General features: G+C 35.3%; 2 protein-coding genes across 6 annotated transcripts; one reads left to right on the forward strand and one right to left on the reverse strand.

Annotated features, from left to right (window-relative positions):
• Positions 1–1085: 1085 nt before the first annotated feature.
• On the reverse strand, positions 1086–16433 carry LOC120627588 (polycomb protein Sfmbt-like). Of its 2 annotated transcripts, none has more exons than XM_039895599.1 (10): positions 16094–16433; positions 13259–13482; positions 10992–11219; positions 8444–8616; positions 7943–8081; positions 6868–7343; positions 6037–6238; positions 4271–4448; positions 2947–3170; positions 1086–1732 (listed from the first exon to the last, which is right to left on the reverse strand). In XM_039895599.1, exons 1-10 carry the CDS (start codon positions 16206–16208, stop codon positions 1352–1354), a joined length of 2340 nt encoding a protein of 779 aa, XP_039751533.1. In that variant the 5' UTR covers positions 16209–16433; the 3' UTR covers positions 1086–1351. The 2 variants fall into 2 exon arrangements, with proteins under 2 accessions (XP_039751533.1, XP_039751532.1); XM_039895598.1 differs by having other exon boundaries at positions 2947–3179.
• Positions 16434–19826: 3393 nt separating this feature from the next.
• Positions 19827–45189, forward strand: LOC120627312 (protein argonaute-2-like). Of its 4 annotated transcripts, XM_039895275.1 has the most exons (24): positions 19833–19907; positions 23377–23412; positions 23776–23808; positions 25120–25871; positions 26995–27168; positions 27501–27589; positions 27740–27839; positions 28334–28454; positions 29592–29725; positions 31252–31415; positions 32766–32859; positions 34173–34277; positions 34714–34844; positions 34963–35077; positions 36141–36308; positions 37549–37602; positions 37753–37806; positions 39476–39595; positions 41021–41110; positions 41186–41314; positions 42082–42188; positions 43270–43363; positions 43765–43967; positions 44960–45189. In XM_039895275.1, exons 2-24 carry the CDS (start codon positions 23403–23405, stop codon positions 45054–45056), a joined length of 3138 nt encoding a protein of 1045 aa, XP_039751209.1. In that variant the 5' UTR covers positions 19833–19907; positions 23377–23402; the 3' UTR covers positions 45057–45189. The 4 variants fall into 4 exon arrangements, with proteins under 4 accessions (XP_039751210.1, XP_039751209.1, XP_039751208.1 ...); XM_039895274.1 differs by lacking the exon at positions 37549–37602 and having other exon boundaries at positions 37699–37806; XM_039895276.1 differs by lacking the exons at positions 23776–23808; positions 37549–37602 and having other exon boundaries at positions 19827–19907; positions 37699–37806.
• The last annotated feature ends 10530 nt before the right edge of the window (positions 45190–55719 follow it).

Consider the following 55719-nt stretch of genomic DNA (forward strand, 5'->3'; position numbering starts at 1 on the left):
TCAGATTGATGCAGAATCTCCCAAGGAATATCGATCTGCGGATTGTTTCATCACAACATATCTGGATTATATTTTCAACCCTACTTTTATACTATTTGTAGTTTGTTTTAGATAGATATTTGATTTCAGGCGTACATTTTATTAAATGCGAAAATGGTTTTTTATGTATACAGAGAAATATAACTAATATTATCCACCTCGGATAAATAACATCAATCTGGAAACAGGAATACAGAACATGCGAATAGTATACGGGCTAACGCACGAGATCATTAATCAATCGAATCTAATATCTTTAGGTGACAGATTGAAATTAGTAGTGCTAACTTTTTTCTACTCTTAACAGAAGATACGGATCATCATTACTGATAACCCTTGACTGTCCCACTTACAGGGAAAATGTCTTCTAATTAGGTCGTAGTTCACCACACTGGCCAAGTAGTTCACTACTGCGGATTGGTAGACTTCAAGCGCCTCTGAGGACATCATAGAGAACTCTCAGGCGAGGTTTCCTCATGATGTTTTCCTTCACTGTTGAAGCAAGTGTCATTTCATCATCATCAACCCAATACCGGCCCAGTACTGGGCACGGGTCGCCTCTCAGAATGAGAAGGGTTTAGGCCGTAGTCTACCACACTGGCCAAAAGCGGATTGGTAGACTTCACACGCCCTTGATAAAGTTATGTAGATCTCTCAGGCATACAGGTTTCCTAACGATGTTGTCCTTCACCGTTTAAAGCAAGTGATATTTATATTGCTTAAATTAAAAACGCACATAACTCCGAAAAGTTAGTGGTGCGTGGAGGGGCTGGAACTCTGTCTCTGCGAAAGGAATCCCGAAGCTTTACCCACTAGGCTAGCACCGTTTCTTCAAGTGAAATTTAAGTGCTTAAAAACTTCGAGGTGCGAAACGGAAGCCGAAGTTCTTACCACTATCTATCACCGCAAGCACCGGTAGGTAGATAAATATTAAATTCTAGTAGCAATTCTAGTTGCAATCTGCTGAGTTTCTTGCCGGCTCTTCTCAGTGGAATCTGCCTTCCGAACCGGTGGTAGAGTCACTACAAACAGACTGACTTGGCGTTTCAAAAGTGCTTATAAATTAGGCCTACTCGAAATACATGAATTTTGATTTTTTTTTTAATTCCAATCTGCCATCTGTAGATCTTGGATTACATTGATTAACTTCGGGCTTTTGCCACTAGTTCACAATGAAATATCAAAGTCTAAGAAATCCCAATCGCGATCACAACTAAGCAGTATTAATATAACATTTGCAAGTATTTCGCACACAACTATTATCATATCATCTACAATGTCTTTTGATATAGGAATATTCGTATTGGAAACACTACTTGAAGGTGCCGAGCAATCTGCACTGGGGCTGTTTGATTTTACACTTCAGCTGTTGTATTAGATCGAATATTTTTAGTGAAGGTCCCACTTTCATTTCTAATAGTTCTATGATTTCGTCTTTAGATAGTTGCAGCATCATTGATCCGGTTATATGGCTGAAGTTGATGCAATACGGTTGGCAATCGTTCACAGTAAGGAACTTCGCGACGTCCGATGTGGTCCAATTCTCGGGGTCCACGGAGTTCAAGATATCTGAGGGCACACTTGTGTTGACTAGTCTAGGTATCACTTTATCGTCTGCGCTCTTTTCCAGTATTTCTGGAGACGATGGACTTATGTTTTGGCTTGAATCCTGTGAAGCATCCGTGGGGGTACTCTGTAGGGAAAAGTAACTTTTAGCCAACTTCAAAAATTTGGAGTTTCAGTGATGTTAGTTAAATTAATTTTTCATTATTATTACTTTTATTTAATTTTTATATATCCAGGGAAAACATAAATTAGGTGAACAAACCTGATTAATGATTTCTGTGACGCTGGTGCAATTTTAAACTCCTCAAAGAACAATAGTAAATCGCTGGTGCCAATAGTTAAGTGATAAGTACTTTTCCAGCATGAGTAGATAAAAAAGTACAAAAGCAGCACATTAAAGAATGTTTTGTATTCAATACAATATTATTACAAAGATTCAATTGCTGTACATTGTGTAGTTTGTGTAATCAAATAAAAATATCTGAATTGCTGTTTGTTAATTCTCACTAAAACTCGAGAACGGGTTGAGGATCGATGGGCTGATTTGGCTATATCAGATCTTGAAACATTTGTGGAAGTATAGGGAAGGTTTAACTAAAATCCTTTTGTACGTGTGTTTGTCATCTGACTTCTAAATAGCTGGACCGATTTTGATGTAATTTTTGTGTATATTGCAATTGGTTTCTGGTTGGTTTAAAAGCACAATTAGACCCGGTATCTGTCGGATCTGCTAGTGAACAATAACATTTTTACAAACTCCATATCGCGAATTTTAGCAGAACCCCTATTTTAAAAGTTTAGAATATATTAGTGGAAAAATAAATTTTACCAAATATCCTGTATCCGATTTTGCGAGACTCTATAAACCCTTGCGGGATTTGACCTGAGTACACTACTTTCATTACCCTAGCCATTAAAATGGCGCACCTCTCTGCGGTCAAATTCCTCAAGGAATCCAATAATATTTCAAGTTGAAATACTATTGGATAACTAGGTCTTAGACACAATACATATATGTTAAGGATACGCACAGCAGTTGTTTGCGAGAGCGCTGCAATTTGTGTGTTCCCAGGTTCTTTTCGCAGCGCTGCGTATTAATTTCTAAGTATCGCTAAACCAGTCCCGAGTTGTAGGTTCTTAGCCAAGCGAGATCTGGGCAACATAACAAAAAGTCGCGATTCTAATGCTCTGCAATCTTCTTAAACCACTTCGGTCATTCCGAAGTGGTTTAAGAAAAACCTCATGTTTTTTTTAATTTTTTTTCAGTTTACGTTCTGCGATGGCGAAAAGTCTCGGATGCCCTGTTTTATTATCTATAATAAATGTAATAGGAGTTCTTACCACAACATCCTGGCTAATGTCAGTAAGTCGTTCCTCCGGAAGTTCTGGACTGGTCTTCGACTCTGTTTCTATTTCCATCTTAGAACTAGGGGTTTGATCTTCAGAACGATGTTCCGCATCTGCAGATATCTCAGACACGCTCGTCGGTGGTGATAGGCTTTTCGTATCACCCAAGTCAGAGTTCTGAGAACTTTCCTCCGTCGTGTTCGGAGGAAGGGCGGCCCCTTTGGTAGCTGTAACAGTGAACAGTTCTCTTATCTTATTTAAAAATAATATTTTATATACAACGTGCATTGGCGTGCCCTTCATACATTCGCAAATTGGTAATTTTTGATGAAATATATACTTATGCGCCCTTCAACAGTATTTCGTAATTCGGTTACACTTTGTATAAGTTAAGGTTAGGCAGATCGGAATACAATTGTGACTAAGGAACTATAGCGCGCGATTTGAACCCTTAACGTTATATCTGAGAGAATGGTTTTGTTATACTCTGACTGAACTGACAACCTACTGGCATTATCTGTCGTGTATTAGTTACATTAACTTTATTTAGTATGTAGTTTAATAAAATACACTTTATAATGTATGAAGTCAACGTCAAAATTATATTTATTCAAGTAGGCCCGGCTCAAAGGTGACACTTTAGACACATGAGAATTACACGGTTGACGGTAGTTTGTATGAAGGTATATGCATCAAAATATAATAAAACTTGAGTCTACAATAGTGAATTAGGAAAATTCCAGTAATGCTAGCCGTAAGTTGTAAATTAATAAATAGGTAAATAACAGGGAATGCAATCGTATTTGTATGGAAAATGTTATGTGTGACTTGTAAAGAGAATAAAATACAATTCTCCAGTATTAAAAACGTATCAATGACACAACAGTGCTTCTGAATAAAGTGCCTTAAGACTAAACATCTTACATTTTTTATAATATTCCCAAGTCATTCATGTGAGATGGTACATAGAAACCGATTGAAGATAGCTTCCAGTAGAGCTTTCTCGCCCTACCTTCAGATACCAATTAGGCATTGGCGTGCATAGAGGGTATACACAGGGTATGCAGATTATATAAAATTATAAAAAATCTCCAGTACGAGTTATAAAAAACTTAAGGATAGGCGTTGTAAGAGTTATAAAAAGTCTACCCTTAAGTTTTTATAACTCGTACTGGATTAAAACAACTCATTTTATTTCTCATCTGCATACCCTGTGCATACCCTCTATGCACGCCACTGCGATCAGAGATATTCGTTTAATATAACTGTATCACTGTACAAGGGTTAGCTTGTAGTGAAATTGAAAAAAAAAAATTACCCTGTCTCCGCTTGCGACGGTTGGGCCTTGCGGGCGGTCGCCGCGCGGCCCTCGGCGGCGGTTGTAGCGGCCCTTCTAAACGGTGACCTACGGCTCGGCACCAGCCCACTGGGTACACGTCCGTACTGTGCGCCCACAGCCATTGGTCGTATTCAGAGCCCCACCCGTCGAAATGCACCTATGGAATGAAAATAACCTAAGTCTTTTCTTTTTTTTAATAATTGACGGACAATGGGCCTCATATGAAAGCTCAGAATCACTCAGCGGGCGATGGAGAGAGCTGTCCTCAGAGTATCTCTGTGGGGTCTAATCAGAAATGAGGAGATCCGTAGAAGAACCAGTGTTACCGACATAGCTTAACGAGCCGCCAAGCTGAAGTGGCATAGCTCGAATGGAGGATAGAGTCCCAACTGGACCCAAGCGGCACAAGACAGTGGTATTTTGGAACTCCCTACAGACCTATGTCCAGCAGTGGACATCTATCGGTTGATATAATAATGATGATGATGACGGGAAAAGCAGATGGCGACGATGGCTCTAAACTTACTCTCAGTTGGACCAACTGAGAGTAAGTTTAGAGCCATCGTCTATAAACAGAGCAACACTTCGCAAGGGTTTGGAAGGAACCCGTCCTAAAACGTGCTGACCTTTGTCCACCAACCTGAGGTTAAGACCTTGAGGTTTAACACCTAATAAAGTAAATAAAATAATTTTATTTCAGGTCGCGGACCCATAACAAAATCGAGAGATTAACATAAAATAAATATAAAAGACTTAAAAAGCTAAATAATGAATTAAAATCTATAATTAAAATAAAAATTACAATTAAAATTCAACTATTTACTAATGTGCCTGTAATTACACCGGCGACCACGCCTTTCAAACCGGAAACACAGCATTGCGAGAATGCTGCTTTACGGCAGAAACAAGCATGGTAGTAGTTCTACCCCGGACGAGCTGTCACAAAAAGCTCTACTACTGCTAAAGTCTGGCAAGAACCCGCATTTGCGCAGCGTGGTGGGTTGATGCTCTATAGCCATCTGTCCTGTACACTTAAAACTCGCGCCAGTAGATAATGATTTCTGCCAATTTCCTCTTCTTATATCACATACAAATAGACATAATACGATAAAACGGTAGAAAATCTTCCTGCTAAAGACCTCTGCCCAGCAATGGGTCATATAATAATTGTAATTAAGTAATAAAAAAAAGTCATTTCAAAGATATGTAAAATAAAATAAAAAATCGAAGTCATAATATATACAACCGTTATTAATAAACCAAACAGCTATAAGTAGCTCTAAACACAAGAGCGCCTTGGGTGTTACGTTAATATTTACTCATCTGTTGTTAATAAAGCAAGCTACAAAGCTAATATCTTCTGATATAATACCCATTCTTGTGATCATTGATCACACTGGCTGTGTGTGAGTGTGTAAATGTACTGTAAGCCTTAGTACCAATTTGCTTACGCAACATTAAAGTTTGGAGTAAAATGGATCTTTTTATGATGGCATTTAAGTTCAAATTTGCTAAAAAAGAATTATAAGAACGTTTGTTAAACATTAATCAGAGTTATATTAAGTAAATTTTTTCATCAATTTAAACTTTTTAATTTTCAAAGTCGTTTTGCTAGAAATAACAAAATTTTCACTTTAACCTTTTTTATTCTAACCCCTTTAATTATAACACACTGAGGATGATGAATTACAGGCATAAAGTTCTCGAGCTTTTTGTTATATATAAAATATATTAAATTAATTCACCTTGAGCAGATCGGAGACAACTCTTGCGACAGTGGCGACGCACACTAGCCTCGGGTCCATCAGGTCTGCGCACTCAAGTCGCATGCCCATCACGAAGCCGTGCGAGACCACGTGACCGCGCGCGATGAACAAAGCTCTATCGGCCGGACTACTACCCGTCCTTGTTAAATAATCTTCCCAACTGAACTCATCTGCCGTGAACCTGTTGAGTTAGCGAGATTTTAATAGAAAATACTAACATAATCATCACATAAACCCATCACCGGCCACTACAGAGCACGGGTCTCCACGCTGGCCTAGTGTGAATTGGTGGACTCCACACACGTTTGAGAACATTGTGTAAATCTCTCAGGCATGCAGGTTTCCCCACGATGTTTTTCCTTTGCCGTTGAAGCAACTGATATTTGAATTAATTAAAACGCATGCGCCAAAGTTAGAGCGTGCTGGGATTTGGCCCCCCGAAAGTTAACAATTTTTTAATCCTATCACGAGAACTTTCTGAGAGATCGGTATAGAACCTGTCCTTCTCCATAGCATAGGTGACATGCATACCATTCCAAAGCTTCAATTTTCCCTCGGGAACTACTTAAGGAATCGGGATAAAAGATAGCCTATGTTCTATTCCATGTAAAAGGCTACATGCATGCCAAATTTCATCCAAATCCGTTAAGACGTTTTTGCGTGATTGAATAACAAACATCCGCACTTTCACATTTATAATATTAGTAGGATACCTCATTAAATATATTACCTACATAAAAATAAGTTGTAAATATTCTCATTTAAAATAAACGTCTTTAACCACTATATGTTATTTTTAACTATACATACCCAGCAGGTGGAACCAAAGTGATATTATTTGCGAGTCCAAATCCAACGGGGAATATACATGGTGACCGTTGGTGGTAACAAAACCAATCTGCACCAGAAGCATCAGCCGGGTAGCAGTCTATCCTTATCATCATGTAGCCCTCATTTAAAATCTGCATCACCGTTGCAGCACATACCGCAGACAAGTTCAGGGGATCTATAGCTTCTAACTTCATGCCTTCAGCGAATAGGGGAGGTTCGTTGCTGGGGTACTTGTAGAACATCTCTGCAGTTGTATCACTGGCTATTAGTCTACCCCCTGCCACTCTTGTGCAGTAACTCTGTGGTGCATCTAGAGGATGGCCCACCCTGAATGCCCAGCCTACTGGATGGATCAGCGGTGAATCCTCATGGCACCAGAAACCGTTGTCTTCCGGCGAACTGTCATAGTATTTAACGTGTAACCTTTTGCCTATTATTTCGCATACGCTCGCTACCTATAATTAAAAATAATAGTATTTACTGTTATCAATGTATTTATGATAATGTTAAAGTATATATTAGTTTATTAATTTTTTTTTTGATATTTATTATATTATTTCTTATTTTATTTGTGTAATCTAGTTCAAGTATTAGTATGTATTTTTTTTTAATATGCACAACCTGCAGTCTGTTATCCTTTTGTTTTCCTTATCCTAAGGTTGCCTGGATGAGATCACTACTTAGGCGGCCTTATGCCTTTTGTATATTGCTTCTGTCGTGTTTTTTTTATTCTTCTTCTGTATTTTTTTTGTGTGCAAATAAAGAGTATAAATAAAATAAATAAAAAATTGAAAAATTATGAAATAGTATTGTTAATGTTGTAGTTTTGTTTCGTGATAAAAATAATCCTGTCTCTCAATATAACTTCTCTTTATGTAAAGTATGCGCTGGCGGGTTACGCGACGCGATGGGTCGGGGTATATTGTGCAGAATAGCGGATGCAGTGGTACGCTAATAAAAGTCACGGGAAAGCTAGTGTATAATCAAAATAACCTTCTGAAGTTCATTAACGTCCCTGCTAAGATCCAACAATTAACTTGACAGAATTTCTTACCTTGACTTGTGATATTCTATTCTTATCAACAACTTCCATAACAGAACCAATAGAAAACCTTGATGCCAGACTGTCATCCAGCTTTGTATAAAAATTGGCAGGCAATGTACGTGCACCGGTCAACTGCTTTACAAGAAATCTAGAAAAACAAATAGTTTATGTATTTATTGAAAATAAAAATTACTAATAATTGGAATAATTCAATCACTTGTGACTTGTTGTCTAAAAGACATAATTTTTGGTGGCCTAGTAATATTAAATTCTTATAAGTCTTATAAGAATTTGTTCCTATAAGAAAATTATAATTATATTATTATTTAATTTTTCTTAGACAGTGCTACCTTTGAACATCTATCCAAGAAATAAATATATGAAGCTCGCAGTATATCATTACAAAAACTTCGAAATTCATCACAATGTGGACCAATATTACAATGCAACTCAATTTAGTCCAATATTTGTTGTACTTTGAGGTCAATTGCTTGTGTATAAAATGCTTACTTTTTCCAATCTGTATATTTGTCTTCTATGCTTCTCGGTGGGATGAGAGGCTTGCCACGGGTCGCACACCAGCCAACCGGATGCACCTCAGAACAGCAAAGATTGACCCAAAAATCCTTGGAGTCATCACTCCCAAAACCTTCATAGCGCAGAAGACCCATGTAACCTTTTACCTGGATTGTAAAAACAATAACATATAAATAAAACCAGATATGGTCATGTTTTATTTCAATATCAAGTTTGTGTGTTTTGATAGTAAATAGAGAAGTACTTAGACTTTGACCTTGCGCTTTCACGTTATATAAAGCCTGGTAAACCATAATAAACAAAACTTCTTTAGGTACCCACAAATCATTATGCGCGTCAGACAGTTATCCCTGCTCTTAAACACGTGATAAATCTCTGCTTTTCCCAAGGAATATTTCCAACAGTATTCAAAAAAGCTGTCGTACATCCTGTATACAAGAGTGGCGATAGAGACAAGGTGACTAACTATAGGCCAATATCAGTGCTCACAACACTTTCCAAGGTCTTGGAGAAAATCTTAAACAATCGTTTAACTAGCTTTTTAAATAGTCAAAATATTCTGGCTGATAACCAATTTGGATTTAGAAAGGGCAAATCTACGGAAGATGCTATTAATGTACTAGTTGACAAAATCGTCCACAACATAGATGGTAAAAATAAAGTTATAGGATTGTTTATTGATCTCACCAAGGCTTTTGATACGGTCTCTGTCTCTATTCTTGTAGACATGCTGGAAAAAATTGGTATAAGGGGTAATACATTAGAAATCTTCAGAAGTTATCTTACACACCGGACACAAGTTGTTAAGATTGGTTCCCTTATTAGCCGGGAGGAGACTATCAATTACGGAGTTCCGCAGGGAAGCGTACTGGGCCCAACCTTGTTCTTAGTTTATATAAACAATTTATGTAAATTGACCATTCCTAACACACAGGTTCTATCTTATGCAGATGACACAGTTCTGCTTGTGCATGGAAAAAATTGGGACCAGGTTCGCTTGTACGCTGAAAAGTCTATAAGTGTAGTGAAAAGGTGGCTAACAAATCATTTACTCACATTAAACCCAGAAAAGACCAAACTTATAACCTTTTCGATCGATCGAGGGAAATATCACAACCTGCAGAACCATTTCAATTAAAGATACACGACTGTACACAAGAAAGCAATGATTGTAAATGTTCTAATATAGCACGAGTTCCTGAAATAAAATATTTAGGTATCATTGTAGACAACCTTTTACGTTGGAACAGGCATGTTGACCTCGTCACTCGAAGAATTAGGAAGCTTATGTATATATTCAGAAAAATTACAAAAACAGCAGACGAAGACGTTTTAAAAGCCGCTTATTTTGCTCTGGTTCAGTCTCAGATTGCATATGGATTAACGGTTTGGGGGGGTTCCTTTGCAACGACTATACTCCGTCTTGAAAGAGCACAAAGAACAATAATAAAAGTCATTTATAAGAAACCAGTGCGACATCCAACGCATCTTCTATATAAAGAAGGTGCGTTGCTCACTGTCAGGCAGCTATATATCCTTAATATAGCATTAAGGAAGCATGCCGAAATTCCACCAGAATCTCACTTAAAACCAAGAAAACGCAGTATACGGAACACTTGTGCCGTTAAACAATATCGAACTGCTTTTGCCTGTCGGCACAGTTGTGTTCTTGGTGCTCGAATATATAATAAAATTAACAAAATACATAATAATATTAGTTCCAAGCCACGGAATCAATGCAAGCAAATACTTACGTCGTGGTTAAAAACTTTGACATACAAGGAAACAGAGGAGCTACTTAAAATCATAGAATGATTCGTATTTTACGCACTTTTTAAACGCACACATGCACACACACACACACTCACATACATACACACACACACACACACACACACACACACACACACACACCACAATTCCACAAAAAAAAAACAATCACATCATTGTAATTAACTTATTATGTATTGCGATGTTTGCATCTGCCTAATTTCACGTTGTTGTAATGGGTCCGAAGGAAGGTGGCGACACTCGTAACACAAGTTACCTTAGTGCGAGTGTTTAAGCACTCCTTTGTGCACAAATAAATAAAATAGAGTATCACTGTGTCCATTAGGAGATTTCTGCTGTATACACTTTTATATATGAAATAAATAAATTATTATTATTATTACATATTATTATTATTATTGCAGCCAAATTGTATACCTTGTTTTGTTGTACTTTAAATATAGAAAAATGATATTTACTTAAACATTATATAATCGATTAAACATGAAACAAAATAAATGAAATAAATAATTATCCTCAATAAAAATAATAAAAAAAAAGAGAAGAAGGGAGCAGTGAACTATCCTGGGTCATCAGTTGATTGAGACAAAAAGTGATCTTTCACAAGTTTTTTAAAGATTTGGACAGATTTTGCATCTCGTAATAGCCAAAAGCAAGGCATTCCAAAGCTTAACAGCCTGAATAGTGAAAGACCAATTATTAGAAGGCACCTTTAATTTATAATACTAACTTTCAACACTGTAGCTACCCAAAAATAGTCACTTAATTTCTCAGAGTAGTTTTCACAATCTGTGTTCTTCACTTCAACTTTCATGCCTTCAAACGTGTTGTCCCACATTTCATGTAACGGTGCATGTTTGAACAGGCTAACGGGGGCTGCAAGAAAGTCACAGCCAAAAAGCTCATCTTTCCATTCATAGCTGTTTGCAACTAGAGCAGATTGCTTCAAAGGTCCTGCCTGTAAATAAAAAAAAATATTGGTGGTGCCAATCCTACTAATATTATATACGTGAATGTATGGATGTCTGTGTCTGTTACTCAATCACACAAAAACGGATTAGGATGAAATTTGGAATGCCTATCCTTTTTCATGTCAAAGGCTACATGAACCTTTGACATGGAAAAAAAAATAGGCTACCTTTCATACCGATTTCTTAAGTAATTCCCGAGGGAAATTTAAAAATTGATTACGAGCTAAGCCACGGGAGACAGATTCGGTATGCATGTCCCCTATGCTATGAAAAAGCAAATCTACTTTCTATAACAAACAATTCCCGTGGTAAGATAAAAAATTGTTAACGAGCGAAGCTTTAGACCCAAGTCTGAAGTCCATGCAGACGAAGTTGCGTGCAAAATCTACTACTACTTTTAATACCAATTTCTCAAATTGTTCCCCTGAAAAAAGATGTAATTGTACTTTTATAACATTCTAGCTTCCCGTCTGCGACTTCATCCGCGTGTAATTCGGTTATCACGCTTAAAACGTGTTTTCCTATATCCGCTATAATTTCAAATCCTTCTGCGCTTCGCCCATATATATTTTTTTATTTTTCCCACGGGAACCACTTGAGGAATCGGGATAAAAGGTAGCATATAACCTTCTTTAGGTCTGATCTATCTCTGTACCAAATTACAGTAATCGGTTCGCGTGGCGAAAAGACGTGAATATTGAACAATATTTCTATGCACTTATTGTCTAATATCCTACAGGAACCATTTAGGATATTAGATAATATTTAAAAAAACACATTTTTTTCTATTCTATTTTATTGATTATGAGCGAAGCCAAGGGCAGAAAACAAAAATCATGGAGGAAGACTAGCTACGTTTTATTCCCTGACCTGATTCCTCAAATAGTCCTCAAACTTAATTACTAGATTGCGCTGCCTTAACTTTAAAACACACGACCGGTTAAGTCTTGCGGATTTCATATAAGCACGTTTATCGGAATTATTGCTTGCTTTGCAATTTTGAATTGTTGTTAAGTTTCATTTTGTTCTTTATAACTTTGCTTAGCAATTATTATTTAGTTGGTTGTTTCCCATTTTTCAAAAGATAAATTTAATTTGTCGACAAATTCTAAAAAAGCGAGAGCTATGAAAGTATCTAGAAACTTCTCCTCAAGCGGGGCTGAGTATTTTGCAATTAATTTAATATCAAAAAAATATTTAAATTTTGTGACTCTACCATATTAAATACGTAATAGCTGAAACGCAAAACTGCAGCTTTTTTTCTCTATAACAGTTCGAGCGATGAAACGGGTGTAAATTTTATCCCATTCTTTTATTACTTTCACATTTTTCGTTTATTTTTGCACCTAATTCTGAGGTCCACGCAGACGAAGTCGCGGGCAGAACCTAGAATATAATAAAAGGGACAGTCACGTAGCAACGGTTGCACCAATATGGCTGAAATTTGTTACAGAGATAGATTGTAGTCTGGAATAGCACATACAGGCTACTTTTTATTTGATCATAATCCTTCTACCTTTGTCCGTTTTTTCGACCGTCTAAAACGTGCGAAATTCGCGTGCGCGCCGCACTCGCACGTGCGGGTGTCGTGCAGTCCGGTGAGGAGCACACGCTTATGCGAAAATTTTGTTAGAAAATTTGGAAATTTATATTTTTTTTAGAAACGTGCGAAATTCGCGTGCGCGCCGCTCTCGCACGTGCGGGTGTCGTGCAGTCCGGTGAGGAGCACACGCTTATGCGAAAATTTTGTTAGAAAATTTGGAAATTTATATTTTTTTTAGGTTTATGTCTTTTTTTTCGACCGTCTAAAACGTGCGAAATTCGCGTGCGCGCCGCTCTCGCACGTGCGGGTGTCGTGCAGTCCGGTGAGGAGCACACGCTTATGCGAAAATTTTGTTAGACAACCTTCACATGCAGTATAGCAGATTTGTAACTTTTTAAGTGTCATGTTTACAAAATTTTATTTTAACGGACATTTTGCACCTAATATAAATATTTTTATTGCAATCCTCATTAATAATATTACCTGCAATTCATTAAAAGTAGCCTGCCAGTGCTGTAACTGAGGCAACGGCTCCAAAGGGATCAGCCCTGCCATGTGTTCTGTACCCTCCATCAGCTTGAACCTCCAATTGCAATAACGTCGTTTTGAATTATTTCGACTAGTGTGGCATCGCAGTGAACAAAATTTATTATTGCGCTGATAGAACTGACCACGTCGACCAACTCTGCCACAGAATTCACATATTGCTGGAATTAAGATAATTAAACAGTTTAAATATATGCCGCGATTACTTGTCTAATTGATCCATTATTGGATGCCTTCAGATAAATTACACTGTGTTTTTACTGTACAGTGTACAAAAACAATGCAATGAGAACAATCTTTTTTATACTTATTGAAAATAAATAAAAGGCAGTAAGAGTTCTCAATACACATTGAGAAGATTTTCTTTTGTGTGTCTTTTGTCTACCATGACAGCATGTTTTTTTTATCTAAAATCCACAGAAGCAGTTTAGCTACATTTTCACCCTTATTTTGCTGTAACTATCATCATTCTCGGTTGATATATTATTTTATGATGTGTTGTCAAAATATTAATCTAAGTCTGCTTGTACTTACATATTATTACCCAATAGAACCTAAGAGCATATGAATATTCTAACCTTACCATCCTTTCCTGTCTGCACACAAAGTGAAGCAGGATGGCCCCCTCCCTCTACACCTACAACTTACTATCCAAACCACAGAATTCTAAACTTAATCTCGAAAATTCCTTTACCTACTCTCTGATAATATTACCTGCAATTCATTATTAGGCTACTTTAAAAATTTTACTACAATAAGATACTTATTTTCCCAAAATTCAGCTGTTCCTTAGAGAGTGGAAATTGTTTGACGATTTACACTATAACTCCTTCAAATGTTAACTAATTTAAATAATCTTTTTTATACTAGATAGGTTATACTATTGGTTTAGTTATTATTATTAGTAATATTTATTAGTTAGTTTTGCCCAAATTTTATGTAGATCTGATGAATATAATTAGAGCTATCTCTATTCAGGGGACAGCAACAAATCCCTCACTAAAGGTTAAACTACACTAAAAGGTTATACTGAAATCAAAGTAATGCCACTTTTATGAGGACTTCAGAGCTCCCAGCTAAATAAAAAATGTTAGAAATCATCTCAGTTAAACTTAAGCTTATGAAGCAACTTATAATACGATTTAGATTCTTCATTTAAAAATTACTATTCTTTGTTTGTTATAATATAGATGAGACTATGCTATATATATATACTAGCTGTGGCCCGCGACTTCGTCTGCGTTTGATTTTGTTTTTAAAGTATTCAGTATCGCTAAGCCTTAAATGAGTATAGTAGTATGACTGTCATGTGACTGTCAATTAATTATAGACAAATAATTTGCAATAGAATAAAATTGCAACTATAATTAAAGATCTAAGCTATTCTATCTCTTAAGTTGGACCAGACTGCTCACGGTGTGCCAATTTAATTTAAAATCGGTTAAGTAGTTTAGGAGTCCATCACGGACAAACATCGTGACAGGAGATTTATATATATTAAGATGGATACCAAATTATTTTTTAAAATTCAAAAGATGGGCACTCATCCTTCACTTTCTTGGGTTAACAATGCTTACCCAGCCCTATCTTTTAATAGGTGGTGCTGCTGTTAAGCTACACATTATCAAAGTATTTTAAATAAAGCAAACTGCGAGTAGGGCCATTTTTATGTGACTGAAGGTTTCAAATAGTAAGTGATTAAAGCACCAAGAGCAAGCTTAGGTAGTTGAAACACTACCTGTACTTAATGAATTAGGTTTGTATATTTGGCACTTCCAGTACGAATTGAAAATCGTGAAGTTTAGTTTGATATGGTATGTATGTGGTTGAAGCAGCAGGACACATCCTGTTGTAAATAAAACTATAAGTTAAATAAGACAAATATCATGTTATGTAACAAAATCTATCAATGTCTTTTCACAAAATAAGAATCTTATTATCTTTTAACAAAGAATAAATGTGCAATTTCACATTTCTAAGCGATATTATCAATTGATATGCAAATTTATTGTTATCTACAGAAAGCACGCCAGTTATGCACACCATTGCATTAAGGCAAAATTTTTATTGTTTCTCATTAACATGTTGATTTCCTCAAGGCAAATTTGTTGGTAATAAACATGGACATAACATAAAAAATGTACATTTGGAATTTTGCAAGTCATGCCAAATATTATGAAAACTTGTTTTATGCCAGAAAGGGACATAAAATAAAAATAAATTTAATAAATTGAAATACAATATGTACTCTTTATATTTAAGTAATTGGTACTCAATTATTAACTTTCTGAAATAAGATATAATATGCTCTATTTCTTAAAAACAAAGTTGGCAACCTTCTAACATGTAATAATATATTTGACTCAGTATTATGGTTGGGAAGTACAGATTATAGTTTAGGGTTACATTATTCTAGGCTCATAGCTGATCACCTTTTCTTTTATAAACAACCACTGGCAGGCTGGACATAGGTCTTTCGTCGGTAGTTCCACAATCCACGGTCCCGGGCCGCTAGCCTTTGTTTATAATATTTACTGCTATAAATATCATGTTCTAAGAATAATTTAGCATTACTTATTTTTTTAGCATGTTCTTGCAGAATATTTGTAATAATACATTATTATTACTAAATAAACATGCGGTTTAACTCAAACGACTATAAATATAGATCGTTAGCATTATTATAGTATCGTAAATAGAAGAGAGTATTTCATTAATTCAGACAAAACATACCTAATTGAACTTTGTTTTGAACCAATGAATGGCACTTACCGAAACTATCTTTTTCTAATGGAATTATAGATAAGTCGTCTATAATATTTGTTTCATCAGATATATCAGGAATAACATCTGAAGAAGCTTCATTACCGGTATTGTAAAGAGCCATAGTTAGAAGCCACCAAGTAAATACCGACCACAGTGGTTGTAAACACTACACTATTCATGACTTCACAGTTACTATTTAATTATTATTAAAGTTGCTCAATAACTTTTATACACCGCTTATTATTGACCTAAACTTACGATATTTTATATGTTTTAAGCAAACGGCAACTATAATGTAACTACAACTAGAAAACACGGAGTAAAGAAATGTGAATAAAAAGTGAAAACGCCATGGCCATTACCACAGAGTACAGACTAGGTACAGATTAAAGACAATCTTTGTTTATTACGTTTAATCAACAAAGATTTAAATAATTCATAATTTTGCATATTGTTGGTAAATAAATCTAATACCTAAAACGTAATACGACACTAACAATAGCAAAAATGGTATTTAATACATTGAAAGTTTTATTATAACTTCAGGGTGCCGGTTTCCTAGCCCCTAGTTCCTAGAAGTTAAACTTCAAAAATCATCGGAGTGGAATTATACGATGTAGCTTTGGCCGCCTACTCACTTTTTACGATTCGGGCGCACACCGTCACAAAAAAGAATTAATTATTAATGATAATAAAGTTACCGCCGACACACACTTTCGCACACGACAATTCTTCACATACTGCAGCTCAGAGTTTATTGAGGAAAAATGTAAATGAGTGCAACGTTTTATTTAATTTTAAACATTTATCTGCATATGATATAATAAAGAATTTTAAGTTGTTGAAACAGAAAAAAAACAGGTGATTTTATGTCTGTAATGGTAATATCTAACATTATAGACGTTATTGCCCCTTTCTTAGCCATACTTTTTAATGAATGTGTTGATCCTCTACTTTTCCAAATTTAATGAAACATAGTAAACTTATACCTCTATTTAAATCTGGCAATAAAAACGACATAAACAATTACAGACCCATTTCAATCTTTCCAGCTCTTAGTAAGGTCTTTGAAAAAATTATATTAAATCAAGTTTTGAATCACTTCAATGTAAATAACTTACTACATCCGGAGCAGTACGGTTTTACTAAAGGTCGTAGCACTACGGATGCAGGCGCTAAAATTTTAAAACATGTGTACGATGCCTGGGAACGTTCGCAGAATGCCATTGGTGTTTTTTGGGATCTATCCAAAGTATTCGATTGTGTTGACCATAAAACCTTGCTTCTTAAACTAGCCCACTATGGTATCAAAAACGTTGCACTAAATTTCGTTGCCTCTTATCTCAGTAACAGAACGGTCAAGTTAAGTCGCAGGGGTCGGCTACGTCAATGGGTGTCCCACAGGGTTCAATTTTAAGTCCCTTTCTATTTTTGGTGTATATAAATGATCTACCACACCATGTCAGTGAAACCTGTGACATTGTACTGTTTGCAGACGATACATCTCTAATTTTTAAAACTGATAGAGGTAGAGATAATTCTAACGATGCCGTGCTCTGTCGCATGTGTCGCACTGGTTTACTGTCAATAATTTACTTTTAAATGCAAAAAAAACTAAGTGTGTGGAATTTATTTCACCAAATGTAAATAAAGTTAATAAAAATATAATAGTAAATGGAGAATCACTAAAAATTGAAGATTCCACAGTTTTTCTGGGCATGACCTTAGATTGTAAGCTTCAGTGGGGTACCCATATAGATACACTAGCAGGTAAACTAAGCTCGGCTGCCTAAGCCTTCAGGAAAATTAGACAGATTACTGACGTAGAAACAGCAAGACTTGTTTACTTTGCGTACTTTCATAGTGTGATGTCTTACGGGATCTTATTATGGGGCAAAGCTGCTAATATTGAAACTATATTCATATTGCAGAAAAGAGCTGTACGGTCAATATATAAACTTAAATCACGTGAATCCCTCCGTGAAAAATTTAAAGAAATAAGTATCCTTACGGTAGCCTCACAATATATTTATAACAATATCGTATTTGTAAGAGTACATATTAGTCTTTATAAACAAAAAGTATCATTTCTTGTAAGTCGACTGTTTATATCCAATAAACAGTCGACTTACAAGAAATGATCATAAATTAGTGAAATCTGCATATTGTCTGCGAAAGGTGCAGAAGTCATTTGTGGGATTGAGTATATGCTTTTATAATATGATTCCTAAGGTATTTTTGGACCTAATAATGCATAAGTTTAAAGAATGTGTTAAAACACATTTATAACAGCGAGGTTATTATACAATTGATGAATTTTTTAATGACAAGGTTGCTTGGAAGCATCCGGCTCCGCTTTCATGTCTCACAAGGTAGAAAAAATAATTTTAAAATGTAAAATGTAAATTGTTGATATTGGAAAAGAGCAACTGCTGAGTTTCTAGCCAGCTTCTTCTCGGTAGAATCTGCCTTCCGAGCCGGTTGTAGAGTCACTACACACAGACAGACTAGACGTTTCAAAAGTGCTTACATTAGGCCTACTTGAAATAAATGAATTTTGAACTTTGAATTTTTGAATTTTCACTTTCAATTGTCAAAGTCTTAGGGTTCAATTCGGTGATTTAATTGATTCTATTGTAAAAAATATCAAATTTAAATGTTTAATGCAGTTCGGTGGCCCGATAATGAGATAACTAGATAATGCCTAATAAAACTTTCAATTAATTAACTACCTTTTTTCTATTTTTAGTGTCGTATTCTCTACAAACGAGAATTCTATCTTACTTACTTTTCTATCTTAATAAGGCAAAAGCTAAAATTTTTGAAAAGATGGTTATCTCGTGGAAGAATAACTTATACATGAGTTATTGTATTGGTAGCACATGTTTTTTTAAGTATATATATATATATTAACATGTGGTAACGAGGAAACTAACACTTTAGTCTGCAAGCTCTGTGGATATATTACTCTGGGCTCTGGGGTCTATAGATTTAATATTGTCTATTCATTGGGAATTACACAGGAATTACCGGAATGACGCTGTAACAAAAAAGGTATTTCTATAGTACCGAATTATCTGGATCGTTATCGCTTTTCGTTTTTCCATAATTTTTGTTTATTTTTCCTTGTTTTTAACTTTTTTATTGCATTTATTTATCTAGGTTCGTATTTTGATTAGAATATATTATAGGCCACTTTATTAGTCAATTACCTTTTTTTCTAGCGCTATGGAAAGTAATGAACGTGTGGAAGGTAATGATAACTGCCTAGATAGTAATGAACAGCAGGCGTGAAATGATATTGATCTGGAAGGTAATTGAGAAGTGTGGAAGGCGATGAAATTATTGAAAACCATAGCGAAAAGGGTAGTTTAATTATAAAAACTATTTTTAGTGGATCGAAATAAAACAATAGACATAAATTAATAGTTTTAGAATAGCTGTGAATAGCGTGAAGAAAGCGGTTCTTACACCGGGTCAACAAATAATGAACAGTAAAATTGGGTAGAAAAACTGTTCGGCAAGAAAAAAAAAATCCCTCAAAATAAGGACTAAGTTTTTCTGGCAGCACCTAACGTCCAAGCGAGAAAAAATACAATAGCCACGCAGAGCCTGTCTCAAATGACTCAAAACAAACAGCTTACGCGTCAAATTAAAATGAACGGGTTGTACTTTCTCAATATTGTTTTTATTTCTGGTAGGTACCTAACTGGTTAGGTTAGTCTGTAATTGTTAGACTCACTGTAGTCGTACTGTATTCACTTTGATCGATCGAAAGAAAATATTAGAACGAAGATAAATTATCAGAAATAATTAAAAGGTATGTGTTTTCCAATTGTTTACATTTTATTTTATGATTCTAAGTAAGATATTATAATATGGTCCAAAGATAGTTTCGGGGTTCTGACGGTTTGGTCTGTAAAATCAATAATTTCCAACAATTAGCAATACAAAGCTGGAAGCAAATTATTTTAGTTTATTTAGTGTTGTATCACGTCTGTATCCAGTGAGATTCGTACAATCATAACAAATGAGTCCGATGGTTTAAAAATGTATTATAATATCAAGATCATTTTTACTTGTGATTTTAGCCGATAGTGCTGATACACTTGCATCGCATTTTATTTCAACAATTATTCATGTCTTTACTAAAAAAAATCTTGTTTCTTTGATATTGGTATTCTCAACACTACATAAGTTTTGTTTATTGATGTAAAAATTCTCCCTCCACCCTCAAATTTGTTATTTCTATTACATAGTATTTCATCATCTTTCTCTCAACATTTTGTGTCATTTAAACTGTGGGTGGTGGTGTATTCTTGGAAAGGCAGTTGAGCTGAGTGGCTATTCAGCAATTGATGCTTGTAACCTGTTAATGATTATTATTTGATTATATGAAGATTATTTTGAGCCATTCAATATTATCTGCTTCAGTGAAAAAGTTGCACACCTGTGATTTCTCCATAATGTTCTCAAGGGTGTGTAAATTCTGCCATTCTGCACTACGCCTGTGTGGTGAGACATGGCCTAATTCTGAGAGATGAACCTTGCCCTGAAGTGGGTAATGAGATGATGATGATGATGATGATGAAAGCTTAGTTTCGAAAATAATGAATGTTACTAAACTAAATTAGAAAGATCTAAATTTTTAAACTTCTTTTTGGATTTACTTATTGTTTTTTTTTTGTTTATTACAATATGCCTACCTTATCAATAACAATTGTTCTTATATTACATTCCCAAAGATAATTTAATTATTATTGAATCACTTGGACAACTCACTTATTTTTACATGATATACCTACTTTACAAGTTAGAAAACAAAACATTATCAGATATCTTTTCAAAAAGCATTTTGTTATGCTTTACAACTCCTGTATTGCAAAGTCCGCACAACACACTTTGCCAGTGTGTCTTTAGGTCATGGTTGCTGGAGTAATTGCAGGCCATTGAGGCTTATCATATAAATGGACACAAAGCAGCATTATGTTTTCTGTACAAGCCATTCATCATGGAAAAATCAATTTTGAAACCAAATAAAAACTTGCCAAGTTGCCTAAATCTCTACTTTCTACTTCCCTTGCTTTAACTTATACATATAAAAAACAATGCTTATTACTAACCTTCGCTCTTTCAACTATGTTGCAATAGAAGGGGGTTTTTAAGCTTTCAAGGAAATAAATATGTATATTATTAGTATTTATTTTCTTTGTGATACATAATGTTTACTGCCAACACATATTTATATCTAAAAGTTACTGTATTTAAGACTATAGATGTTGTTCTTAATAAAACAAAAATGTTTTTTTAGTGCTTATCTCAATAATCAATACCTTTTAAACAAATTGAATCAGCTAATAAACTAAAAATATAGTCACTTGGTGCAAACTTTTAGTCGAAAGACAAACTGAACTTACTTTTTTTTTGTTTTGTTTGTTACACTACAAGTTAGCTCTTGACTGCAATTATATCTGTGGTAAGTGAAGGTGCAGTTAAAAATGGTAGCAGACTAATCCGTTATATTGAATCTATACCCCTAAACAGTTTCTAATCAGCATCATCGTGGAGCCTTATTGTTGTTATCGGTATGGTGGTAAATAGCAACAGCAGAAGCTCGAAACAACAGAAAAATCTGAAATTCTTAATTTGACAACTTTTTCCGTATGGGTGTTGAACCTGTCGTTGGACCGACAAAACGTCTCTTGAACATCTTGACCTACAGCCTTAATGTAGTTATGCTTCTTACTCTCAAATAAATTTTCTTTATGCCTGTTATCTTCCAATAGCAGATAAAAGCTGTATCTAAAATAAAAATAGTAAATATTCCATTCCTATTCTAAAATACCGTACCGTATTGCTAAACTTTGTCGATGCGATGAGTCCAGGTTGCTGGAAGCGCACAAAGACTCTCCACACAGAAATCCCTATTACCCCTCGCTCGGGCAGCAGGTTGAGATTAGCCGGCAGACAAAATGCGCGTAACCACACACTAAAATTTATCTCACTTTTTCAAATGTGCGTCGTTCATGGAACGAATCACGAAAGTTACGGACGTCTCTAGTGTTAAATTTATTTATTTATTTATACTATTTATTTGCACACAAAAAATACAGAAGAAGAATTAAAAAAAAACACAGACAGAAGTAGTATACAAAAGGTGGCCTTATCGCTTAGTACGATTACAGACTACAGGTTGTGCATGATAAAAAAAAAATACATACCTACAACTGCATGGTAACATACTTGAACTAGATTTTAGAATTTCGTCATTACATATGTTTCGTCATTACCGAATGTTAAACAAGTAAAAACCATTGTACAACTTAATAATGAGGAGTTGGATTTGGTGGATACGACAATCTTTTTAGGAATAACTTTAGATGCTAAGCTTCAATGGGGCCCACATATAAATAATTTAGCGAACAGACTTAGTTCTGCAGCATACGCGGTAAAAAAGATTCGTCATATGACAAACATAGAAACTGCTAGGCTTGTTTATTTTAGTTATTTTCACAGCATTATGTCCTATGGCATTTTATTATGGGGTAATGCTGCTGATATAGATTCTATTTTCGTCCTGCAGAAAAGGGCTGTTCGTGCGATATATAAAATGGGCCCAAGAGAGTCATTAAGGGATACATTTAAAGAAGTTAAAATAATGACGGTGCATAGTCAGTACATATATGAAAATTTAATTTATGTCCATAAAAATATATCAAAATTTAAAAAGAAAATGCACTGTAACAATATAAATATTAGAAGCAAAAATAAACTCGTTGTGCAGTTTACTAGGCTACACAAAATTGCAAATTCATTCAAGGGCAATTGTATATTATTTTATAACAAATTACCAAATGAAATCTTTGAGTTGTCTCTCAATAAGTTCAAAGTTTATATAAAACGTAAGCTTACAGAAAAATCCTATTATAACATTAAGGATTATTTAAACGATAAAAAAGCTTGGGTGTGAATTGCTCTAGCTTCATAGCTTAATTTAAATTTACTGGAAGATGGTGATAACAAAAAAATAAATTTACCCGGCTAAGTTTGTTGTGGGCTCTTCTTAGACCAGGGCGCGTTTGGAACCCTCGTAGCTTTAGATTTAAGTTGGCGAACGAAGTTATCACCATCCCGTTACAATTATGTAAACAATTATGTATGAACGCTTCATAAGTGCCTGTGATAGGCCTACATGAATAAAGAAATTTTGAATTTGAATTTGAATTTTGAATATTATGGTAATTTCATATTTTGACAACATTATTATAATTAGTTTTTGTTTGTTTCAGAAGTGGTATATTAAAAGCTAATCAATATGGTGAGAGGTAAGTTTGCGTGTATACAAAAAATTTAATATGTTTATTTATAGCTAAAGTATTAATATAAAGACAATAAAGTAATACCTAATTACAGTTGCATAACTTGTCGTTATGGGATAAAATCAAAATCAAAAAAAAAGTGAATTTACTTCGAGACCTACTATTTTATAGGCATTTTTCAAGTCTGTCAGTTTTTAGAACCTAAAATACATTAGATTCTTACTATAACTAAAATTGGCGGCATAATAAACAGCCATACACCACTTCATTTTCATCATCACATACCTATCAAAACATTAGGATCGTAACTTGTCCCGAAATTAAATTGTATAACAATACATCATTTAATACTTTATTATTTTTTGCAAGATGATGCGGATCTACTTCTTAGCCCTATATATCGTAAGTTTAATGGTTTGAGTAAGTGAAAAAATTACCATACGAATTCACAATGTAACCACATATTACATTGTATAGGTATATAATTACCTACATGTAGAATACTAATCAAACCTGTAGTTCATACCATTTTTTTACCATTAGAAAAAAATGATTTACCTTTTACCTAGTACGTCGCTAATAAAGCTTGTTGAGTGCATATATGTATCCGGTTTTATTTAAGTAACAAATTAATAAATAACTTTTAAGCTGTAGTGAGTTAATACTTTTATTTTGACTTGTAGAGCGGCCTGTTCACTGTTAAGTATGATAAATTTGTTTCATGTAAAATTATATCTATATTTAATTTATAAAATAACAATCGATCGAATCCCTTGCACGCACCTGTAATTCTTCTAATTTATGTGCGTTTTTAGCAGTTATAATATCACTTGCTTCAACGGTGAAGGAAAACATTGCGAGGAAACCAGCATGCCTCGAGTTCTCCATAATGTTCTCAAAAGCGTGGTGGAGTCCACTAATCAGCTATGGGCCAACATGGTCGACTACGGTCTAAGCCCTTCTCATTGTGGAATTAGACCCGTGTCCAGTAGTGGCCCAGTAATTTTATCAGATGATCATGAAAATTAACTTATTGTGAATTGTTTATACTGAGTATATTCTATCATTTATTATTTTTCTTTTTTTTTTTTAATTATTAACAAAGCTTAAAAATAAATTAAAAAAACACTATTAAAAATGTATAAAAAAAAACTTCCACCCTCCGCTTGCGGGGCTTTTGAATGCCCAAGCAAACGGTGGTCAGGGCTCCAGAGTGAGGAACCTCCTCACAATACGCGCCGTTTCAAGGACTACTGCCTTCTGTATCCGACCCTTGATCCAACAACCAAGCGAAAGCTTAAGATGTTGGTCGAAGCTTTTCGCGAGAAGACAATTGACTGAAACGACGATCGGAACAACAACGGTCGACTCAACATTCCACATAGCGGTAATCTCGTGAGCAAGGTCCAAGTATTTAGATACTTTTTCCTTTTCAGCTTTCTTCAGATTATCGTCATGTGGAATAGTAATATCAACAATTATTGCACGGCGCACTGATCGATCGACTAGCACTATATCAGGTCTATTAGCTGTAATATACCTGTCAGTGATGTGTTTCTCGTCTTGATGACTTCGTCCATAATTGCACAGACAAAACCCTCGGTTTCCCCAAATAGGTCACCGAACTGATGCGATTTGATCTACATCTGGTCCCGACAGGGCCTTGTATACTGAGTGATTATTATTATATTTTTTTTCTCACTATCACTTAAGGGTCGAAAAATAAAAACAAGCAGAAGGGGCCTGTGTCTGGGGAAGGAGATTCTTCTACTGCAGAAGCGGCGCAATCACAGGCACAAAGTGGCTCTACTATTCAAACACCAGTTGAAACTCCCGAGACGAAAGGCGCTGATAAAGCAGTTGAAAAGGAACCTCCTAAAGTTGAATCGGTGCCTGCACAGCAAAAACAGGAGATAGTTCAGGAGGAAGAAGATGGAGGCCTGGGATTGGGTAAAGGCGGTGGGAAAAAAAGACCACGTAAAAAGAAGTCAATGGCAGCAGCAGCGGCGGCTTCTGCTGGTGCGGCTACAACCCCAACGGCAGTTCCTGCAGATGCTTCAACATCAGCACATCAACCACATGTCCAACAAAGCGACACAATAACAAGACCTGATGAAAAAGTTGCATTTCCACCACCTGGTGTTGGGAGAGCTAGAGGTTCGTGGGCTGCAAGCTCCAGAGCAGCTCAACAAAATCCCCCAGCTTTTGCTCCTCAGCAAGCTGTACAGGCTACTCCGCCGGCCTTTGTACCACAAGCAAGCTCTTCTTCCGGAAGAGGACAAGGCAGAGGTTCCGCTGCCTTCGAGCAAAAAGCACAAGTAGTGGGTGCACCTCCAGGACCCACTCCTAAAGCTTCAGGGTCTAGATTTGAAATACCTGCGAAAATACCTGGTGGTGTTGTTCCTGCTATGAAAACCAGGGTTGTGTGCAATTATTTGGAGATGAAGATACAACCCATAAAAGTGGTAAGTGATTTTTTACACAATATTACTATATAAGTTCAGTTTAAATAACTATTAATTTACAAGTAGGTTACGTTATAGTTATTTAAAGTAAAGCAACCCTTTAAAAACGAGATCACTAAAACAACTTGCAAAATTTTTATACACAACTAGCTGATCCGCGCAACTTTGTCGGTTCTAGTTACTACTGGTTTTAATATCTTAAAAAAACCAAGAACCTAACTTCAGCGCCACCTACTGGGGCCAGTTTTATTTCCAAACTACGCGGCCGGGCGTGTCGCGGCTTTTTTCTTGCTTTGAGCATATTTCTATACCCATCTTAACTTCTAAACGGCCGGGCGGCTCGCGGCTTTTTTCTTGCGTACCTAGAGCATTTCTAAACCTGGCGTAACTTTTTGCCTTTCCTAACACTTAAACTTTATGGTATGCTAAAGTTCAAATTGTCTTTTAAGTATTATTACGAATGATTTTACGCATTTTTTTTCTTCGTAAGAACCATCCTCCTACAGTAGTTTGGAATATTATAAAAAAAAGAATTAGCGAAATCAATTCAGCTGGTCTCGAAGTTTACGCTTTTTACATTTAGCGATTCTATTTATTTTATAGAAATTTATATAAAATTGTATAATATTTATTACTTCAAGTATTTTATAACTTTAGACCTCATTGTTGTAATGCTTTATAATTAAAAATGACTCTATAATAAATCAACTTATCTATTTAAGTTTTATTGTACAACAAGGCTAAAATATAGAATATTTTTTTTAAACAGGAATACACTTCTTGTTTACATACCTGTCTCTGAAAAACCTAGATACTGGCATCTTCTCTATATACATTCAATGTCAGCGTTCTGACTGCTATGTGTACTATTGTTTCTGGATGATTAAAGAACCCCAAAATAAAAGTATTTTTTAGACTTTGGTATCCTTACATAAAACTGAATAGAAACCTAACTGCCATACTTGTTCCATATTTAAAAATAAAATGTTTTAAGCAATGTTTATACTTGTATTTATACATTTAAAATGACTTATTTCAATCAACCAAACTGCATTGGAGCAGTAGAGTGATGGTGCTGGCTTCTATGCTCGCTCCTACTGAAAATTGAAATGAATGTTTTCAGAACCGTTATGATGTCTTGATATCACCAGACCGGCCAAAGAAACTACTGCGCAAGGTGTTTACACAAGCAAAGATGCTTAAATTCCCGAAGCATGTTGTAGCATTTGACCAAAGGAAAAATTGCTACTCACTGGTGCCGCTTTGGACGTCGTCCGACGAACGCTGTTCCATAAAAGTAAGTTAAACGTATACCGCGTAAAATACCGCGCATTTCAACTAAGCATAGTTTTTAGGAGATATTAATAAACAGCTCTCTTATCATTTCATACAAAAGTCGCATGATAAACCTTACCATTATAGTAAAAATAAATGATTTTCTTAGCAATATTGATGGGTAAAAAACCGCGACTTGTTCTAAGTTTAATTTATGATTTATTTGAGAAAGAAGTGCTTTTGTCGCGTCGATCCCTGTCATGCCATTCTGCGTATCGCCGTACTATATTTACGCAGAACTTCATTTTTTTTTATTATTGCACGTTTTCTGAGTTAACTATTGTTTTATTTTAGGTCCAAATTTTGGACGATAATGACGCAAAAATGGATTTTGAAGTTAGCCTGAAAAACACCGGCGTCGTTGATATGGGGACAATCATTAAGTACGTATTAAATTACTTATATCCCGTCTACTTTAGTTAAGAGATTTGTTTATAGCATGTTTATAAAAACCGTTGTCTTTCTCAAGAACCGAAAGTTTGTTAAATGTTGTATGGTAATGTGAACCTAGTGTCACCCATTTGTTTTTCTAGCCACATGAAGACACACGGCACTTCACTAAACTCACCAATGGAAGCAATACAATGTGTAGACGTGATTTTGCAACAAGGAACTTTGGAAAACTACGTTAGAGTAAGTTTATTTAATATCATTATATTGCTTGTATGTAATTTGACAGCTGTCATTGGCCAGTGGTTAGGACTTGTAACTTCACTTTCGGGCGGCCGAGTTTGAATCCCAGCAAGTGCCTCCAATTATTATAAGTAGTGTGCGTTTTAGGCAATTAAAATATCACTTACTTCAACGTCGTGAGGAAAACTGCATGCCTGAGTTTGCATAATGATCTCAAAGGTGTGTGGAGTCCACCAATCCACACTGGGTTAGTGTGCCACTGCCTTAAACCCTTCTCATTGTGGGAGAAGACCCGGAGAGGGTTGGTAATAGGTTGATTGGATGATTGGGTGAGATGATTAAATAACACACTTCCTAGTGTAAATCATCAGGTGTCCGTCAATCACTATTCACTACTATATGCAAATAAAAAAACAAACAGACTCACAAACGCTTACAAAATTGTATTTAACTAATTGCTTTATTAAAAAAAAACATTTGTTGTCTTATTTCAGGCTGGCAGGCAATTTTTCAGACGTCCAAGAAATCCAATCGACTTGAGCTTCGGCTTGGAAATGTGGACCGGCCTCTTCCAATCGGCTGTATTTACTTCTCAGGCTTTCATCAATATTGATGGTGAAGTATAATTGATTTAAATATGCGCAGTAATTAGTTCTTCTGCGACTGGCTGTACCTGCCTATACCTGTGTACTGCTGGACTCAAAGCCTCTCCCAACGGCCCTCCCGTTTGACTATAGTTACCACGCTGGGCAGACAGGTTGGTTGTTTGCAGTAGACGGTAGTTGTAGCTCAGAGGACGCCGCTGCCCGTAATTCAGTAGTCGGGGCGACTACTGAATTACGGGCAGCGGCACCCGCTGGTGATGGCAGCTGTATTCTGATCTGCCGTACACTTACCACAAGGTGAGATTGCAGTCAAGTAACTTGTAGTAGAATAGAAAAAAAAAAATGTACGTTTCTTCTATGGCAGATCAGAATACAGTTGCCGTCTTAAACTGCAGTCTAAAACGGTAGCGTGCTAACCTGTTAGGGAGTATGCTAGTCATACCTAATTGGTTTGTACGCGACATTGCACCGGAACACTAAATATTGCCTAGCGGCACGTCTCTGTCGGTACTGTGGGAACTAGCTACGGCCAAAGCCTCGCAGCAGACCAGACTAGAGAAAATTCTGAAATTATAAATTTCCAAATTGTCCATGCTGGATGGCCTGAATTTTGTGTGGTCTGGTGGGGCTTCGGCCGTGGCTAGTTACCGACTTATCGACAAACACATGCAGCCAAACGGTTTAGCGTTCCACCAACGGTTTAGCGTTCGTAGCCGCCTAGAAACCGATTAGATTATTTATTTTTTACATGATAAGAAAAAAAAATCTAAATTCAAAGTTTAACAGAATTACAAAATAATATTGACGCATGTATATACGTATGTAGTATATTTCATAATGGCCATACCCTGTAAAAATATCATTTTATGTATCTTATTCTAAGTGTTTACTGATGACAACCCTACGCGACGCGTACCTAATAAAGTGACAATGTATCTAATTTCTTACAGTATCTTACTTCATCTTATTTTTTTCTTACTTTACTTAAAAAATATGGCAGTGGTTTATACAAAAACTATTAGGGTTTCAATTTAATTTATTATTCACAGATAAGTCTCAGAGATAGTTCATAATGTACCTCTAAAGCCTGTGAAGTATTATTTAGGTTTAAATTTACACATTGTTTATCAATACCATTTAATTGCAGTGGCTCACAAGGGATTTCCACGGCAGCAAAGTCTTGTCGACGCAGTTGTAAACGACTTCCGTTTGAATCCCAAACAACCTTTAGATCGTCAAAGGGGTGTGGAAATGTTCAATCAATTTATTAAGGGGTTGAGAGTAAGTATAATATAGCTTTATTATTACAATTATTCATATTATATATTTCTTTGAAAAAAAAAGTTATAAAACATCATGTTAATATTAACAATTAAATAGTCATTCGATAGTTTATCACTTTTTTGAACAAATACTCTTCTTGTACAACGAACAAACACACTTTCGCATTTATAATATCATCATCACCACAAGTCCACTAACACTAATAAGGCAATAAATAAGTAACACCTAGTCCCCCCAAACTTTTTTTAAAATAAAATATTTTTTTTTCATTCACACTATTATTAATTTATATTTATTGAAATTTTTAAAACTATTCTTAATTAAAATTTATTTTCTATTTTTTAGTTCGGTTTTCTATAAAAAACGTGTTTTTTAGTTTTTTTTAAACTATTATTTATTTTCTACTTCTTAGTTTGGTTTATTCAAAACTTTAGTTGATCTAATCTACTATTAATTCCGTGATAACTCTCAAGTAACTGTAATTATTTTCCAAATTATTAAAGTGTACAGTAAGAGCCCCAATACCGGCTCAGGAATCTATATTATGACGTAACTACCATAACAGTCCCTACGCGGTTGCTGGTGAGTGCCCGATCAGAGTGTCTCTCGAAATGCAAATTCTAATTAATATTTAAAACAGCCCATTAAAAAGTAACAGCTAACGCCCGCTACCATCTAGTTAGTGTTTTCTTAGTGTAGTTCTATAGTGTAGCTTAATGTTTTCTGTGGAATTTGTTACGTACGCGAACGCCATCTGTTGGAAACGCCATAGGTTTTTTTACATAAGGGTCTAGGGTTTTTTACATTTGGGTCTAGATGGCTCTGTAGTAATTGTAATTAATAATTGATAAAAAACTAAAAAATCTTATTTTTTATACTGATAATTGGAATAATCTTCTCAGATTAGTGTATTGTCATCGGTCCTCGATATGTCTACAAAGTTTGAATCAAATCTGATCGTTCAGAGTAGGACAAAATCGAGCTCAAAGGGGTCGGTTACATACAAACATACATACAGGTGAAGCTAATAAAAACGTATTAGTAACGTTTCACCAGTAGAGTTTAATAGGCAACACTTAAGGTATGAGTTGTAAAATTTTGTTTGTTTCTGAGGTTTATCCTTGTTTTGACATTATGTATCGTGTTTAGTGTTATTTTCTGTGATAACAAGATTATAAAGAACTTTATGGACTGTTTGTTACAAAAGTGAACCAAATATGTAAAAGCAAATTCCATAGAATTTCTATTTTTTTTATATGCCAAATATCACTTTACGTGTTCCCTAAACATTACGCATCGCCAAATCGGCTTCATAACTTTAGATGGCGCCTAACCTCCATCATCCTAAAGCCATCAACTAAGAGTAGATGAAATTTTTCTCTAAGCATCACCTAAATCATTTGCCACCAAATTTAGGCGCTACCTAGAGCTGTAGTGAAAACGGGTGTAAGAGATTCTTAAAGGCCCGAGCTGGATGCGTTTACAATATTAGTAAGGATATTATCACAATTTTGCCTTTGTAGGTCAAAGCAAACATCGGTGGGACAGGCGTGAAGCAACGCGAATTTATCTGCAATTCGATTGTAGCACCGCCGAACAAGTTGTTTTTCAACCTGACGGATTCCGAAGGGAAGACTACTCGGGAGATCTCGGTATTGAAGTACTTCGAGATTGAGAAGAAATGCAGGTACAAATATTAACGTAGTATCATCATTGTTTTTTTTTTAATTTTATTTAGGCAATTATATATCATTTGTTTCAATGGTCAAGGAAAACATCGTGAGGAAACATGCATTCCTGAGAGTGCTCCTGAAGGGTGTGTGAAGTCTTTACCACTCTCATTTTGAGAGGAGGTTTGTTTATATAAATTCTGTCTAAAAATCAGTTTATCGAAATTCAGTTTTTCCGTTAAACACACTGAAGGTCTTTTAAAAATCTTAATTCGAAGTTTCCCAGTGATGATGATATGTTGGCAATTATTATCCTCCCTTTCTTAACTAGCCTTGTTCAAATAATAAGTAAATAATAAAATTCATATCATTAATCGCGGTAAATATTTCTTTATTTTATCATTTCTTTATTATATTCTCCAACACTTATCATAACAGAATGCTTAAACTTAATGCTATAGTGTAGGTGTTAAAAAATAATCTCAATATCTTTATTCTCTATACTGTGCTATTTAATTATTTCCGTTACAAAAAACATATTAAATAAATATAGAAATAATACAGAAATCCTGACTGCCAATTGTGATATTTTCTACCTACGATTACTTATACGATCGAGTCAAAGTTAACTATATATATATATATATATATATATATTTCTTCTGGCTTTACACAGATAAGCCAATGTCAGGTGTCTATATGTTTAATAAAAGTTAGGGAATCTTAAAATATCAAAAAAATCCGGAGAAATTGACTACCGAAAAGGGCGGGAAACTTCGCACATGGCGGGAACGGCCCCCTAAACTCCTCCTTATATCTACCGCAAACCCGCCCCCAAAATGGACTGGTGCTGGTGGTGGTCAGTGGCGTGCATAGAGGGTATGCACAGGGTATGCACAGGGTATGAACAGGGTATGAACCGGGTATGAACAAGATATGAACATGGTATGCACAGGGTAGATGATATAAAATAAAGAAAATCTCCAGTACGAGTTATAAAAAACTTAAGGCATTTTAAGAGTAATGAAAAGGTTGCCTGGAAGCAAGCCGCTCCGCTTTCATATTACACAAGATAGAACAAAGATTGTTTAATTGTAAAACGATGTTGGAAAAGGAGGAGGAGTTTCTTGCCTGCTTCTTCTCGGTAGAATCTGCCTTCCGAACCGGTGGCAGAGTCACTACAAACAGACTGACTTGACTTTTCAAAAGTACTTATATTACCTAGGCCTACTTGAAATAAATGAATTTTGATTTTTTTATTCAATATAGCACGATCACGCAAACTTTGTAACATAAAAAAATTTATACTTGAATTGAAATTGAAAGTTCCCAAAAGATTTTTTTTTAATAAAATTATTATTTTTCAGAATTCGTTTCCCGGATCTGAACTGTATGTGGGTGGGCCCCAAGGACAAGAAGATTTACTATCCTCTAGAATTATTGGAAGTGTCGTATGGTCAGGTAATTTCATATCATCATTGTTTAACTTTCAGTTAGTCGACATTGCTTTTGAGTTAGCAGGAAATCTGTCAATTTTTAAGTTATTTCTTTCTCTATTAGTACTAGTCCCAGGAATTATATTCATTTTTTATCTTGAATTTTGTCATGACATATCGGCCGTTTAATAACAATGCGTCGCCTAGCAACAGACAAGACGAGAGGCATGTATCAGTATCCTTTTTTAAAATTGAGTTATTATTCCATTTATAGGATGTTTTATTTTTATTTTACTTTCAATAATTATCAGTGCTTTAGCGTCTTCTTATGCTTTCCCTTCCTTACTAAGAGACGTTCGCTCATCGCTGGTCTCATAAGTTATAACCCAGAAATATCAGTCGCTGATCTAATAGTCGACTGTGTTCTCTAATGCGTTCCTATGTTCCTACCTACAAGATGGCAAAAAGTTATCGAACAAAATGGTATATACATACTCTAGTTAAATGTAAATAAACTATATTAAAAAATGCTTTCAATTTTCTTAAAAAATGCGAAGAAACATTTCTCCAACCTAATATAATCTTCGAACCCATATGTATGAACTTTTAGGGGTGGATTTTTTCAAACTACGTTCGTTCAAACAGACAAGACTAGGTGGACTAACGCGGGTATTCAAATAACAGGGTACGGTACACGCAAAACATTTTTGACCAATTCCTCACAAAAAATGTGTAACGATTAACCAACCGTTACTGTGCAGTGTGTATTTTGCTATTACGTAATCGTAATCGCGAGGACTTGTGAAACTAGACGTAACTGAAAACAAATTTTCATTATTGTAGTTTCCTTAGTTAATTGTTTGTAACCTGCTTTTTAAAAACAACTTTACATTTCAAAAATATAAACATAAGCAACACTTCGCTAGGGTTATAGCAAAGATAACAGTGCTAGGGTTGTGAGTCGCTATATTATATTCGGGCGGCAAGTCGTTAGCGCGAGTTAAAGTACAAGTGACGCCATCTGTTTGTCACCCGTGTACTAACCCTGGACAAGGTTCGTTATATTGCGTCCCAAAAAGATGCTGCTCTGCCTAGGGCGTACGATTTTAATAGGAATAGCGTTTGACGTATGTTTGTTAAGTTTCTATAATATTCACAACGTATGACGTATGTATATGAAGTTTCCAAAGTAGTGAAATAAAAATGCAAGGGGCACAATTAAGGGGGCTTACAACAAACGTTATTTTCTTCCTCTATTTGCTCTATATTGATAACGACAAAAGAAACTCTTGAAGTACTCACTGAATATTGAGTTATATATTCGCTTTAAAATTGTAGGCTTTGAATAAACAATTGAACGAGAAGCAGCTATCGACGATGGTTCGTGAGGCAGCAACTCCACCCAGCGATCGACTCCAAAAAATTAAGGACGTCATACGTGATGTAAGTTGTACATTTATAATTATTTATTAAGGTGAAGCGGTGAAAGTCTAGTGATTAAGACTTCGGTCTCTATTTGTGGGGAGGGGGGGGGGGGGGGACGTGAGCGCTTAACTTTTCTGAGTTATGCGCGTTTTTATGTTTTAGATGAATTTTTAACTGTATTTTTAACCGACTTCCAAAAGGAGTAGGTTATCAATTCGTCGGAATCTTTTTTTTTTATGTACGTTACCCGATTACTCGAAGACGCCTGAACCGCTTTGAAAAATTCTTTTTTTGTTTTAAAGAGCAAACTTTCTTTTTTCTAAGTGTTTAAATTTTCGATCAGTCGAGCTTTTAAACAGATCAACAATAATGTAACCCACACTTTTTTTTGCTTTTTAGTTCCTGGGCGTATGTTGAAGTCGGTTTTTTTTATTTTTAAAATTTTTAATTTTAGATGAATTATTCCGCGAACCCGTTCTTCAAACATTTCAAATTGGAGATTGATAATAAGTTCTTCCAAGTGGATGCTAAAGTACTGGAAGCGCCTAAAATAGACATTGGAACAGGAAGATCCGTTGAACCAAGGTATTTATCGATTTACCTTAAGAATTAAGTGAATTCTGTGTAATACGCTCTGTGTAATAAGTGGGTGGGGCCAAAAAAACGCACGCGTATGTGAATGGTATTCTGTATCTTGTAATAGGAGAGGAGTGTGGCAAGCGAACCGTTTCCTAAGGCCAAGTGCGCTGGAGTCTTGGGGCTTTATCGCTGTTGAGGTGGATCCCAACTCTTGCAACTGCGATAACGTGATACAACTGGTAAGTGGTAATATAAATATACTACGACATACATTTATTTGAAGTAGGCTTAATCGAAATATATGTATAAAAGGGAAACCCATTGACAAATCAAAAAATCTCAGGAAGTATAAAACCTACAAACTTGAAATATAACCTATATTTTAGGACGTAGATGTCAGCTAAACACGACAGTTTTGAGAAACTACCTCCCTTAAATTCTTCCAAGTGTTAAATTTTAATAGTGTTTTTACCTACACTTTTATAAATTTAAAATGCATTTAAAAAATTTCGGTACCTATAGGATTTGAACCTGCGACTCTCTGGCAATCGCTTTAACCAACTAAGCCTACGGCTCTCCTACCGTCGATACCGAAATTAGTATATGCCTTTTACACCAGTCTTATAGTGCCTGTATTTATATGCATTTTAATTTTATAAAATTTGTATGAAAGTCCTATGTTTTTTAAGTTTGATACGTGTAAATCGGCATTTGGGTTATCAGCTTTAAATAATAAAAAATCTATATAAAAATTTTAGGAAAATTCATTAATAATTGTTTGTAATTTCCAAAACAATTTATTAAATTTAGGGTGGTAAAAAAGGGGATGAAAGTTTTTACTGAATTTTTCCATTATTAAGTCTACAAACCTGACATTTAGAAAATCGGATTCTTTTAAAGCAAATATATCAATCAGTTCAGAAATTATTTCATCCTAATCTACACCTAAATAGGTAGAGAAGGGTTGGATGTGACGGTGACGGTCAGTGGGGTGCACTGGGTTTCTTAGCAGGGTATGCATACAGCAGGAAAATTGCATAAATGGTAAAAATCCTCCTCCTACAAGAGTTATATAAAAATTTTAGGGTAAGCAGTGGTTTTTTGCATGTATGAAGTGCACGCCACTGTTGAAGCTGTTAAGCCTCGTGTGCGTGTGAAGGTGCTAAGCCGGCAACCACGCTCTTAAAACCGGATCACAGCATTGCAACAATGTTGCTTTGCGGCAGAAATACTGCTAAGCTGACACAAAAAGCTCTCCAACAACTCAAATATATTAATTCACATTCCTTTAATAACTTGTAGATAATGCGAGTGGGACGCCAAATGGGCATGGCAGTTGCAGCTCCGGCCCTAACAAAATTCAACGTGACTCAATGTGAACTGAGAAATGTCCTGTTAGACGCGCAAGATAAGAGACTGAACTTCATGTTCATTGTTATATCTGGTAGAGACAAGGACGCTTATCATAAGGTGAGCGATTTTACTTTTTTTTTTTACAGCAATTAACCCCTCCTCTAACCGCGAGTTTCGTACGAGGCGACTAAGAGAATATATATATATATAACCGAGAACGGGAATTAGCGTCTTCTGTTCGACTTCTACCAGCGAATTTGGTCAGCGGTGATTATAAGCTAACCTCCATGTTGAGAGAGGCCTTTAGTTCAGGTGTGAACTATTAAAGGCTATTTATATATGATGATATAAAAGAAGTTTAGTATACCTCGCGCACGCTTACTTTATAAGAACATTTGAAACTTATGCCTTTACTGACCGGTCCACTCTGACAGGCAGATTCTACATATATATAAACAAGAGAAACCGGCTGGCCGGCTTGAACTTGATCGAGATGGTAAACTGGCAATAATGTTCTGTAGTTAACGTACCTAGACTTAATTTTCTTTTAGCATATATTACAGAAAATTAAGTCTAGGTCCTAGTGGTTTTCTGATGCTAGGTATAAGTACAGAAAGAACAGCAAATGTAGCGTGTTTTAGGTCATAAACACCTATAGTATTAACAAAAACACCCCCCCCCCCCCCCCGGGAAAGGCTTATGGACAAACACAAAATGTGAGTAAATTAACGGATAAGTGTTCGGTGAGTTTTTTTTCCTAACAGCTACGGGTGAGTCATGGAAGATATCGATGCCAGGTATCTTTTTAGATAACTCGTTGTATTTCGCACAAATACGTATAATAGGCGCTTGTTTTCCGAGATGGGATTTAGTAAATGGTAATTTCATTTCGGAATAGTGGAGAAAGAGATATTTATTGTAACGCAAGCTCGGCTTTTTGGCTTGCATGGTGAGTATACCGTACCGGGTACCGCCACTGGGTAATAGAGGGAAATCGTTTAAAATGTGCCGCCCTGCGTCTTATCATCCTGAGGCTTAGGTGTTCAGCCTCACATGGCTGTTAATACACCAGCAGCCACGCTCTACACACCGGAACAAATCTATGCTTCTTGGCAGTAGAAATAGGCAGGGCGGTAGTACTTCTACTTTTACTACTAGGATGCAACGTAGTAAATAATAGCAATATCACGAAGGAAAAAAAACGATGTTTCGAGAGTGCATCCCCTAGGTACAGCCCTAATGCACACATGCGCATATTTCCCGACATGCCACCCTATCGAGGCAAGAGTCAACGAGTTAATATCATCAACTTAGACGTGAACTTATATGTAGGTAAATTTTTCATTTAATGTTATAGATAAAACGTAAGGCAGAGTTGGAGGTCGGCATTTTAACCCAATGCATTAAAGAGATGACAGTCAGCCTATCGAGGCAAGAGTCAACGAGTTAATATCATCAACTTTGACGTGAACTTATATGTAGGTAAATTTTTCATTTAATGTTATAGATAAAACGTAAGGCAGAGTTGGAGGTCGGCATTTTAACCCAATGCATTAAAGAGATGACAGTCAGCAGGCGCATGAATGAACAGACTGTACGCAACATTTTGCTAAAGGTAAGTTACCAAAATAATGTTGAACATTGGATAAAAACACTTATTCATTGTAAAGTCAACACCTGAGGTTGCTCCGGTTTCGGAGCGAAACGTGCGTAGAGGGTACATTGCCGAGGATCTGTTTAGTGTGTGTGTGCGTGTATACGGATTGAAGAAATTATAAATTACACCATTCAGATTCTCCTGCTGTTCGCGGAGTATAGCAAATTAAGCTTAATTTTCATAATATAATGTAGAAGTTGTATTTTACCTTCAGGTAAGCAAAGGATGATAATTACTGAAAAACGTTTTTTTTACGGGACCTTTATTTGACCTCCTTAAATCGAAGTAATTAAGGGGAGTGTTAATATAAATATATAATATTGATTTATAATATAGATATATATTATTATAACAAAATTACGAAATAATTTTGAATGATGCACAAGTATATTTTCACAAGGATTCACCATGTAAAAATAATAAATCAAAAGAAGCATATTTATTATTCCATAAAAACTAATTCAAAACATTCTGAGTGTTTACTTATGACAACCCTACTGAAGATAAAAGAACGACACGCGCATAGTACCTACGCTACGCGATGCGTACCGAATAAAGTGCTAGGAGTCACATGATTTAAATTTTGCATGTGATGTCACGGCTGTATCTGATTTCTTTCAGTAAAAACTATGGCAGGGGTTTACTTAAAAACTATTAGATTTTCTGTATTAAAGATAGCCTGGAAGTATTATTTCACACGTATATAGTACACGTTGTATATTATGCGACAAAGGTTTGTTTGAGTATTGTGAAATATTTCCAAATTAGTCTTTAAGAGTGATAATCGACGAACCACTTTATTGTAAGTGGGAAACCATCGCCTAAAGTTTGTGTAACCGGGTTACAATTCGCAGCGCATGTCGTACAAATTGTTATACCTCATCTAACAGTCCCTCCCACAATGAGAAGGGGTTAAGGCCGTAGTCCACCACGCTGGCCCAGTGAGCGTCGGTGGACTCCACACCCCTTTGAGAATATTATGGAAAACTCTCAGGCTTTAAGGTTGCCTTACGATGTTTTCCTTAACCCTTGAAGCAAGTTAAAACGCACATAACTTAGAAAACTTGGAGGTGCGTGCTGGGATTCGAACTCGGACTCCTGAAATTATATCTCATGCTTGTAACTATCCCCTCAACCACGTCTTTAAGACCGAAACACAGCAAAGTTGCTTGGCGTTGAGGTAGTACTTTCCCGGACGAGCTCTGTAAAAAAAGCTCAACTACTACTAGATTAATAATAATATTACTTAAAAGCTTCGACCAACATGGATGGATCAAGGGTCGGATACAGAAGGCAGTCCTTGAAACGGCGCATAATGCGAGGAGGTTCCTCACTCTGGAGTTTTTTTAAGCATTGTAATTTAAAAAAAAATAATAAATTATAGTAAGTCAGGCCGCGATTGCCAGAGAGTCGCAGATTCAAATATTGTCGGTTCCGAAATTTTTATATGCATTTTAAATTTATAAAAGTTGATAACTCCTCAAAGTGTAGGTAAAAACACTAATAAAAATTATAAAAATGAATGATAGTGAAGTATATAATACTTATATAGTAGTTATTGAATATACATAGAGCAACACCCGGCGTGTGTAGTCATAGAGTAACGCCTTCTTTCCAATATATTTAGGTCAATTCCAAGTTGATGGGTATCAATCAAGCACTCGACTCTCGCAGTATGCCCCAATGCATCAAAAGTGGCGATGTTATGGTTGTGGGAGCTGACGTCACTCACCCATCGCCCGATCAGGTAATCCTTTTTTTTTTATAAATATATTGAGCAACCGAACAAATACTAGCAAGACATATTGCTTACACGCTAATATTTGACTGCCGACTGGCGCAGTGGGTCGTTTCTCACAACTGGATAATGTTTGCGTGATGATCATGAATGTTTTTCATTGTTTGGGTGTTTATAATAATATTTATGTCAAAGTCAAAGTCAAATATTTCTTTATCCAAATGGCACATAGATGGCACTTTTGATGCGTACATTACATGTAAAGTATGACATAGCGATAGTATGAGAGTTTATGGCGATAACTAAATTCAAACGCGCCCTGGTCTAAGAAGAAGCCCACGACAAACATAGCCGGTTGTTATTTTTTTTGTTGTTATCACCATCTCATATTGTCATTTAAAACTATTAAAGAAGCAACCTGGTTAGAGCAATAATTTACCCCCAAGCATTTTTATCGTAGACGTAGTCTTACGTTTAATACAAACTGAACTTTTCAGAGTCATCTCCAAGATATCAACTGGTAGTTTATTGTAAAATTGTATACAATATCCTTTAAATGAATTACTTATTTTATGTAGTCTTTTTTTGCACTGCAAGTTTATTTTTGCTTCTAATGTTCAAATGATTGCAGTCACATTTTCTCTTAAATTTAGATATTTTTTTGTAATCATACATTACTTTTTACAAGGCAGTCTAATTTTGATAACCAATCAGTCGTTCTGGAATTAGGCCAACTACGGACCTGATTTGTCTCAAATGAACCTTTTTTAAAGCTAACAAAATGTATATCTCGTAATAATTTTCAGTATTTTTTTATAAAACTACTAGCTGTCCCGGCGAACTTCGGTATCATTTTTTTTTATGAATGTTATATTATAATACTTATTATCCTATTCCGGTCTAAGAGAAATCCAAAAAATGAAATATCATAAAAATTGGCCGAGCCGTTCTTGAGTTATCAAGATCACCTCATCACACCCTTGATCGGTTTCTACGTGAAATCGTAACGGAACGTTAAATCGCTTAGCGGCACGCCTTTGGCGTTATGGTGGTAACTAGCTGGACCAGAGATAACACAGAAATTTATAAATTCCCAAATTGCATTTCGGGTATTGATCTCCCAACTTATTGGGTATTGGTATCCCGGATCTCCCAGCTTATAATACAGGGCTGAGCACAGCACCAGAAAGGTTTTTAAATGTTAGTGATATAAAATGTACGTATGTAATGTACGCATCAAAAGTGCCACCTTTGGGCCTATTTGAATAAAGATGTTTTTGACTTTCTGACTTAACAAAATCGACGACTTTACGTGTTCTCCCGAGCGCTCGGCGGACAAAGACCAGTTTAGGGCTGGAACTGGGATTTTTTTTTTTTTTTTGATAACCCCAGTACCTAACTGGTATAAAGTAATCTCTTTTTTTTTTTTTTTAGATGAGTGTCCCAAGTATCGCCGCTGTGACAGCCTCGATTGATCCCAAGTGTTTCATTTACCATATTGAAATGAGTATTCAGACACCAAAGGTAGTATTTTTTTAAAAAACTAAATGCTTATTATGCTGTGTTTGTGAAAGGTTTCATTTGTTTTTTTCTTTATAGCATGAGATCATCGTTGATTTCGAAAATATGATGTTTGATCATCTAAGAATTTACAAGAACCGTCAAAAATGCCTGCCTAAGAAGATATTCGTTTTCCGTGATGGAGTGTCGGAGGGTCAATTCGCTCAGGTATTTATAAAAAATCAATATTATTTTTATGTAATAGAATACTCAAAAGGACTAAGCCTTTTAGTGTACTGAAAGTTTAGGGTTGGTGCAATTTTTAGATAACAAGAAATAAGGTGTCTCTCATATTGTGAACACCTAAGATAAGTCATTTGAGGAAATTCTTAGATATTAGTTAATGTATTAATTTTGATTAAATTAAATTAATAAAAATTATTTGTTGATTGAAAAAAGTTAGTTTTATTATTACTAATTACTCTATATTAAAGCAACTATATGGGGGGCAAAAATTGTATATTATTTACTATTACAGAATATAATCGATCTTTTGTTTAGTTACGAACATAATATTATTACTAGTGACTTATTCTTCGTATGCGTGCAATTAAGATACTAATGTGGGTTAGTTTGGAGTTATTATTACATACCAAATAATCACGTTGCAAAGCAATCGCACAAAAATATGTTTTTTACATCATTATACAAATCTTTGAATTTCTTGGCTTTTATCTTCTACAATATGCATGTATTCTACATATTTATTTATTTATTAATTCATAAGACACACCAGCCAATTAATTGTAACTAAATTCATAAAAAAATTAAATTATGTGTCAGACAAATATAGATGTATGTTTGTGTAAGACATCGCTATGTAGCGATAAGGCCACCAAATTGTACCCTCTTGCTCTAATGTGTTCATAACTCTGTAACATTTTTCTTTAATGTACAATAAAAGAGTCATTCATTCATTCATTCATCCAAACTAGGTGATGAACAGCGAGTTAGTGGCGGTGCACAGAGCTTACGCGCGGCACGACAGAGTCAATAAACCAGAAATATTGTTCTTGCTCGTGCAGAAGAGACATCATACGCGGTGAGATTTCTATCATATCAGTAGTAGTAGAGCTTTCTGTGCCATGATTATTTCTGCCGATAAGCAGCACCGGTTGCCGGTGTAATTACAGGCACATAGGCTTAACAACTACTCCTCAGGATACAGGGCGACAATTTTTAGGACGTGTTTCTTGCAGTCCTTGCGAAGAGTTGCCCTGTTTATAGGCGATGGGTTTCAACTTACCGTCAGGTGGGCAATCGGCTTGGTCCGTCAATTATTAATACTAGCTGACCCGGGCAACTTCGTCTGCACCAAATCGGTTATTACCGGAAAACACAAATAAAATGACATTTTCTAAAAATGAATCCTATCTAGATCGATTTATCGCCCCCGAAATACCCAACGATTTTCATAAAATATAATAAATTTTATGAAAATCGTTGGAGCCGATTCCGAAATTCCAATAATATATATACAAGAATTGCTTGTTTAAAGATATAAGATATAAAAAAAATTACATACATACTAGCATTGACCACAACACTAAACCTATTAAAGTTCCACCGCTGGGTAACAGACCTCTCATATGAGAAGCTGAGACTCTAAACCCGAGAGGGTTTTAGAGCATAAACACACAATCCCACATTGGAGCAGCGTGGGGGCCTTTGACTATTGTCACAACTTAGGGATAAGACCGGGGACCGATGGACTGAAGTGCTTCCCGAGGCGCGGTTGACAAATTCTTAACCCCGGCTTGATACTGAGAAAGGTTTAACAGATAAATCCAATACCTAACAAGATTTCAACAAAGCGAGGCAGTTTAGACAGAGAGACATTTAACAGGAATTTTTAACAGGTTTAAAAAAAAAGAAGGATTTTATCAAGTTTAGAAATAATAAAAATAGGGTACCTATTACATTCACAAAATATAGAAACGTAAATTATAAAATTGTTATGGACTTTATAAAAAAAATACGCCAGAAAACCATTTCTGCTATTTGGTAATGATTGGACTAAAACACCTTTTTAATACTATATACCGTTATAATACTGTACTTTCTTTTTAGACCTCAGGTTTTGGAGTGATTGTTCAGGAATTGACAATAATACTGTGTTCTAGGTTCTTCATGGGAGAGCAGAATCCACAAAATGTTGAGCCAGGCACGGTGGTTGATACCCACATCGTTCATCCCAAGGAACTTGACTTTTACTTGGTAAGTGTGTGTAAAATTTTACTGTGATATATATATGTGGTAAATCACATATATATATCACAGTAAGATGAGTATGGTATTAAATGGTCAACTTTGGTTAACAACCATAGACAGAGAATATTCTTTCTATAGTCGTTTTTCCATTACTGAAGGTCGATGTCCTGGCGAGATATCAGCTTCGAACGGGTAAATTATCTGCATCATCATCTGTTGGAAGCTAATTAGGCCATGCCATCTAATCGGCACGAGTTGGACTCTTTTAAATGGACAGCCCATCCCGTTAGTGACCGGCCTATAGGTTTTTGCCTTCGGTGTTGCCTGTAACTATATTTTTTTCTAGGCTCTACATTTTTAAAATGTATTAATTACAAAATTTCTATAGTTCACTATTTGTTTTCAAGGTGTCTCATCAAGCGATAAAAGGTACAGCCCGACCTACGCGATACCACGCAGTGTGCAACGACGGGAACATCCCGGCCAACGAAGTGGAACAACTAACTTACTATCTGTGCCACTTGTACTCACGCTGCTCTCGATCTGTGTCGTATCCCACACCGACGTACTACGCGCATCTGGCTTGTTTCCGCGCAAAGTCTCTTACTTTGTAAGTAATATTTATTCATTAATTTAGTACCAAAACTTTTATTACTATTATGTTAGGATGTGTACAAGAACAGCTTATCTCTAAAGTCTTCCTACTATTTTTATTAAATAACTCTTCTCCAAGTAGCTCAGATTTAGCTTTATTATTAGGAAAAAACAAACCTTCATTCTCGGCTCGTTTCGGGGACCAACGAAATAAGTAGCTCTCAATTCGAACACGACAATAATAAAAAATTCTAGTCAGTTTTGTTTGTGTTCGCGAGTTTTCTTTTAAATAATATCATGACGTAATCCGTCATGATATGGAACAACTGAGTTAGTATCTGAACATGTAAAATGAGTAGTACATAACGAGTAAACTCAGTTAACCCCATCATCTGGGTCCCCTCTGTCTGCGACATCTGCAGCTTCTGTTAGCCAGTTCGGTTTTGCTTGCGCGCCGGTACTCTCAATGAATAGACAAAGAAGCTGACTCACGATATACACTTAACACATATCCTGTCTGTGCCAATTGTTCTGACGCTGCTCTCGCTCGCTTCTCTAAACTGATTTACTTTGCTCAACGCCTACCTGGTTTGTTTCCGCCCAAAATCGCTAACTATATAACATAATAAAATATAATAAATTAACTTTATATATAGGAAGATTTAATATTAAATGCAAAGGTAATGCTGTTTTCGTGGGCGCCCTTTGAACCAATCTCACACTCAAAAAGAAAACTAGTGTACACAAAAACAAAACATCAAAAATTGAAGATCCCACAAAGGGTCTGTTGAGAATTGAGAGCGCTGATCTTCTGTGAAGCCAGACGTGATGTTTGAATGGCAGATATTGACAGAGCACCGCTTTATAAAAACTAAGGCTTATGTTTAAATTTATAACGTGGACATACTATACAATATAATTGTTAAAAAATAAAAATAGATGTGTTTAAACTTAATAAAGTTATGTAAAAATTTAGATATGTCACTAACTCATCCTGTCCATTTTCAGCGGTGATCGCTACGAAAACGTCGACTTGGATAAAAAACCAATAAGGCTCCGAGTGCTGGATCGTATGTTGGAGTGCAGCCGTATGTTCTTTGTGTAATTCGTAACGAAAGAGAATACTTGTATTGTTATTGCGAAAAGATTTTTAGTTAAAAAAAAAATGCTTTGGTTGTCTAATATACTTCATATATAATGGAATTTTCTCTACTTGATGTGAATTTTATATACTGGATATTATGCACTGAATTTGATTTTTGACATTTTTTTCTTATGAAGAAACTTGTTTGAAAATGTTTTTAACACTTTTAAATTACAACTTTTTATTAAAAAGTTTTTTAATCTTATTTAATCATTCGAATCTTCTAAAACTATTGTTCTATGCTTTACATTAAATCTGTAATTTTAACAAATATATCTTTTGTGTTTTAGATGACATACGAAAATCCCTTATGACATGTGACAATTATTGTCATTGTGAAATAATACGTATAGTCCCGCGAATCAATCTGACTTATTGATTACCTTCACTTTTATCACATTTAGTATTAGATGAGCATTTTGTGACAGAGCTCGTCCGTGAAGGTACTTCCGCCATGATTATTTCTACCTTCTATGTTTGTAATGCTGTTTTGCGGTCTGACAGCGTGGTTGCTGATGTAATTACAGTCACTTGGGACACCTTCTCCTCAGGTTGATGGACGTAGCTCAACACGTTGCAGGGCGGTTTCCTAGCATGCCTTCTAGGTTTTGCTCTGTTTAGGCGAGGGTTTCCACTTAAAATAAAGCGGACCATTTGCTTGAAATAACAGCAAATAACAGATCATTCTTTTTATTCCAACCTTTTTATAGTAATTTATTAACAGTCCAAATTATATGCGGGACAGTTAAAATTGTAAAACACACGACTTTTAAAAGCTAACAGGCTATCTGTATTGTAAGATTCTTTTCGTAGACGTCATAATTTACCAAATTTATGTATGACATGCTACTGTTTTTAAAAGAGAGAAGTAAGAGTGGCGAAAGAAATATACCAAAAAAAAACTATTTTTTTTATTTGAAAAAAAAAACATTATTATTTTGATAATGGAATAATTTATTGTATTGTATTCCACTGCAGTGTCAAACATTTTTGGCAGATTAAAAAAAATGATTGTTGTTACATGAGAGGGTTATATATCAAGTCATAAATGACTAAATGACAAAAATGACATAAATGTTACGGTGGATTTAAAAGAGAGAAATACAAAAAAATAAATAATTTTAATGGTATCGAGACAAAATGTGAAGCACCACAATTTTTGGGTAATATTTAACATTGTTAACCTGTCCGTATGTCAGAGCCGTTTAGTACCGTCAAGTTCACCAATATGAAATTCTATGACAAAAAACCAATCAGGAATTTATATGTTATAACTTTATACTTAGTATATGCTTCATATTTGTCTATATAATAAAGGTATCGTCTTACGTATAATCAATTAACATATTTATTGCAAATTTTAATCGCTTTTTCATAATCTTTGCTTATAAAAAGAAAAAATCGTGTACGCAGGTAAATTGCCAAACTAAATGTTTAGACTTTTGAATTATGTCAATGTGTAATAATCTTAAATATATAATGGCTAATTAAGGCTTTCATAGTGTACGATTTAATTGATGTATGTTTATTCATGAGTGACTATTAAGCGATTGTTTCTTTGCGGTTAACCCCCCGAAATCGTTTTAAGTTTTTATTTTAATTAACGTGATATTATAGGGAAAGTAAATTTGTCGATTTGTCATTTTCAAAAAAAAAGAATTTGTCCACTAATTTGACAACTCTACCATAAAATTGACCAATGAATTCAACTTAGTGTCACGTTAATTTAAATATGTTATGTTTTATATATTTTTTTGATTTTCAAATCTATACATATAATACTAAAGTCCTACACCGCGTAAGCACCCTTTGATTATTATACCGGAGAGACAGTAAAAACATATATTCTAATTGCTTATCATTCTGACTTAAGGGTGAAATTGTGTTTATGCTTTGTCTAATTTAGGATGATAATTTTGGCAGCTCACACACTTAAAGTTAACGGCCGATTGGCGCAGTTTGCTGCGACCCTGCTTTCTGAGCCTAAGGCCGTGGGTTCGATTCCCACTACTGAAAAATTTTTGTGTGATGAGCATGAATATTTTTCAGTGTCTGGGTGTTTATATGTGTTTTATAAGTATTTATGTATGTAATTCATAAAAATATTCATCAGGCCCAGTACCCATAACACAAGCTACGCTTACTTTGGGGCTAGATGGTGAGTATTGTCGTAGTATATTTATTAAAAAAAAAAAAGTTTCAAATTTTTTTTATAATATAGATAATGTCGTACTTCATTATTACCGCCAACTTATTGAATCATGTATCATCTGCAGCCTGTTAACGTCCCACAGCTGGGCACATGCCTTTTCTCTCATAGGAAGATTTTTAGAGCATCGACCCGCCATGCTCCTCCAAGCGAGTTGGTGGGCTTTAAGTACTCACAAGTTAGTGATCATAACCGAGAAAGTTGGCTTAACGTGCTCTCCGTGGCACTCGAGTTGTAACTACCAATTTCTTATTTCCTATCTACTACCTAATAATTGTCGGCCTGACCTTAGATTTCAATCCAGAACCTCGTGATTCCTAGGTTTAAAATGGCAATAGACGAACGGGGTAGACTTACTGAATGCTAAGCTTAATTAGACAAAGCATAGGATTATTTTACTCTATAAACGTATGACCTACATTGGTACAAAAACACTTACGCGGTATTGTTTGAAACGGTTACATTTCATTATCAGTACTAATTTAATAATGTTACACACACGCAATAGGATTGTCCACGATGTAAATACATCTAGCACAGATTATTTTAATATTACAAAGCTTGGGTTAGTTGACACAAAGCATCTGTCAATACGTTTAATACCTCATTAATTAATTCAAATTTACAGATTATTTGCGCTTGATTTTTATTTTAAGGCTTTAGATAATAAATTTTTAAAATTATTAATAATTAATGTGTTTTGAATAATTATCTTAGTGTTTCAAGCTTATATAGTTGTTGTTCGATCCGGAAATACAGGTTCTCACGTCTGTTTGTTAGACTTTAAAATCTTAATAAATGTCTGTTTATGTAGATATAACTTGTTTTATTTTGTCTATAACAAACCTTACCCACTATCTCACCATATATATATTTAATAATAAAAAGGGAAGGTGTCTCTTTTTATATGTTTGTATTATAATAAAAATAGCACGAAACAAATAAGCAGTAATATCCTCATGAGCAAACCCTTGCAAATCTTTAGTCATGCTGGACTAAAGATTTGCAAGTGTTTGCTCATAATCACCACGTTTGGCAGACTGGTTGGTGTTCGCAGTAGATGGTAGCTGTATCTCCGATATCCTTTTATTATTAACTATTCTCTGGTATTCTGCTCTGAAACCATACTGTATTAAAACAAATGAACAATTATTCATTTGGTCGTGTTATATGGGACTGCATTATACGGTGCGGTATCTCGATTTGCTGGCGGTGTATTTTTTCACCTACCCGCCTTAATTTTATATAATTTTGTTTATCTTTAGAGGATTGTGCAATGCCCATACAAACTCAGTGGAGTTTCAGGATACAAGTCACCTATGTATGCCTTTTTACTGATTGTAAGAAATAAAAATAAAATAAAATAAATTTATTTGTTTTGTTTGTTAGCTGTGCTCTCGTAAATTCGTTCGCGTTAAACCTACGTCAATTTACCATTATTTCAATGTGTCTTAATAACGTGCTATAAAGGGAAAGCTTTATTTTCATGGTTGAATTAAATTTGTAAATTGTATTTGGTGTTGGTTTGTACATAAAATAAATAAATTAATAAGTATACAACGACAATACACACATAGCCATCTAGTCTTAAAGCGTAAGCGTAGCTTGTGTTATGGGTACTGAGATGACTGATGAATATTTCAATGAACAATATACATAAATACTTAATATAAATAGAGATAAACACCCAGACACAGAAAACCATTCACGTTCATCACGCAAACATTTTCCATGTGGGAATCGAACCCAAAGCCTTATACCTACTCAGAAAGCAGGATCACTGCCCACGATTTCTAGTACTTGTGTTGTGTTTTTTATCTCAAGCAAGTGTTATACATTTTTCAAAAAGATTTTTAGGGACACAGATAACAAATGTATCGATACAGAGAATCTGCCTTTTTGACGTGACAACGTCTTATAATTCGATGGAGCCGGCTGCACGCACGAAAAAACATGACGTATGCGGCGTTACCTCGCTCTGAGGCGTTCCACCCAAGGCTTGAAGTGCAAGCGAGAGCGCGGAACGAGCGACATAGAGGCACAGTCGGCCTCCGCGTTCGACATCTGTCTCTCTTCTACTTGAGTGAGCTATGCGTCCTCGTGGACAGCTTCTATACAATAATACATTTACATGTTTTCGGCAAGGATGAAGTGCAGTGAAAAGTGAATATGGTGTAAATTGTTTATAGCAACGATAATATCTATCCAACAAATAAAATTAAAATTTTCTTTTGAAAAATGCAACCATTCCATCAGAATTTTCTTACGACGTTGTCACGTTCAACTATCGTCAGTAAGCCGACTTTACAGATAACCAATTTTCTTTGTCGGTTGGTTTAACTATATTGCGTGTCCACCATAATTCATTTACCCTGTAAATAAAATGTATATTTAAGCTATTACTTTTTTTACTCCTTAACAATTTATTCAATTTGGTCGACTAAGTGCAGCAGTTAATTGGAGACTTCGGAAAGCTATGAAATTGCAATAGGATTTTCCATCAATCTTGTTTATAGTATGTCTACGTCACGCAACGGAATATCAAAGGAGCCGTTGCTTTAATTTTAATGAATAGTCATGCTATTAACCATTACCTAGCCTAGCCTACAAAAGCAAAACCTACAAAGCCTAGCAAAATATATCAGAAAAACGTAAGTTAGCAATTAGCGGCTTCAAAAATTTGAATTTGAATTTGAGTGGTCATTCATTACGATATTGCTGTTAATATTATTTTTAATTAATAAATAATTTCGTGGGTAGGCGGAAAACAGCAAAAGAAACACGTAGTCCAAGGGGTAATAACACAGTATATTAGTACTTGCTTATCTCTGTTAACGGTCCGTAATTTACTGCACACTATTTATAGTTGAACACAATGATAGCGCGAGACAAAGATCGATTGGCGCCATCTAGTTTAAACTAAGGAACTAAGGACAAGGAACTAAGTTTGTTACAAATTAAAATTCTTTTTAGTGAAGTAGTTACTTGTACTTTTGAAACTTCAGCTTTGTTCGTCAAACATCTAGATCCCACTGAGAAGAATCCGGCTAGTAACTCAGCAGTTGCTCTTTGTTAATACTATACTTAGAGCGATTTGGGGTTTTATTACCTCACTACTAGCCCGTGTTTAGTACAAGTTAGTCAATGAAATGTGATAACAATGTTAAAGACAGCCAGCGCACATTAGAGAAGCGTGGTGGGTTTAAGCTCTAATTGTTTATTTGCTAAATAGATGAGACCTTGCCCTAGTATAAGGACATTGATAGGCTAAAACTTGAGATAAGGATGATAATGCTGTGCAAAGTCTTCTTATCTCCCAAGAGACTGGAATATAAAACTGCTCTCAGAATTGCTGATTGGTTGGTACAAAACAGTTCTTTCTTGGATGGGAATTTTTGTTGTGATGACATCCCTTGCGCAACGGTAAACGCTACGAATTTGAGTAGGAAGGAATAGGTAGGAATTTGGGAGTTTATAGTTTCTGAATTTTCTCTGGTCTGGTCTGGTTGGAGACTTTTGCCGTGGCTAGTTACCATCCTACCGACAAAGACGTGCCGCTAGGCGATTTAGTGTTCCGGTACGATGTCGCGTAGAAACCAACCATAGGTTAGTTAGCTACCATCTTAAACTGCATCATCGCTTACAAGGTGAGAGTGAAAAGTGGTAATCTAAGAAACACATTGTCGGGTTCGAAAAAATATTTATTGAATTTCGTAGCCTAACTCTTGAGAGGCTTCACAATCTTGAGAGCCTCGATATTGTATTTCAAATTATCTATATTAGTTATACCTATCATAATTCAATTAATAAATCTCCATAAATGAAGTATCAGTGGGTCGCGGTAGGTATATTGCATAGAATAGCTAATGAAAGTTTGAGTGTTTATGAAAGAAGTTATCTTTTTATATAGCTCCTTGTTTCTAATTATCCAACTGAGAATCAAAGAGTTTGGATTTAATACAATTCACTAAACTGTCCACAATAGGTAATGACTAGGCCGCATTTTATTATCAAGGTAATTCCTAGGCACTAGTTTACTTCAGAATTAATAAATACATTAACTTATATACCCTTGTGAATTCGAAGTTATGTAGGTAATATAAGTAGGTACCTACATTCTTAAGTTCTGCAGTTACTCTGACGGACGGACCGACGGACAAAGCGCAATTTCACTAAAATTAACTAAGTATTTTTGTAACTAACTATGTTTGTAGGTTTTCAGGAACTACATCACTGATTTGATAATAGTATTTTATACAAGTTTGGTAGATTTGATTTTACAGTCGAGGCGGTACCTATTAGGCGCGTGAGCTGTCAGGGACCCGATAAGGAAGCCGACAGTGTAAAATTCAATGTACCATACGCATTTTGTAAGATTTTCATCACAGTCGCGAGTAAAAAATAGTCTTAAATACGTTCTCAGAAAATAACTGACCATTTTGCTATTTTGTTTGTAATACGAAGGCTGTTTTCTAAATTTCGGTGGCAACAGGCTATTCAGTCGCGATTCGTGTCTCGATTATTATTCTCGGCGGAGTTATAGCTTATATTGCGCTGCTTTTCAAGTTAAAATGGACATTTGAAATTATTAATAGTCAGCTACAAATCGAAAATATTAGCAAAAATATTAATTCTAAATTAGACAAATAATAACATTAAGGCACGGCTTCTTTAACTTCTGTAGTTAAGCCGGTCTTTAAGCATTGTGCAGTTTTAAACATTAATCATCATCATTCTCAACTTATTACTGGCCCTCTACAGGTCACTGGTGTCCTCACAGGATGCGAAGGGTTTAGCAGTCCACTCCGTTGGTCAAGGGCGGATTGGTAGACTTCACAGACCGTTTCGAGCGTTGGGGAGAATTCTCAGGCATGCAGGTTTCCACAATATGTTTTCCTTTGCCGTTTAATTGTTCAAAACTCACCGTTCGGTGAAAAGTTACGAGATGCATGCGGGGGATTGCATTCGGTTTCTCTGAAAAGGAGGCCGAAATTCTAACCATTAGGCTATCAATGCTTTTTTAAACATTTGCGAATGTTAAGTAAAGCATTTTTATGAAGGTACGTGAACTAAAAATAGGCTCATTCTGTGTTACGTAAGTATTTTAATACGCTTATTGTTTCATTGTCTTTCACAATGAGCCGCTGGGCGACAATTACCTGCCCTTGTCCAAATACTGATTAATGCGACGGGACAAGGTTTTGGTAACTATGTTACCTAAGTACCTTCGTGAATCAAAATAAAATCAAAATGTCTGTTTGTAACAGCCTTTTACTTTATACAACGTGAAAAAATCTTCACAGGCTTTGGAGGAACATTATTTACAGCCTCTGAGACTTATCTGTGCAACCGAAAACCTTATAGCTTTTGAGTAAATCACTGGCATAGTTTTTACTGAAATAAATCAGATACAGCACTAACATCACATGCAAAATTTAAATCATGTGACTCCTGTCACTTAATGTTCACTTAGGTACTATGCACGTGTCGGTCTTTAGTCTACAATAGTGTTGTCATAAATAAACACTCAGAATCTTTGAATTAGTTTTATGGAATAATAAATATGCTTCTTTTGATTTAATATTAGGGTGATTCCTTGTGAAATATACTTAACCATCTTTTACATTATGTCGTAATTCGGTTACACGTTGTATATCTTAATATATATAAATCTCCTGTCACGATGTTTGTCCGCGATGGACTCCTAAACAACTTAACCGATTTTAAATTAAATTGACACACCGTGAGCAGTCTGATCCAACTTAAGAGATAGGATAGCTTAGATCTTTAATTTTAGTCGCAATTTTATTTTATTGCAAATTATTTGTCTATAATTAATTGACAGTCACATGTTATATATATACTACTATACTCATTTAAGGCTTAGCGATACTGAATACTTTAAAAACAATATCAAACGCAGACGAAGTCGCGGGCAACAGCTAGTCACTTATAAGAAAATATAAACCAGGTAGGTAGTTACTTTCCAAAATTCATGTATTTTTCGCTGACAGTTAGTGGAATGTACAGAGGGTATGGTAATGGTTGTCTGCTTAACACTTTTCAGAAAAAAAGTCTAGAAAATTATGACAAAACCTTTGACGAAAATTTTAGTTAAGGTTACCTTATAATTTTACTAAAATTTTAGGGTTCAAATAAAGGGAAACTCATCATCATATCGACCTATTACCGGCCCACTACAGGGCACGGGTCTCCTCGCACAATAAGAAGGGGTTAAGGCCGTAGTCTACCACGCTGGCTCAGTGCGGCGGATTAGTGGATTTGGAAGGTAAAATAGCGAGGTAAAAATACTTTAACATGTAGACATTACTGATTAAGCATTTTTATTATTTTAATTACTTTTTTATACCTACTGGTATTTTCACGAATTGTACCTTTTTTTTTTGTTGACGGCGGGGAAATCTTCTTAAAAGATACCCAATTCTCTGTGGGAGAATTTGGGTTATGTGGGATTTCTACCCACTAAAACCCCCTCGGTTGCCAGACTCAGTACATAAACTGACGATGAATTAAAAAAAAATTAATTGCTCAGTAACCTACTGAAAATTTATTTATTTTATTTATTTATATATATGTATCAAAACAAGGTTTACTATGACCCACAAATATTTAAATATATTTAGGTAAAAGTCATAATTTGGCCCTGGTGTGGGTGAGTATCTGACTCCTATTAACTACTTAGTTAAAACTGTATTTAGGATATCACATATTCTACCGCGGACTAGTGGCGTGTACAGGATTCATATTTTTAATACTGTAATGTAATGTAACGTACTTATAAAGTGCACTGCTAAAACAAATCACTTGCAAACAAAAGGAAGTTTCTCTGAAATCTAAAATAAAAACATAAAATAAAATATATATATAAAATAAATATAAAAATAATAAACTAATATATGTTATGAAAAGCTATATTAATGAATAAATGATATAAAAATAAAAATCCAGTCGTCTTATTGCGCAAGATAATAAGTTTTAACTGCATTTTTAAACATATCAAGCGATTTTGCCTGGCGTATGTTCGTAGGGAGAGCATTCCACAATTCGATAGCCTGAACTGCGAAGGAAAGCTTATAAAACTTCGTCTTGTGGAATGGCATGCTCAAAGTCAGCATACGACATGATCTTAAGTCAGATGCCGATCCTACAAAGTTGAACTTTTCCTTCAAGTAAGGAGGTGTTTTGGGATTAAATAACACACAGTACAGAAGTGAAAGTACATGCAGATCCCGGCGACGGCGAATAGGGAGCCACTTGAGCTTTTGACTAAATTCAGATTAATGTTGCCCAAATTCAGTCTTGGTCTTGCAGTCTTGGTCTTGTTCTTGCGTTTTTGCAAGACCAAGACCAAGAACAAGACCGCGTATTTTTAGCAAGACCAAGACCAAGACTGACCGTGCAAGACTTGAGCAAGAACAAGACATAGCCTGCAAGACTCTTGCGTCTTGCAGCTAGGACTTAGCGCTATTTCACGGAGTAGTTAGGTGTAACAGTTCGGTGTATAGGTAGGTAGGTACGCTTAGGAATTCTATGAGACGCAAAAAACTATATCAAAGAATATGAAAAACTGGACCTATGCGCATTACGACTAATACCATAAACATAGCGAATAAAAAAATATCTATTAAAATCAAACTGAGTGCATGCATAGTTATGTTTTAACCATCGGCACTTTGATAATGCGGCATCAAAGGTTTTGTACTTACTTCTCAAAGAAATTTGCCGCTTTTCGGAAGTACATGGTTATGATACACGCGCCGGCGGCTTCTTTTGAAATCTAAAACAATCGTTGCCGCCGCGCCGAAATCATAACATTTGACACTATTCATGCAAAATAATTTCGAATTTTAAGAGTACCTACAGGTGTTCCAAAGAATAAATAAGTTTCAGATTGGTGATTTTAGATTGGTGGAGGACGCATGAGACAGAGTATCCGATTTTATCGAAAATGGCCCGTGATTTTCTCTCAATACCTGCAACTTCAGTACCTGCTGAGAGGTTATTTTCTAAAGCATCATTAGTAATTAGAAAACATAGAAATAGGTTAAGTGATGAGTCAGCCAGATGGTTACTTTATATTAATTCTTGGTCAAAAGAATTGATATAAAGTATCATAACCTAATGATAAAGCTGTTGATTTGTGTTGTATTTTATTTTTTATTCAAATAAATGATAAATCGTAAAACTCTTTTATTAAATTTCTTATAAGTTGAGGGTTCAATCTCTTTCTAGACAGATAAGTATTGTTCTTTAAAATACAGTCAAGTTATTGTAATTAATTTGTTTTTTTACATGTTTTAGCAAATGTAAGCTTATAAATCATAAATGTTTATTAAGAAACAGTTACTTCCATGGAAAACGACATATAGGTCAGTTGATTTTTCGAATTTCTTA

This window comes from Pararge aegeria, chromosome 11, assembly GCF_905163445.1.
Source record: "Pararge aegeria chromosome 11, ilParAegt1.1, whole genome shotgun sequence".
In the NCBI taxonomy this organism is placed as follows: Eukaryota; Metazoa; Arthropoda; class Insecta; order Lepidoptera; family Nymphalidae; genus Pararge; species Pararge aegeria.

Coding starts and splice junctions, on each gene's coding strand:
- LOC120627588 (XM_039895598.1), bottom strand. CDS start 16,208: ATGGCTCTTTACAATACCGGTAATGAAGCTTCTTCAGATGTTATTCCT. Junction 8,617..10,991: donor GGGTAGCTACAGTGTTGAAA/GTTAGTATTATA, acceptor TTTACAATCCAG/GTAAAAGGTTACATGGGTCT. Junction 8,082..8,443: donor AAATATACAGATTGGAAAAA/GTAAGCATTTTA, acceptor TTGTTTTTCTAG/ATTTCTTGTAAAGCAGTTGA.
- LOC120627312 (XM_039895275.1), top strand. Junction 27,169..27,500: donor ACGAACGCTGTTCCATAAAA/GTAAGTTAAACG, acceptor GTTTTATTTTAG/GTCCAAATTTTGGACGATAA. Junction 34,278..34,713: donor TTAAGGACGTCATACGTGAT/GTAAGTTGTACA, acceptor TTTTAATTTTAG/ATGAATTATTCCGCGAACCC.